General features: G+C 31.7%; 8 protein-coding genes across 8 annotated transcripts; 4 read left to right on the top strand and 4 right to left on the bottom strand.

Moving 5' to 3' along the window:
• Window positions 1-25,001: 25,001 nt before the first annotated feature.
• Window positions 25,002-32,045, bottom strand: LOC148275162 (uncharacterized). Its single transcript, XM_088236082.1, has 2 exons — window positions 31,750-32,045; window positions 25,002-25,725 (listed from the first exon to the last, which is right to left on the bottom strand). Exons 1-2 carry the CDS (start codon window positions 31,907-31,909, stop codon window positions 25,136-25,138), a joined length of 750 nt encoding a protein of 249 aa, XP_088092208.1. The 5' UTR covers window positions 31,910-32,045; the 3' UTR covers window positions 25,002-25,135.
• An 85-nt stretch (window positions 32,046-32,130) lies between these two features.
• Window positions 32,131-35,061, top strand: Trs20 (trafficking protein particle complex subunit 2). Its single transcript, XM_088236084.1, has 2 exons — window positions 32,131-32,418; window positions 34,578-35,061. Exons 1-2 carry the CDS (start codon window positions 32,329-32,331, stop codon window positions 34,905-34,907), a joined length of 420 nt encoding a protein of 139 aa, XP_088092210.1. The 5' UTR covers window positions 32,131-32,328; the 3' UTR covers window positions 34,908-35,061.
• A 4,155-nt stretch (window positions 35,062-39,216) lies between these two features.
• On the top strand, window positions 39,217-51,343 carry Arfip (ADP ribosylation factor interacting protein arfaptin). Its single transcript, XM_088236081.1, has 7 exons — window positions 39,217-39,362; window positions 39,630-39,810; window positions 43,693-43,851; window positions 44,835-44,944; window positions 46,449-46,660; window positions 48,387-48,567; window positions 49,941-51,343. Exons 2-7 carry the CDS (start codon window positions 39,654-39,656, stop codon window positions 50,094-50,096), a joined length of 975 nt encoding a protein of 324 aa, XP_088092207.1. The 5' UTR covers window positions 39,217-39,362; window positions 39,630-39,653; the 3' UTR covers window positions 50,097-51,343.
• Window positions 51,344-57,441: 6,098 nt separating this feature from the next.
• Polr3G (RNA polymerase III subunit G) lies at window positions 57,442-61,719 on the bottom strand. The gene is made up of 4 exons (XM_088236083.1): window positions 61,564-61,719; window positions 59,942-60,070; window positions 58,122-58,273; window positions 57,442-57,766 (listed from the first exon to the last, which is right to left on the bottom strand). Exons 1-4 carry the CDS (start codon window positions 61,717-61,719, stop codon window positions 57,529-57,531), a joined length of 675 nt encoding a protein of 224 aa, XP_088092209.1. The 3' UTR covers window positions 57,442-57,528.
• On the bottom strand, window positions 61,704-62,417 carry Dph3 (Diphthamide biosynthesis 3). The gene is made up of 3 exons (XM_088236085.1): window positions 62,104-62,417; window positions 61,937-62,011; window positions 61,704-61,841 (listed from the first exon to the last, which is right to left on the bottom strand). Exons 1-3 carry the CDS (start codon window positions 62,209-62,211, stop codon window positions 61,770-61,772), a joined length of 255 nt encoding a protein of 84 aa, XP_088092211.1. The 5' UTR covers window positions 62,212-62,417; the 3' UTR covers window positions 61,704-61,769.
• Window positions 62,418-62,642: 225 nt separating this feature from the next.
• Tim9b (Translocase of inner membrane 9b) lies at window positions 62,643-65,353 on the top strand. The gene is made up of 3 exons (XM_088236088.1): window positions 62,643-62,818; window positions 62,925-63,020; window positions 65,119-65,353. Exons 1-3 carry the CDS (start codon window positions 62,795-62,797, stop codon window positions 65,284-65,286), a joined length of 288 nt encoding a protein of 95 aa, XP_088092214.1. The 5' UTR covers window positions 62,643-62,794; the 3' UTR covers window positions 65,287-65,353.
• Window positions 65,354-67,323: 1,970 nt separating this feature from the next.
• LOC148275156 (serine/threonine-protein kinase PLK4-like) lies at window positions 67,324-70,227 on the top strand. The gene is made up of 4 exons (XM_088236089.1): window positions 67,324-67,450; window positions 67,535-67,809; window positions 69,845-69,986; window positions 70,081-70,227. Exons 1-4 carry the CDS (start codon window positions 67,412-67,414, stop codon window positions 70,225-70,227), a joined length of 603 nt encoding a protein of 200 aa, XP_088092215.1. The 5' UTR covers window positions 67,324-67,411.
• A 94-nt stretch (window positions 70,228-70,321) lies between these two features.
• Window positions 70,322-71,937, bottom strand: LOC148275155 (serine/threonine-protein kinase PLK4-like). Its single transcript, XM_088236087.1, has 3 exons — window positions 71,735-71,937; window positions 70,665-70,813; window positions 70,322-70,461 (listed from the first exon to the last, which is right to left on the bottom strand). The coding sequence occupies exons 1-3, from the start codon at window positions 71,935-71,937 to the stop codon at window positions 70,322-70,324; spliced, it is 492 nt and encodes a 163-aa protein (XP_088092213.1).
• Between the last annotated feature and the right edge of the window lie 152 nt (window positions 71,938-72,089).

The raw sequence follows: 72,089 nt of genomic DNA, 5'->3' as shown, positions 1-72,089 counted from the left end.
GGGGGGGTCGGTAGTATTTGTAATCACTAGGAGGAATTTATCTTCAACTATACCGTCATGGTGAAGGTATGACGTCTCTATCTTCCCATCATAATCGAGGCTCTGGAAGTATAATATCAACTGTTTGTATTTTATGTTTTATTCATAACAAAGTATAAAAATGCGTTTTTTTGCAGAAAGATGGATAATGTTCATTGAAGTCGTTTTATGATCTTAAATCGTTTTAAGCTTTTTTAGTCAAGTCGTTTTCGTCCTAAAGGTGCGACCATAGAATTAAAAATAGTCCAGAAGGAGCGTAGAATCATATTTGAATACATCGGACTGTGTCCAATAATTCCTTCACTATGCCCCACTTTCGCCACGCGCATTCGTGATGTCGCCGCGTAATGTTGCACGATGGGAAAAAACATAATTATAACACAAATGCAAGGTAAAAAAAGCAATCTGTTAATTTCTCTAAAATTTTATTGTGCACGCGGAAATATTGATTGACACAACATACAAGATAAGTAAAGGGTCATTTAATAAGAGTAATTGAATTATTGAACTTTGAACATAAAATATAAATCAAATTTTATTTTACATAAAAATGATATTTTTATATCATGTTAAATAATATGTTAAAATGATGTTTTAAAGATATTGTTGTTCAAATGTCCCCCCCGGTGTTGTTGATTCCGAGGTCTAATTTTCATTAGTTCTTTCATTAGACGAGCAAAGTAGGGTAAAAAAATTACAACTCTGTCAACACTAACGAAATTTCCATTTTGTTTCTTCGACAATCTGACAGATGGAAAAATAATTCAATTTTTAAGTAATGCATTTGCTACATACACATCCATTTGCTAATTACACGTGAAATGTGATTGCATCCTGTTTCTCTAAAATCCTAGCAGTATTTCAACACTTTAAAAGGACACAACACGGCATAGTTGAATTCAAATCAGGAGTCGTACTGAGCGACGTCTACAACGAAACTAATGGGTCGAAACATAAACCTACTCATTTATGAGTAGTTTAGTCGCCTTCTGTTTGATGTGTGTATGCGGTTTCTGAACTATTCTTAATTCTATGGGTGCGACATTTTGGACTATATATATTTTATCTCAGTTTTGAACTGTCATATGGCAAATTTGATAGTATTTTTTTAATTAAGTCAATTATAAACGAATACTTTCGAATTGTTTTCAACCTTCAAATCGGAAATTTGAATATGGCAGAAATGGAAAACAAAGTTGGGTGCGGTATTGGTATTTGGCGACTTGACTCGAGTGTTTGATGGAGAAAATACCCGAATGTAAAGCAGTGAAGTTTAAAGTAAACAAAATGGCCGCCCGCGCCCAGCTGTAGTTAGTCAGTTTGACGTATCACGCTAGCTGTGCCACATCTTTGTTTCATCCTCGTATCTAGTTTCGTCTCCCCTCACACATTATAATACTCTGCCTTGTTAATAGCTCCCGCCCGAAGTTCCCGCAGAATATGCAAATGTTTCAATCAGCATAATTTCAGACGGCTCGAGGCTAGGTTAGCCAATATCATCTGCAGAAATTTACATAGCAAAGTCCCAGCCATTTATCTCCTGATCTGGCATTGTTAAAAAAAACTCAAATCAATGTAAGCACTTTTTTACAGTTGCACTCACGTGAATTTCTAACAAAAGAACTCGCTACTCGTCAATTTAAATTAAAAAATATTTTTACTCTAGAGAGGAAAAACAAGTTTAAGATAGGAATATGAATGTTTAAGCATTTACAGGGCTTATGAGCTTGTTCATCATTGGTTAGTTTAAGTGGCCACATTACACACTGTATAACATTCACCATTCATTGGTTCAGCCGGATGAATCTTACCCACATGATATAGGCTTCAGCTCTTTTACTTCACAAAAGTCAACAAATGGAAGAGACAAGAAATGTGAATGTTTAAACCTAGACAGAATGGTGAATGTTACACAGTGTGTAAAGTGGCCACTTATACCAGCGAATGACAGGTCATAAGCCCTGTAAATGGGTAGAGTTCCATATTGCCTTCTTGAAAAGGTTTTCTCTCTCTGTAGCAAGAAAATTTCTCCCTAGGGAGAAAAAAAAACCTATCTACAAACATTTGAACATACTCAAAACATGATTAAACTTCTTAGATTTTCACGGCCGTTAAGATGCACAATAAGTTTTTCTGGGTTATTATTCCGTGTGTCGTTCGTACTCTTTACCGACGTTTCGGATCGCGTTACAGCGTCCATCATCAGGGTTGATGTTATTTATGTATAAATATGTGTTATGTTAGGTACTTAGAATTTGTACCGTGTCGTAGTCGTTTATGAAAAAAAAGTTCCGAGCATAAGTTGAACAAGTCACAACCCTTTCAAAAAAACTTGAAAATAGTCATTAAATTGAAATTGAACGTATTTTAAACTTTTTTGCTGTCTAAAACATCATACTTTTATTCGATATACACAAAAAAACGTTGTTGTTTTCTTACTTTCAGTAATTTGCAACAGTTGTAGTTTACATTTCTTTACTTTCAGTAATTTGCAACAGTTGTAGTTTACATTTCTTTACTTTCAGTAATTTGCAACAGTTGTAGTTTACATTTCTTTACTTTCAGTAATTTGCAACAGTTGTAGTTTACATTTCTTTACTTTCAGTAATTTGCAACAGTTGTAGTTTACATTTCTTTACTTTCAGTAATTTGCAACAGTTGTAGTTTACATTTCTTTACTTTCAGTAATTTGCATCAGTTGTAGTTTACATTTCATTACTTTCAGTAATTTGCAAAAGTTGTAGTTTACATTTCTTTACGGGCTGTTTAACTCATCAGGTAATGCAGACTGTAAATGTTAGTTAGAACTTAATGAATAAAAAGAAGATTGCTGCTAAACTGCCGATATGTACAGAAAAATAGATGCATATTATCCGCAGAAGCAGTATTTAGCAGGCGAATTTCCCTATTAATGGGTGAATTCTGAATAGCATGTGTACGACTTCTAAGTATGTAAAACAGTGCATGAGATCTCGCTCTTGCATAATTATTGGGAACATACAAACTGATCTCTTTCAGTATACTCGGATTATTTTATTTTATTTTATTGAAATAAACGGCACTTAGTACCTTATACATATTAGTTACAAATACATTTAAATATACATACATGTAAGTATAATTATAATTAATACAGAACATTTAAAACAATATTATAATTAACAAATTAAGAAAGTCTAAAAAAGATAAACTTTATAAAAAAATAAAATATAACCAGTTATAGAATTATCGATAAAAAATGATAAGTTGGTATTAGAAATACTTTGAACTAGTTAAAAAAACTAAGAAAACAACTTGAATTACACCAAACGATAAAAATTAAAAAATATACATATTTACTTTTATTTAAAACTAATTCTTAGATAAATAGTATATATTTATGTATAAAAATATCATATAATGATTTTAAAAAAATGATACAGATAAATATTTTGTACTTATTAATAAATTCAAGAAAAAAACGAAAAAAGAAAAAAAACACTAATAGAGAAGTTTAAACAATTTTGAACAATATTAACAAATAGTTATCTAGAACTATTACCAATGAAATACAGGAAAAGGGTCGGTTCTATATGTACTCAATTTCATGTCACTCAATTTCATTTCAACTATACTTATTTATTAATTTATTTATTTTACATAAACGGCATAAATTGCCTTTAACATAATATATTGAACATAAATATGAAAAAAAAAAATACATACATAACAACAAAACAAAAAATTATAAAATTGAATAACTATACCAATAGTAACAAGTAGGTAAATACACATAAGCAACCAAAAATATAAACGAAATAAATACATAAATTTGAAAAAACAAAAAAAAAAAAAACATTTTTAAATATAAAGAAAAGTTTAAGAATAATATTGAGAGAGAAAAAAAGAAATCAGACTCGTTTTATAACTATCAAGTCCAGAACCAAATATATCAGCCTTGTCCTCATACTGATTGCCATATCTATGGAGCCTAGGAATAGGCGAGTGCATGTGATAGTTGGTTCTAGAACTTGCAGAACAAAAAGGAGATCTGTGGCGGGTATGTCGACCAGGTACACGGAAACACACCAACTCCAGCAAATCTGGACAGTCAATTAATGAATTGATCACCTTAAAAAGTAACATTAGGTCAGTTAAGATTCTTCTATCAGAATTCTTAAAAGATTTGTTAAAGACAACAATTGATTATAATTTAATAAAGCAGCTGGAATATGAAGTTTGAAATTGATATATTTTAGAAATTTCTTCTGGACGCGCTCGAGTGAATCAGAATGTGCACGATAATGGGGCGACCAGCGACCAGACTGGAGAAATATATTCTAAACGACTTCTAACCAGGGAGCAATAAAGTGACTTGATTGGTGCGATACTTTCAAATTTATTAGTAACCCTACAAATAAATCCCAACATACTTAGCGCCTCATTTGAAATCTTGTCAATATGTTTGATAAATGTAAGTTTATCATCAAAATTTATGTATTGTATACTTTCAAAAATCAACTTATAGAAATGTTTTCCAAGAAAAAAATCATGACGAAATTCGAGGATGTTGAAATCCAGCATCTCTGCCAAATAAAGATGGACATACGAGTAAGAATGGAAAACAATTATTTTAGTTAATAAGTATCGTAAAAAAACACGTTGTAAAAATTAGAGCATTTAATTGTAGCGTGAAGTTTCTCTAAAATGTATGAAAATATAAAAAATATAAAAATGAACTACTTTGAATGACGTCACGAATTTATGAGATTCAACCAGTTATAGCGTGTTGTGATAGATTTCTAGCTTACAAAATCAGCAGAAATCACCGTAGAGAACTTGTGACTTCACAGGCGAAGTAATTTCAAAACTTTGAAAAATCATAGCGCTGTTAATGCGATAAATATTTTTTTTGTTTTTTGGACTACTCTGATATTCTATTAATAAATAAAAATGTAAAAAAAATCAATGTCATATTCCGTAGAAACACAAGCGAATACCACAAGAACAGAGAACCTGCTAGGAATATCTGAGATGGGGGGTCCTCAGATCGCTTACCGGAAACACTTTGCGCGACCGGGTCAGAAATGACTTTATACGGGAAACGTGCGAAATCAATGTTAAAGTGTACTGGAGCAGATCCCGCAGAAAATTCTGGAGAGACCACATAAATAGAATGAGCAGCGATAGACTGGTGTCCATAGCAGCCAAAGAATTGTCTTCCGGACGACGCCCACCTGCAAGACCCCCTAAGCGATGGAGGGGTAGTTTGGCCTCATCACGGTAGACTGAGTAGTCCAAGTAGAACAGATCTACAAGAAGACAAAGTAGAAGAAGAAAAAGAAACCACTTAACTTCCTCATTGGATATGATCATCTTGTGGTCTGAACCTCTCGTATATTGGATTGAATTAATAAGCAGAATTCAATTCCCTTCCACGTTTTGGGATAAAGCTTACAACCTTTGTAATATATTTACGATCAACGTGATTTAAAGTTTCTTAGAAGTACACACAACATTTTAATATGTCCCGAACAAATATTCCCAGGTAAGTTTAATATACATTTATGATATCAACAAACAAAATGTTTACCGAATTATTCTGAAACTTCAAACAAATCAGTGAATAACATACGTTAACTGTATGTATACACTATATCGATGTTTTTTAGTACAATAAAGGCAACTCAAAATTAGTAACTTCAAAAGAGATTATTTACAATAAATAGATTATTTATATGATTCCATTGAATTAATATTGACTCAACGGGTAGGGTAAATATTTACACATTGACAAATTACAACAGAGATGGAGATCTAGGGATTTACAGGGCTTATGACCAGTCATTGGCTGGTTTAAGTGGCCACTTTACACGCTGTATTTAAAATTAAATCAAATTTAGACTGTATCAAACTCCAGGAAGCCCTCCATATATAAAATGTACCTATATTGTTAACAAAACTCACTAAAATTAAATATTAAAAAATGCTCTGTGTTCACATTTTCGAGGAACAACTTTGTCTGCCTTAGCCTTGACTATCAAGTACTTACTAAAGTTAATGAGATGCGGGATCTCGGGGTTCTACTTGACAATAAGTTTAACGTTTGAAGCACATGTCAACTCAATTGTGAAAAAAGCGTATCAAATGTCAGGTTTCCTCTTCCGTATTGGGAGAGAATTCATCATGTACGCACTCTTAAAATTATTTTCTTTACATTATGTTTTAAGTCAATTAGAATTTGCATTTCCCGCTTGGAGCCCTCAATTAAAAAATACATTAACCGAATTGAATCTATACAATCAAAATTTTTATCGTATTGCAATTTTAGGCAGTTGACTCTCATACAGGTCAAGATGAATCTACAAACTTACCTAAACTCCAAACTCACCAAACTCACAGGAACATGGCTGATGCCATTTTTATGTATAAAATTTTCAATAACATGATAGATTGTCCTAAGATTCGATCACTATTTAATTATATAGTCCCAGTAACGCAGACCAGAATCCAATCCCTTTTAAAATTTCCAAATGTTCCACTAAATCTTTTTTAAAATGCATTTGTAAATAGAACCTGCAATATGTATAATCATCAATTAAATCATATTGATATTAATAACATATCTTTAACAGCATTTAAAAATTAAATTTACAAAAAAAAATCGTTTTTAAAAAATTAAATTTACAAAATAGAAATTTTCGGGTAGATTATAAGAACGCTAAGATTTCTTTCCAATTAAAAAAAAGCTATTAAAACCAAAGCATGCAAATCCAATTTGTGACGATAGTACAAACTTTAATATTAGACAGCGAATGGTCCATTGTTATATATGATCTGTCTTAATGTACGGTGTAGAGGTGTGGACTCTTAAAATTAATATTATAAACCACCTTGACGCATTTGAAATGTGGATCCACCGTTAACTACGATAATTCCTTTTCCATAATTTATAACAATTCAAATATAATTCAGCCCTGTTATGGCAAAATAAATTAAATATTAAATTCAAACTTACATCAAAATTAAAAGATGTGGGAATGGGTGGCAAAACCATTGAATAGCTAACAAGTTATCTATTCCAACGACCACAAATGGTAAAAACAAAACATACATATAGTCAAATGGAGACTTGCGATTTTGAGATACTCGTACCTCAGGGTACGGTGATAGGTCCGCTTTTATTTATTCTCTATATTATTAATATCATATGCCGATGATACGGTTGTTTTAGTCGAGGAAGTTAACTGGAACTCAGTAAATTTAGTAGCTAATGACGTCATAAATAAATTGAAATTATGGTTTGACAAAAATATATTATCTTTAAATACGGAAAAGACAAAAATCATCCCATTTTTTATTAACAAAACAAATTTTGATTCAGTAGTTAAATTAATTATTCACCAAAGCAATTGCAACAAAACTAACTGTAATCTTACGTGTTCAGTACTTGATACAACAGAAGCGTAAGATTGATCATCCCACTGCATTCCTCTTGGGCATGCTTGGGAACTACAGTTTGCAATATAAAAGGGATGGGTTCACACTGACCCATTTTTTCAGTCATTAAAAATTTAGGGAAAGTGTCTTATTGGGATCCATAAAAAACAAATGTTGTTTGTAAACATTCAAATACAAACTTTTTTAAATACGAAAAAATAGCTTCCTCCAAATTTTTTAGTATATGCATTCTCGTCGATCGATGAATATGATGTTTACGCTCCTAACTTTTTTCCACAATTAAAATTGTAGATTTCAGGAGCTATAAAAATATCCACTGCAAAGCTCATCATTTTGGGAAAAAACCCACATAAATTGATGCAGTAGCTATTTAGTATATCGAGGACACACATTTTTACACGCACACTTTTTATGTATGAACATAGATATTAGATATATAATATTCATTTGAGGTACCTGTTTAACCGTGGCAATTAAAGGAAAGGTTAAATACAGGTTATTTCGATCCTTGTTATTATGTTATAAACTACCTACATATACACTGTACAGGGTTGATAAAAAATATACTCATTAAATAAATTATTATCGTATTTACAGTAAATCGTATTTTGAGTTTGTCCAAGTGTCTGTAGACAAGGACAGGATAAGATAAGGTAACCTTTAACAACCAGGCTTGAGAGAAATCACATGTTTCATTTCTGTGTAATCATCGTTTATCGGGATCGAAACCTTCCGTGCGTCACTCAAGCGTATAAACCACTGCACCACGGAGGCAGCCACATCTACGAAAAATGTTTTTTGCAGACTTAGTAAGACGAAAATTTTAAATGAGTGTCTTCGCAATAACAATTTCTCAGATTTCGCAAATCACCTAATCAACTTTAATCGTGACTTTAATAAAGATACATGAGTTTAAATCTTACATACAAATAACAATGGATTAATATGTATAAATAATTTGGAAATATTTCACATTAGGAGGGTTTTAAAAATTAATGTTCCTTTGATCAACAATAAAACAACCTTTCATTCTAAAGTGTGACTTTTCTGTCACTGAAGAATTGATTTCGCTAATTATTTCATTAACATACGAAGGAAGAAAGCGCATCGCTCGTTCTTGGTCTAAAATCGTCCACAAACGATTCGTGTCACCCAAACAATATAGAGCCTTTAAGATCTGTAGTGGAGTAGTAGAGATAAACGGATATTCGGTCCGGTACCCGGCCTAATTATACTATTCAACCGTATACCGGATAGTAGCTCAATATCCGGCAGATACCTAATATTCATTAAACTGCGAAAATTTCATGAAATCAACGCCAACAAATCGATTTATTGATATTGACTGTGTTTGATAAAAAGAACCGTCGTTATTTGAAAAACATATATATTTTCATAAAAACGTTCGTCAGTGTCCAGTATACGTACACACTACACAAATTCTTCTTTTTTCCAACAGTTTTGTGTCAAACAACAAGCATATTTTTTAATACAATTTATGATAAACTGCGGTTTATTTTTTCAATTTTAATTTTCTTTTTTATCTCAATTTTATTTATTCATATAGACGAACATTACAAAATAGAGTATCTTAATTCATACATATAGAAATAATGAAAATAAAAAATCAGTAAAATTACGTATGGATACAAATAACAAATAGGTGTACATAATATCTTGAGAATAATATGTTTAAAAAGTAAGAGAATTTTGTAACGAAAAACTCCCTCAGAGACGTGAAAAACGTCAATCAGGTTGTGGTCCTGTAGCCAGTGTCTTGGACTCACGGACCAAAGGTCCGTGGTTTAAATCCCACTTTACCTCAACCTGATTTTCATTTTCTAATGGTGAGTTATTTACAACTCGTTGAAAATGGCCCTCAAAATCAAATATGAAGGTAAATCATAAGAACGCAAATATTTCTTTTAAAAAAACGTCCAAAGCAATATTGTTCAACATAGAGATAGCCCTTCCAACAGGCATAACCATTGGCAGGTTAGTCCTGAATATTTTCATGTGAAACAGTCTATATTGACGCTGTCTGGGGTAATTATCCGGAACATAAAAGCTAATGCTCCGCATAATTTCAGGGTTGCCAATAATACCGCGCAACAATCGAAAGAAATGCGTAGTTAAATATACGTGCCTTCTGGTCTTCAAACTGCTGTAACCAAGCATACCCTGGAGAAACTCAGTGGGATAAAGCCATGGATAATATCCGCACTCTCTTATGTAGAGAAATTCTCAGTACTCGTGTATAACCAAAAGCCCTGGCAGTACGCAGGACGAATCCTAACATCTTCCCATCGTTTTTTTATTTTTCAAAAGGGATAACCCGATATGCCTTTATTTTAGAGACTCGTCAGCAGGTAGGGAAGAAAGGATATGAAATAAAGTTATGAATAATACACCACAACCCCCAGACCAATTGAGAAAAAATCTTTCTTGCAACAAGCAGAAATCGAACCCGCGACGCCAGCTTTACAGTTGACCGTCTAACCAACCTAGCCATGGTACCTGACCTGTAATCCCCTTTCCACCATTAGGTGCGGAAAGGTAATGATGATGCTTCCATTGTACCTTTCATGACCTGATGTGACCTGTCCAGCGAAATCCTTCTAATTTAATGCAGTGTGTAGTGCCTACAACTTTGTATTGTAAAGCTCGTAGTATCGTGTTACAACATCATTCTCCAAATAGCGGCATGAAATTGAGTTCATCATTTTGAATAACCCTGTAAATATATTACATAAAATAGAACAGATAACCCTTGAGATAAATGGATCCGGTTAATGTTACGAATCGGGTAACTGAACTTAAACATTTTAGTTAATTAGTTTAAGTCCTCGGTGGACGTTTAACTTAATTTATGTGAAATAAAGGAACAGTTAATAAATTTATCCATAAGAAACTCAAACTAAAGCAGCTTGCTACGCGTTAGAAGTATCCTCGTTTTCGGCCATTATGAAAAAACGTGGAATTTCGCTTTTTCTCAACCTAAAAAAAGGTTTGTTCTATTTTAATCATGTTAATTACAGAACTTTTGTATTTTTATTTGTTTAATATACTCTGGACGTGGGCTCATTTTATTTATTCATTAAATTTTTAGCGCTGAGTGTCACACTCAATAAATAATTATCTTTCTTCTAAGTTTTTATAATCTAATAATACACTTACCTTTCTTTTTGTAAAACTAATTTCACAAATTGCCAGCCTTAGAACACGCACTTGTTTAGTTGGATAGAAAAATAAGGAATTTTTTCATACATACTATCAAAAACCTCATAAATATGCCGGGTTGTAGTTTCGCTGTAGAGTCGCGGACTCAGACTCAGACAGACGAATCAGAGTTCCAGAGTTAAGCAGAATGGTGAATGTTACACAGTGCGTAAAGTAAACACTTAAACCAGCCAATGAAAGGTCATAAGCCCTGTAAATGCCTAGACTTCCATATTCCCTTTTCATTTTTTCCCTCTGTTCCAACGAATTTAGATCTAATTCCCGAGGGAGGAAATCTAGCGTGTCTGCAAGCATTTGAACATACTCAAAACATTGCTGATTAAACATTTTTTATTTATTTATTTATTCATACAAATTCATACATATTACAAAAAATATATAATTTAACAAACTCTATGAGGCCAAGGACCCTGTGTTGATTTGGGATACAACATAATGGAAATTGGAAGCACGTACATAATTAAATAATAGCAAAAATAAATAAAAAATTACATAAACATTGGACCTTTTTTTTTATTTTTTTTATTTAATATAATTTAATGTTACAACATGTTAACCAAAAGAAATAAATAACAAAGCAAAAGTACAAAAACAAAAAACGAAACGGAATACCACACCAAAAAAGAAGCAACCTCTTGTGCTTGCTGTGGGATTACAATATTAATAATTTAAGTTCAAAATACACATATATTTCAAAAAAATAAATGAAGATATATAAAACATTTTTTGTAAATAAGTGCATATACATATGCATGCAAATGAGCATGCGTGAGCACGCACATACACATTCACCCACATACATAATATAACATGGTGAAGAAAATTATAAAATAAGGTTTTCAAGTTACTTAACAAAAGAACTTGAAGAAAGAACTTGAGAAGAGAGTGGCTACTCGATCAAGAGTTTATATATGAATAGTAGCTTAGGTGTAAATATTTTAATTTTTCATATATTTTCTTGTATTTAAAAAATAAATTTATATATTATTATTTGTATAAACATATTTATTCTGATCTTTCCGGCTGTTAATTTTTATCTGTTATTCATTGTTTTTATAAATGTAAATAATATTATTAAGTCAGTATAAATATAATCTTCACCAACAAGCTACAAAAAGTGGCTTAGTGGGATTTTAGTTTTAGTAAAAATATAACATGTGAATTTTTTTTTAAATTGTAAAAACGTATAATTATGCTATTAAATAAATAAATTTAAAAAAAATAAACTTCAAGTACTGTAGAAAAAACAATGAAAAAAAGAAAGAAAACAAAAAACATATTTCGTTAATTTTAGAAAACTTAAATATAATTTAAATGTCAAAAAGTAACATTTAATTAAGGAGGTTGATAAACAAATATTATACCTTTAGTTTGAATTTTGTAAAGACATTGATAATTTTTATCTCGTCGGGCAAATTGTTATAGAAATTTATTCCCTGATATACATAACTTTTTTTTAATGTTTAGTAAATATGTATTTCAAAAGGCATCTGGACAACACTCTTAATAGTAAATAAATCTATGCAATATCTCGCTGCAGTCTCCTGCAATGGTCTCTTCCCTTAGACAAAATCCAGACTTTTAATATTATTTATTTAATATGTTATACAACGATAATTTGGGTACATTTATTACAGTTTTATAACATTTATATTTGTATATTTTTACGTTATCCTTATCCACAAAACAGACAAGCTCTTGTGAATGGAGAGAGAATTGCATTGAGTTATTAATTCATGGATAATAAGAATTTAATGTTGACGTTTTTAATTAGTCCTTTATACATTATCTTGTTTTCTGTTTGCTGTAATTTTATTTTCAATTCGTTTATATATTTTATATTCTAAATTTCTTTAGGGGGCCACTAACGTTAATCATTCTTAAATAAACGTAGTTTTGCTGGAATTATTTAGCATGACATTATGGTAAGTTTAAATTATTTTGAAATCGCAAAGATGTGTTTGTGTTCAATTTCGTTGTATTGTTTTGTTTGATTAACTGAATAATCGAAGTTTTTCTGTAAATATTGTCTATGTTCGGAACTTGGAATAATGAATAAAGTGTTTATGTTGTTGGTTGATCTTTTTTTTAGTATACCATTAAGAATTGTTCTCATTTTTACAATTATCAATTTCATGTCCATACGGTAGACGAGCGAGCCAACTACTACACGACGAGGCTGACTTATCTCCACTCGATTTCCTTTTAAGGGATTTTTACTCGATGTAGCCATCGAGTCAAAGTTCTGGTTTTATTCTGGTTCATTTTATTTATTTATTATCAACATTGAGAACATTACAGAGTACAAAACATTACAAAATATTATAAAATATGAAATACATATTTTTAGCATTCCTCTGCCCTGGTGGAAGTTGGAAATCATCGCAGCAATTCTTACTTTGTTGGCAGCTGCCCTAGCTGCAGCTAACATAGACTGAGCGCTGCAATGTGACCAGTCACGCAAGTTCTTTAGTCGAGAGATGCGCCTTCTACCTGCACTGCGTCTTCCTTCAATCCTTCCCTGTAGAATGCCTCCTAAAAAAATATATTTTTCACCTTTCATCACATGTTTTCTTACTCAAGTTTTTTTTATGGTCTTCAGTACCTCTTTACCTTTTTTATCGGTAGGAGAACGTCATCGTTTCAGACTATGTCCACACAGGAGATTTGTTATATCATCCTGTAGCACCACATTCCACGGCTTCGATCTTTTTTAAAGTGGCTTGGGTGAGAGTCCACGTTTCGACGCCGTAAAAAAGTATCGAGAAGACGTAACATCGTACAATGCACATTCGCAGGTCTAAATTAAAGTCTCGTGCCATCTCTCTTCTGACTTTGATCTTTTGTGAGTGATTCCATTAATCATTCAGCCAGCATCTTAAATATGTATATTGATGGACTTCCTCAATAACCTACGCTCCAATTTTTAAGCCATTGGGAAAATTTGTGGCTTTTTGAGTAACCATACATTTGGTCTTAGAAATATTCATTTCTAGCCCTTTGTTCAAACTAGTCGAATGTATTTTGTCCAATAATGGCTGTTAACTTTCCATACTATCTGTTATAAGGACAGTATCACCTGCGTATCGGATATTATTTATAATTTGTTCATTTATGTTAATTCCGCCAGTTAGTTTACTTCGTGCATCTCTAAGAACTGCTTCTAAGGATATCTATTGTAATCTTGACATACGTAATAACTGCGAAAATATGAAGTCTAAAAGGTGCATAAAATACCTGGGAGTAATCATTGACTGTCAACTTAAATGGACTTATCATCTTGAAGTAATTGTTAATAAACTAAGATATTTATCCTATGTTTTCAAACGACTAAATATTTACGCCAAGCTAAATACGATTAAAATGGTATATTATGCACTTGTACAGTTATCGCTTTCCTATGGAATAATTGGATGGGGGGGAACTTACAACAACTATAATATTAAACCATTAGAAACTGTTCAAAAATTTATACTGAATATTATGCTTCACAAAAATCGCACTTTTCCCTTTTTCCAATTGTTCCTAGTAGCTAAACTATTAGACATAAGACAAATGTATTGTTTTCAATGTTTAAAATATATATTTAAGAACCAAAATTTATTTAAAGTAATTCAAATAGATCAAGTCAAAGAAGGAATCGTGTGTTAGAAATACCACATTGTAAAACGAGGCTTGCACAGAGATATGCATATTTTATAGGTCCAAAAATTTTTAATTCTTTTTTTACTGGTAATATTTTATTGATTCCAAACTTTCAAAAATTTCCTTCATTTGAAAAACACGCACTACCTTGGATTCAAACTAAAGACATGAACTCTTTTTTTCTATGATATATTTTGTTGCCCTTTAAGGAATAAGGATAAGGAATATTTTTATGTTGTTTTAAATATTTTTTTATTTTCTTTTTTCATTGCTATAAAAAAGAAATACCATATTTTCTTTTACAGAATATTTTATTTTCTCTTTCTTATGTTACACAAAAATATTATAACTGTCCATTATTTATTATAGGAGCAGAATTTCATTAACATTTTCTTGTATACCCGCGAACAGGCCATGTTTTTGTCATATTCTGTTTTACCTCGTATGTATATTGTAAAAAAACCAAAAAAAAATTTAAAAAATATCAGATTGATTCAATAGAAAGGAAAAGTCTTGAAATATATCGATGTCGGATTGAATAACACGATTAATCTACAGACCGGGTTAAAAATTGTCAGGTAATGTTAATGTTTGGATAATTTATATAGCGCCATTGTTGTGAAAATCACCTCAAGGGCGCTGGTTCTGCATCATGGTAGGTAGAACAATCTGTGTTACCTTTGTCGAAGATAATTATTAGGGACAAATGGACCGAATTCATTCAGAATGGGACCACTAATCAATTTAAAAATTGAACACCCAAATGAATATCCCGTCTGTTCTACAATAATCGGTAGCCCAGCATTCCTAGTAAGAAGTCGGTTGGAAAAAGCCACAGGTAATATCCATACTCCCTGAGATACAGATAACCCATTTTTTTCTACCCGAGAGAGAAGAGATTCCATTAAAGAATTAGTAATTTTATTTGGCGACCAAATGATGAAACGAACTAAATTCCAAGCGACTTCTTACCAGAACTAAAATATTTGAAAAAATCTTAGCATCCCTAAAAACAAATCCAAGTATTTTAAGGGAGTTATGGCATTGTAAAATTATACAGAACGGTACAACCTCACCGACATTTAACAAAATCAATTTTTACCGTAGTGGAATCGATTTATTGTGTTAATTGTTTGGGAAATATTTGTGGAAATTCCGGGAAGGTAGCGGTCAGCTCGAATTTTCCCGAAATAGGAATATTTAAATAATTTTTTCTTCGCCCTCGTCGCTTACAGAGTACCAATCACGTTACTGACAAAACTTCAAGCAAATACAAAATTTTCGTATGGAAAATTCGAGTTAACTTTATCAACAAATATCCGTAACGTTTAACAATCACACACGTCCCGAGCCGGTAGTTATGTTAAATATGCTATTTTTACAAATCGGGAATAACATTGAAAATATATTAATAATTTAGAACGGATTTTTACGATTCTAGTTATAAGACTATCAATGCATAGAAAACAAGTTTTTATTGATAATTTTCGGGTTTAAAACCGAGCATATACAAAACGGCCCGTTGGCGTCACGTCACTTTGACATCACACGTCATGCCCGCCGAGTGCGCTTCTAACAAACTTTGCGTACACACAAGGCGCGGTAACGTAATACGTGCCGTTTGTTATATTTATTAATTATATATACATATATAAAAAAATTAATAAAAAAAAATTCAATCCCTTTTTTTTTTTTTTAAATAATCAAATGAACGATGATGCATACTTTCCACTGCTGTCTTGTTTTAGTAATAAAAGTCGAACCCCCCTCCCCGCACTTCCTACCTTTACAAAGACGAAACACTACATATGAAAAAAATACTTATTAGCTCAATATAGTTAGATTTAATATTTAGTAGAAATGACACTGTTCAAATACAATAGAATAATATGCATTAGTAAAGTATTATACCTTGAAAAGGAAGCGTGTGTAGCTTAGAAACCGGTTGGTAAAAAAAAGCGGTTAAAAACATCATCATCATTCCTTTTCCGCACCTAATGGTGCATAGGGCTCTGCAATGGTACACCAATCAATGTCGTCTTGTTAATTTTTGTTGCACGAGGTTTTGTTTTGAAGTTTTGTTGCATTTTGGTTAAAAACTTTTTAATTAATTTAAATATAATGAATTACCAAAAATTAAGTGCATCAAATATATGGATTTTCTATTATTTTAATAAAAATGAGGAAGTTGATATCATATTATCAGAGCCGTGATTTTATAAGGGTTGTAATTTTGAAATTGTTTTGCCTGTGACGTCACGTTTAAGTTCTCTGCGGTGAATTGTCCTGATTGCTATACCTGATAAATGTAACACAAAACCCTCTCATGGGTTAATTTCGGAGAACTAGGGACGTCGTTCAAAGTAGTTCATTTTGATCAAAATCATTTTTATTAATTTTTCATGCATTTTCGAGAAAATTCGCCGTAAAATTAAATGCTCTAATTTATACCGCGCCTAAGAAAACATTTTTATGTCCAATTTCCCGATGCACTGAACTCCCTAATTATACAAATATGCACGGAAAATTCGATTTTACTTTACAGACAATTTAAGATAACTGTGTTAACTTTCCATTGTAATCGGGGCCATGGGCCTCGGCAAAAATGTGTATTTTTGTATACAAATTTGAAGTACAGTCGCAGGTAACCTCTAATTGCTCATATTCAAAAAATAAATAATGTGTATATTCAGTTTTTCATACAGAAAATATGATTTTATTTTGTTGACAATTGTAACTGTTACTTCGCATTGTAATACGGACCCTGGGTTTACAAAATTGGGATAGATATAACAGAATATGCGAACCGATATAATTGGATATTAATATTAAGTGAACATTACGCAAAATATATTACAATATACAATTACTATTTAACCTTCGTAAAGGTGAATCGATGGTGTTAAACACGTATGAATATTATGTGTATCGTCCGAGATTAGTATCTAAATTTACGACATATTGAAAATTGAGTTTCATTGTTTACTTGGCATTGGCGAAGCCTAGTTTAATAGGAAATTTGATTTAATTGTTAATTTGCAACAGCCTCAGTTATAGCTAAATACAATAATTAAACATCCAGCCTTATCTTCAAACATTCAGACATATTCAAAACATTGTTGATTAAGCTAGCGTGTGTATGAAGTAAAAAAAAAAGTGTTTTCAAGCGTTTCAGCTCTTTCAGTTCACAAAAGTCAACAGATGGAGGAGTTGTGGAAATGTGGGTGTTTTTTATTTTTATTTGTTTGAATTTATTTATTATTTTTAAAAAACCGTCGGGGTTACATAGGTAGAACCGTAATGGGCAGAGAAAAAATAATGTACTTTTGTCAGGAGCAACTCTGAAAAACGCGAAAGAATTTGTGTACCTTGGAAGCGGGATCACCAGGGATGGTAGAACAAAAAGAGAACTCGACTGCCGCATACATCAAGCAAGGCTTGCGTTTAACAAAAAATCAAAGATTTTTGAGTCAAATAATATAAACCTAAAACTTCCCACGCAACTTGCCAAAACATGTGTATGAAGCATATTGATGTACGGTTGTGAGACGTGGTGCCTTACCGAAAGAGATAAAAAAAGACTAGAGGTCTTTGAGATGTGGTGCTACAGAAGAATGTCAGGAATTTCCTGGAGAGACCTTATCGCTAATAACGAGGTTTTCAGCTGAATCTAAGAAGGGAAGCACCTAATCAAAACTATCTCAGAGAGGCGAGCCCAATGGATCAGCCACATTTTACGCCATGGGGGTCTCCTGCATGACATAATAGAGGGAATGGCTGAGGAGACAAATTACAGAGGGCGTCCCCAACGGGAGTATTTGGAGAAAGTGTGCGAGTATTTGAACTGCGCCTCATATGTCGAGCTGAATAGAGCTGCAGAGAATAGAGACCAGTGGAGGGCGAGATGGAGGACTTTGCTGCAAACTAATCCCCAGTACTGACACTGCGAAGAAGAAGGAAATATTATTAAGTCCATTTATGTTATGTCTTGTCCGGTTAGTGTAAACATCATGTGCTATTTCGGGTTGCTTTTTAATTTGTCTCCATTGTAAGTTCTTGTGAAGTCTTTTGCCTGGATTCTTAAATACTCCGGGCGCAACTGATCACAATTGATAGGTTCGATAAATACTTAAGAGATCAACTATGAAAACTCTGATACTTCGTATGACAATTATATTAGAGTTCAATAAACGTGGAAGTCTAAGCATTTCCATCTCTTAAATGTTCTCCATTTCTGTTGTAATCTGAGTAACTCTCTAGGGGGTGAAATCTAGTCTTTTGTCTACAGACATTCGGACAAACTCAAAATATTGTATTTGTTTATTTATTTATCTTTTTTATTAACTTTTCATTTATTCATAACTTACACAAAGCGTTATTTTTACTAAGCTAATTTTACTAAGCCTTAACAAGGCTACAGCTGACTATTCCACCAAATTTTCACAGCATAGTGAGAGCAGTCAGAAGGAAATACCCTTTCCAGCAAATTTAGGCCTTCACAATAATTCACCTTTCTAAAAGGGAGTTCTACTGTTTCAAATTTAATCTTACTTTATGATTACCTTACTGATTCAATGGACGGCGGTCATCAGGTAAACGTTATTTACATCGGTTGCAGTTAATGCTTCGATCGAATCGATAACAAATTACTATTTTTTTTAAAAACTAAAATCGGTATTAGAATCGACCTCTTCCGATGGTTTTCATCTTACATAAACAACAGGTCACAGGCGGTAGTGATTAATAGTTTTAATTCTAGTTGGGTACGGGTTCCCAGCGGTGTGCCACAACGGTCCCTTCTGGGATCTTTGCTCTTCCTATTTTTTGTTGATGACATTGATAAATCCTTTTCCTCCTCGCGCTTGCTTTGTTTTGCTGACGGCATGAAAATTATTGCAACAATCAAGGCCCCAGCTGATGTCTCTGATCTGCAGTCAGATCTCGACCGTCTGGAGGATTACTGCAACTCCAACTGCTTGGACCTTAATCCTTCCAAATGTTGTTCAGTTATTACATTAATTCGCAAAATATTTTTTTACCTACTAAATATGTGCTCAAGGGTCAAAACCTCCAACGCTCATTATGTGTAAAGGATCTAAGTGTCTTCCATGATAGTAAATTACTTTTCGACGCCCATGTTGACAGCACCATAAAAGTCATCGCGTGCGCTTGGCTTTATTATGCGTAGCTCTACGTTGTTCACTATGTCAAAGACACTCAAAATCCTTTACTGTACATTGGTGCAAAGCAACCTGGAATATGCTTCACAAATATGGAATCCTATGTACAATGTGCAGATATCATGCATTGAAAATAAGCGAAAGGAATTCGTTAAGTACATTTGTTTCCGGTTGAAACTTAAGTTTAAACCCAATCAATATATTCAGATATGTAAAAAAACATTACTTATTACCTCTGCAAAAACGTCGTGAAATAGCTGATATAATGTATCTATTAAAAATTTCCTCTGGTTCAATTGACTGTCCTGAAGTACTATGCAATCTCTCTATTAATGTTTCTTCCAAAGTACTAAGGAATAACCTTCTTCTTCACATTCCTCTTGTTTCATTTAATTATAGGCAAAATTCATATTTATGGCGAACTTTTCATAATTATAATGTACTAACAAAATCAGTAAACATAGATTTATTTGCGAATTATCATAATGACGTGCGGCGTTTGCTTTCGTAATAATTTGTAGTGTTTTTTTCTTTTCTTTTTGATTTACATTAGATTACTGTTAATTTTATGTTCGAGAATATTTTTCAACTTACTGTGATGTTACTTATAAAAACCTGTAATTGGCTTATGTGTAATTTGTTTTGTTTTACATTTAAGATAAATATAGCTCTCGGTTATCCAAATAAAGAATAAAAAAATATGAAAAAAAAAGCAAAGCAAAAAATAAGCAACTTACATCTAAAACAGACCCATTAACCGTTTAATATGAGAAAATTTAACTAAACATCACACTGAATGCTGGGCCGGTCAACAGAGGGCGCTGTCAAAAATTATAAAATGAAAAACACCAGACAGATCGATCTCTTTCCCATGCCCGACAGCTCCCAGCGAATACGCTCCGTCTAATTTCCATAGATCTTTATTATAAAATTATTCATAATTAACCTCATGTATGTAATTTACATCGTGTATCAATTAATAATTATGAACTACATAATTCTCAATACAATTAAAATCCAATTATCCGGATTAACGAATGCCAGATGTTATCCGGATAGTTGGATTAACCATTTAATTATAAGAATGTTTTGAAAGAAAATGCAAAATTCACTTTTTTATTGCTTTTGAAATAATACATTGAATTGGAATCACATTGAAAACATACTTAAACATGTCCCACAGAGTTAATTGCTTTGACGAAGAAAATCTGCTTTGACGAAAAAATTACATCTTTTTTTTATTTCGTCATAACTATTCGAATATTTGGCAATCCGGATGGCTGGAGTTCGAATAAACGGAGTTTTACTGTAGGCTCAAATCGGGATAATTTTATAACGTATCGATTTTTTTTTTCAAATAAAATAATAAGTATGTTTTTAGTATGTCTAAATGTTAGCATACAGGCAGGATTTCCTCCCAGGGAGTTATTTAGATCTAAATTTGTTATAACTGACATGAAAAACACTTTTGAAAAGGGATTATAGATTTCTCAGCATGTACACATCTTATGAACTGTCATTTAATGCTTGAAAAAATTTGCATGTTTAAACCTAGGCAGAAAAGAAATGACCACTTAAACCAGCCAATGACATGTATACAAAATAAAAATAAATCATATCCCGACAGTACTAATTTAAGGAAAATTTTGCAAATTAAATTTATTTTCCTTTTGAAACTAAATCAATTTTTTCAATTTTCAATTCAACTTAAGTAAACAGTAAAATATACACTACGCTGAGGAGAGAAAGGAAAGGAGAGAAAGAGAGAAAAGGAAAAAATAAAGTACTCAAATAGTAACATTCAACCGTGATTTTAATGAGAACAATAATTAAGGGGTGTCTAAGACATTAGAGGGTAGATTGCAGGCACCACCAACTTCTATCTCTTAGTTTTTAAAAAACATTTTTCCACTTTGTAATATGACTTTTTATATTTTTTTGTTTACAAATGTGTATAAATCATTTTAATTAGGACATATACGTCGGCCGGTTTCGAGGTTACTACTTCATCATCAGTACTTCTACTAACTTAGAATTACATCAATTCACTAATAATATTACAAAATATAGATAGAAAGGGAAAATGAAAGAGAAAACGGGAACATTTGTTAAAAATTATTTATTATATTATCATATAAAAATGAGTAAACCTAAGTACTGATACTGATATGATATGATAAGCCGTGGTCAAATGTAGGCACAATAGTAAATGTTACATAGTGTGTAATGGGATCACTCAAACCAGCCAATGACAGATTATTAACCCAACAAATGCCTAAATATACAAATTAAACATATTACATCAAATATGTCAGTTTTACGAAATCGAATTTTATTGAATTTTTACTTTCGAATAGCAGTGGGGTATCCAAATAAACATATTTTTTTTGGGATTAGATATGTTTTATCTTTTATTCCTACATAGATACTTATGCATTAAAAAAATACTATTAAACATAGGGTATTAGAAGAAAACTTAGGAATATCTATTGAAAGAGTTACCGAGATATTTGTTCCGTTTTCCGCACTTAAAAACTAAACTGATTTTGATGTTTTTTTTTTTTAGAAGGGTACTTTTTCTGTTTTTTTAAATTACCTATCATATTTGTATACCGTTCGTCCGAAGACGGCAAATAAAACACAGCGCTTTTTTAATGGTCCTAACTCCCATAAGAAACAATTTATCAAAAAAACAAAACGATAGAGGCAAGCCAATGGTTAATATCTAGTGTGTAAAAAAAACACTGATCTAGTGCTACAATCCAGTGAGAAAATGCGGGAATACGTTTGTACGAAGAAAAGTGAGACCGCGTTTGCTCTTAAGAGGTAGGAAACAATATGTTTTTACTTTTATTTTAATGCAATATTATATTTATTTAAGACATCAAGTAAAAAAATATATTCACTTTGGCGAACTTATTGCTAAAAGCAATATCTTCCTAACTAAAAAAAGGACTGGTCAAAAGAAAAATTTGTACTTAAAAAAATATATATTAATACGCATATTCATTATCAAATATCTATTTTATATTATTTTGGCATGCTTTTTCTTAATTACAGGTCCATAGAACGATATAAATGTATTATACTACTGTGCTACAAAATAAAATAATTTAATAACAGTGTAACATCTATTCTACAAATAAACAAGAATCCGCAGTGAAAAGAAACTAACACCTTTATCTGCTGAGACAGGTGTCAAACTCGTGAAATTAATTTTCCTTTGGACAAAAGTAATTTCCTTACTCATTCATCAGCCAAATGGAATTCTAGAGGGATGGGAATTTAATTTCTGTTGACACTTGTTTAATTATCTGAAATAAAGAGTTTATTTGCAGAAAATTACCTCCAACTCTCTTCACAAGGATTAAATCGCAGATTATTTTAAACTTCTTAGAAAATAAATATCAGATTGATATTATTTTTACGTCCGGTAACAGCTGTATCGACAAGGCAAATTTTAGAAAATGGTGTGGCCATTTGTACTGATCAAAAAATATTTCTGTGAAATTTCATGCGATTCCATCTGTGTGAGGAGGCTTATTCGAAGCAGCATATAGTTTTGGGTTTCAACAGTATTATTTCAGTTGAAAGATGGCTTAACATGATATGTCGGTTTTTCAAGCGTATTAAGTTGTAATATATGTGACCGGATTCTTCAGCATTTTGTGTAAACACGCGAAAAAAATCCTGGATAAACAAATAATGTTCAAAGCATCTACTGACGCTAGAATTCGGCTTGTAAACTATGCAAAGATGGTTGTTAGATGGCCAACACGTGTTCTTATTTGAAATGTTTTTATTTTTTTGTTGATTAAATTTTAAAGATCCTCATTACTTTCAACCATGTTTTTAACTACGTCTTTTCACTATGGTTTATTACAGTTTTTTTAATATGTTGCATTTTCTTTATATTAATTATTATTTTTATATTTTGACTGTATTAGAACGGGGTAAATAACCCTAGTTAGACAGTCAAAACAACTTTGTATAAATGTATAATTTTATGTATATGATATGATTTTAATTAATAAAGAAAAAATTTTTTTAGAGCATCAAACTTAAAAAATTCTCTCCTTTAAAATGTATAAAAAGTGACATATCATGTTTTGCCATATTTCGGTAGCTTTAATGATACCGAATAAAATATACAGGTGTTCATTAAACCCTGTCACATCTGAAACCACGATGATCAGTATGAGCAAGAAGACATATTGGCACATTACAACAATTTTTTAGAACGAACATTTTTTTAAAAAATAAAATATCTAAAAAAGCAAATGGTTGCTTGCTTCTGCAGGGGTGACACGAAAGGGGGGGGGAGTCGGATACGCCAACAACCGTGCGGTCGCGCTCCCCTCACTTCTCCCCTGCAGAAGTAAACACTTGTTTTTTTTTTTTTTATTATTATTGTTATAAATATATTTTTTAATACGCTAATAGTCTTCTTGCCTATACTGATCATCGTGGTTTTGGATGTGATAGCGTTTAAAGAACACCCTGTATAATGAAGATACGGTAAGTTTACGGATAAATGACTTTTTAACAATTGTGTTCTCCTACATAAAATATTGTCATTTTACAACTTCTTTTCGCCGTTTTGGCAGCACCGAACGAACAAATCCATGAGAACAAAAAAAAATTCAACCATCAACAATAAAATATAAATGTTTTGGATCGTCATCTATGCAATACACTTAGTTAAAGCATACATAATCGTACCTTAATATAGGCCTTATCTTATTTTAGGCATAAAAAAAATGTAAAAATCAAAATCAAGTCTCACAAGGATGTTAACTTCAGAACGTTTCCTATTAAGGAATAATTATAAAATAACGATAGTAATATTAAGAACATAACAAAGTCAATATATATATCGGGGGTTAAGGGTCATAAGGGCGAAACTACAAAAACACAGTTTTGAGATAAACAGTTTTCAAAAAATAATACTGTCTTTTAAGGGTAACAAATAAAGAAAATAAAAAATACAGTTAATAGAGCATAAAATGTTTTAGAGACAAAAATATGAAACTACGCTTTCGTCTATATGACCCTAACTTGCGCTTACATTAGTAAATTAACAAAATTATGTAAAAGGTGTTTTATTCTTCTGACTTTAAACAAAACGCTTCATTTGTAGTTTCACACATATTTATCTAGGTAACTACTTATCAGATGAGTTTCATCTTTTTGTCACTAACAGGATATTTTGTTTGGATATCAGATTAGTACTTAACACAAAACAGCATTTTTTGTAGTTTCGCCCTTATGACCCCCGATATATACCTATGTGTATTATGTTCTGTCATTTACTAACATCGTTCATTTTCATTGATTTTACCGTGCGCGAATTTCTTTCTCTCCAAATTTCTAAATTTGTATGAAATGAACTGAGTGAATAATTATTTACTATTGAACGCAAACTCGGTGAATTTGAATTAGAAAGCGTTTTCGTTATTTTGTGACCGTGATCACTACCTAACTTTATTACTAATATTCAAATAAAACTGTGACGTACTGCGGCGGAGAATGGGCGGTCTGAAAGGATTATTAGTATATTTGGGAGACGAGGAGTCATCGAAAAACAAAAACTATCGTTTCGGAGAATCATTGGTTTGTTTTGGATCGTTTAGAATACACTTTAATTCCGCATTACCAACCATCGACGAAATTTGCATCCTCAATCGAACTTGTTCATATCGAGGAAGCTTTTTCACAATTTTCGCCATGGATTTAAAAAAAAGATCTATTTCATCCAATTCATTTTGAGAAGTTGATTTTCCTTGGACTGTTGTTTCTGGCAATCGTTCCTCAGAGCGTGCTCTTTTTATCTTTTTAGTATCTTTCACAACGCAGTCTTTCTCGGTATAACTTTCAATTTCATCTTCTAAATGATTTTTTTCGTTATAATTCATTTGTTTCGAAATATTATCTGTTTGATGAATGTAAGTAATATTATCTTTAACATCATACTGGGTAACTTCCACAAATTCAGTATCTTCTGGGAACTCATCTATAACATTAGTTATTGAGTGCCTTTGTGAGGAAGGCGTCCTATCCAAGAAAATTAGGAGGTCAGACCTCTTCCGTGCTGCTTCTCCACTTATACCGGTGCCAGGTTTTCCTTTACGCCTTATATAGTAATCTCTGACGTAGGCCCATCTTTTACAGCAGTCAGAACCTGCAAAAAAAACGATAATTTTATTTTTTATTTCAGGCATTTGGCAACGGGAAAGTCTCTTTTATCATTTGCTTTCCAGTATCGTGTGAGCCGATTCTGAATAAGTGTCATATTAAGAGAAGTCGCTGAAGCCATCATCAAAATAATGTTTCAGTTAATTATTCCATCCCCCACACACAATCAACTACGAAAAATCAGTAGCCATTTTTTTTTAATTGAATTTCCGAACTGCGTCGGAGCGATATATGGATAAAGACTCTTAAAAGCAGTAGATCATTATATTTTAATTATAAAGAGTATTACTCAGTGGTTTTGCTAGCAGTTGTTAATGCGGATTATAAATTCGCTGCTATTGATATCGGCTTCTATTGTAAAAAAGAAGATGCTGGTATTTACTAAAAAAGCAAAACAGAGGAAAATATAAAAAATAATACATTCAACACACCAGAATCAAAAGCACTACCTGGAACAGATAATATTGTACCCCATGTCATTGTGGGAGATAAAGCTTTTGCTTTGCACGAAAACTTGATGGAACCTCACCCGAGACAGTAATAATGATTTATCAAAAGCTGTATATAACTTCCCCACTAAGCACAAAAGGATTCCTCGTTCTTCGTGTGGCATTCGTCTCGTTTTCTTCCTGTGTTACTCATTATTATACCTTTTGTAAAAAAAATATAACTTAATGAACTTTATTAAACTTTTTAAAATTAGATTGAAATGTCACTTTCTAAACGTTTGTGTTGTCCCTTTCTCCTTCTTATTTCCTTTCCCTTTTCACGCTTCATAGTAAAGTGTAGATTTTCAGTTAATTTTTGTTTCAAATTTCTGTATAATTACCCATAATGTGTTCATGTACTTGTAATTTTCTCAAACTTAACGGTTTGGGTAGGTAGCAAGAAATTGCTTTAAAGCAATTTGCTTGTCGTTATGTGTATATAAAGTATATGTATAATTACCCATAATGTGTTCATGTACTTGTAATTTTCTCAAACTTAACGGTTTGGGTAGGTAGCAAGAAATTGCTTTAAAGCAATTTGCTTGTCGTTATGTGTTTATAAAGTATATAAAGTGTTAAATATATAAACATGTAAAGTAAATATAATATGATAAAAATATTTAGTTTTTTTTTTCTTTTCTTTATGAACACCTCTCCTCACTGGGCAAAATCCTTGTTGAGGCATTAATTTTCATTCGTTATATTATGTTTCTAATTACAATAGTTGGTATCGATAATAATAAATGTATAATATACAAGCACACACATAAATGTATACATACACAAAAAGTATCGCAAATTTAGAATTTCTGCGGGTTACGTATATTCGATTTTCGTTTTTTTTGTGGCGTTATGTTGGCAATCATGGCTCTAACTTATGCCGACAAGTTCGGCCACTTTGAATTTTCAGTTAATTTTTCACAGTTGCTCTGCTTGCACGTGTTTTTGTTCGTTTTCGGTGTTTGCCTATTCCAAAAAATGAATCAAAGAATCTGTATCAAATTTTGTGTGAAAAACAAAATTAAGTGCGCGGAAGCATTCCGAATGTTAAATGTGGCATATGATGAAGCTACCTTGGACCGAAGCAGCGTTTATCGGTGGTAAAAAAGGTTCTCAGAGGGCCGAGAAGATGTGAACGACGAAGAGCATGCCGGACGCCCGAGCACGTCAACAACAGACGAAAACATTGATGAAGTGAAGAAAATAGTGTTGGCCATCTCAACAGGGAAAAATACGCAAGGGTTTGTCATGTTCATAATACTAGACACTCCAATAAGGATCTGATTCTACAGAGAGGAGTCAATACTTTTTTAGCTCAAAGGCAGCAATATTATATAGGCCTGAGGGTATATAACCTTATCCCAGTTTCGTGGAAATGTGGTGGGATTGCCAGGCTGAGGAAGGTGTTGACTGCATTCTTAATCCATATTGGTCGGAGGGAGTCAGAGAATTTGTTGTCCGATGTAGAAGGACGTAAACTGGTTGCTTGTTTTACTAGTAATGACTTGGGACTTAGGATATAGAGATTTTGGTATTATTTATGTTTTCTCTGGATATTCATTGTTTACCTTTAAGACTGAAAAAGCACACATTATGATAAAACTGTAAATACTTTTAAATATCATTATAAAATACATAATTTACTGCCTTAGAACGGGGAAGCTATCCCTAGTTAGGCAGTTTAGATGAACCAACAGCAAAAATAAAAAAATATGTATGCTTACTTTTACTACTGAATTAATTTGTTGTATAAATAATTACTTGTATATTGCTGTAATAAATATGTAAAATAATAAAAAATAAAAAAAATAAAAATAAATATCTTTGAAATATAACTAGACGTGTTATAATAGTTCATTTCGCATATAAACGTGAATCAACATTTTTTGTTACTTTATTCTGTAGTTTTGTCTTATAAATTACTATCTACGTAAAATAATTACTGTGTTTTATGCTTTTGTCAAACTTTGTATTTCAAAAATTATTATTTTTATATTTTTAATTAATTTTTTTATTATAATCTTTTACAGAATATTTTCTTTTATCTTTCTTATTTTACACAAAAATATTACACTTGTCTATTTATTATAGGAGCAAAAATTCATAAACATTTCTCGAAAACCCACGAACAGGCCATGCCAGATTTTTTTGTTTACTATTTTTACTGTTAATATGTAGTTCGTTTCATTGCTATGTAATTATCCTTTATTTTTTTAATGCTCTGTTTTTTTAAAAAAGAAACAAAATTAATTAATAAAAAAATATTGATAAAAGAAACCTTGTAATACCTCATAAAATTGATTTATTGTAGATGTTTACTTTACATCGAGTTTACTTAATGATCGCTTATGTATTTATATGATTGTTTTCTTACAAATATTTTTTATCAAAGAAATGAACTATAATCTAATAATGTCAACCACATCGAAGTTTGCATACAATTATAGGTTTTTGACATACAGCAGTGTCATGTTATTATTAACTATGCATTGTTCTTTCATTCTACGATTATAGATTAAAAAAAATTCAATAATGGCTACAGGATATTTAGAAGAAAGCAAATTCTTTGAGGCCCCATTATAGGCTGTTAAGAGATAGTCAAAACCCAGTTGGAGGAACAACAGTTCCAAAATTTATTTAGAATATCTAGGGCCACAATCACTACAATTTTGACTTTTAAACGTTTTTTTTTACTTCTATGGCTAAAACATAAAACCATAGACAATTAACGCGGTATTTCCAGTAACCAAATATAATATTAAGGATTTATCCTTACCACAAATTGTAAGGATCTTTCCTTATCAACAGTAGATCGAGAATCATAAATTTTTTAAAGACATCTTTTGCAAGGGATAAAATCCCTACTTGAGGATTCCTTAAAATCGGTAAGGAAAGTTAGAGAATCGCGGTTCTGGCCCCCTGTGACTTTTTCTTGTTCCCAAAACTGAAGAGGCCCATGAAAGGACGATGCTACGCTACTATTGAGGAGATAAAGACGACATCGAAGGAGGAGCTGAACAAGATCACAAAAAAATATTTTTGAAGTGCTTCGAGGATTGGAAATAATGTTGGCACATGTGTATAATATCTGGTGGGAATTACTTTGAAGGGGACAAAATAGATATTCACGAATAAATAAATAATTTCGGAAAAAAAACAAAATTCGCAAAAAAAATAATCAGAGTACTAATAATATAAGCAGAAAAACATAAGTACCTACTTTGCAGATATTGACCCGAGAAACTAGCCACTATCGCGGACTATTCGCTCTTAAGCTTAGCAATACGACCCGAATCAGTAGATAAAAGCTTATACTGGAAGATAATGAAAATTATTTTAAAAAATACCTTTTGTACTATTTGTGTAAAACAGTAACATCCTTAGAGTATGTAACATCATATAATGGGCCTCCGATTCTCGTGTTTTAGAGCAGGTTATCGAAAAAAAGTATCCAAAATGTAAAATTTGAAAGCGCAATGTTTAAGTTACGTAAAAGTAAATGTACTAAACTATTTGTTTAATAAATAAAAAAGCATGCCACGTAGTGAAATAGTTTAAAAATATACATATATTTAATTAACTACTATTTTAACCAATAAAACAATACAGTATTACAAACATATTTCCTTCTTTTTGTTTGAATAATCATTATAAAATTTACTGAAAACAATAAAAAAAAATTAAAACATGAACACAATTAAGTTTTAAAAGTACTAGACCTAGGAAAATGCTCCACTAGTTTTCGCTTACGTGGTCAAATCTAAGAATTACACTTTGCGAATTTGTATATATTAATATCATGATAATAGGATATACTTGTTACGGTATATGTATATCATCAATCTATGTTGATACGTTTGAAGAAATTCTGCTAAAAGGCGCAATGTATATTATACTAACAACGAGCGACTGTGATACACTGAGGTTTCCACATAAATCATCTAGCTCTTGACCAATTGTTCCTGCAACTATAACTTTACTATATCAGAAGACATGAAAATTTAACCACCAACCACTACACCTCCAAGCCAATCCCGCATGTACATGAACAATTGAATGGACCGAGCTCCATTCATCGTACATACTACTAAATTTCAGAAAGATTGCGACACCTGAACCAACCTTTGCCATATCACTTTGGTTGCTTCCTCCATAGGAAAAGTATTCAAACGGTCTGGAACGGAATAAAATCCATTGGCCAAAATCGTTTATTTGTGGAATTTATGACGGCGAACGTTGGTTCTCACCTAATTAGAATCCATGACCGGGACTCTGCTATGTGCGAATGTCAGCTTGAGGAGGAAGATTTAAACCATGTGTTTTTTGGATGCCCCGTAAATGATTGATATCCTGAGTTCCTATTCGACCTCTCCGATATCAACGTACCACTCCCTACTCATATTCTAACTCTCCTGTCCCCACCCAATAAACATGTATGCAAAATTTTATGTAAATATCTAGTTATAAATAATATCAAATTGTAAATATGTTATATATCGATATGTATAGTGTACATGATATTAAATACTAACACAATAACTTGTATTAGTACTAACACATGTGTAAATTTATCAAAAACTCGATACTGGCTAGAACATCCCAGTAAGGAGGTGAAAGAGCCAATAAATAAAGAAGAAGAGGAAGACGGGGAACGAACCTAATTCGTTTGGAAAGCAAGGTAAAAAGTTTAACAATACAAACGCCTAATTTTGGCGTTTAGAAGTGACTTAACTTGTTTAAATAAGTTTCGGTTTCGATCAAAACTTGAACAAAAGCCGAAATTCGATGGCTGTTCCTCGATCAGCATAACACAAACGATGGCTTGCATACACCAATGACCCGATTGTGTCACATTGTAAACTCGAGAGAAAATCTGGACTATTTAATTTAAGTCTTTCTAGATTTAAATAATAACTAAAATAAATCGGATCTTGTCTCGAGATAACTACTGTTATTTTTTTTTGTAATGGTTTTAATTTTCTTCAATTGCATTTTATTTTAATCGTACGTGTATTTTTTACAAAATGCATTTTATTATAACTAAATGGACTTACTTATGAGTCCATAAATAAATCAATATTAATTTCTACAAATTGGCCACGGCCGTTAATAAATAAATAAATACTGTCACACTAACTTGTAGGAATATATGTATTACTCTCAGAGTAATGATGCGTTAACCTATAGAACCTATGGCTAGAACAGCCCGGTAGTGAAATGAAAAAGCCAATAAACCACGAAGAAGAAGAAAACGGTGCAACGCCCTTAAAACGGGTTTTACTGTAGTGTCATGTAGTATCTGTGGTTTCACTTACAAAAACTCTCGCGGTCTAGCAGTCGGTTAACTCTGCTCGTGTTTTGTTATTTTGTATTCCTGAGAATGTACTATGAAAAATTGATATCATTGTAAGGAATGTTTTGAAATAGAAAAAAACATTGTAATAGATTGTAAACGTTTTTCTTGTACCAAATAAACATTTATACTATGCATGTAATTTTATTATTATTTACAATGCACATACCTGATAAATCAAGTGTCCTTCCAATATCACTCCACAAATTTTGTTTTAATTGGGCTTTTTTATAGTCTTTGCTCTTCATATTATATAGAGCTTCATGTTTTTTTACAAATTCAATCAATACTTCGTCACTTGCACTTGTCCAAGTCACGTTTGCACTCATTTTTAGATAAAAATGTACACCGCTAAACAAGAAAAAACGTTCCAAAACAGCTTACACCGCTGTGACAGTCGCCCTGCAAATGGCGGCACCGCCGTTTGACGCAATGATTTCCGCTAACAATCCACGCCTTTGAGGAAACCAGCGCCTACCGCTACATGACGACCGCTAGAGGAAACCATTTTAGTATATTATGATGTTTATCTATGGGAATTTGAGAAACCATAGCTTAAGTGTCTAATGTCAAAGTTATGTCAAAATTTGACAAGTTATATTCGATTCGTGTCAGCAACAATAAACAAGGCGGTTGAGAATTGTATTCAATGACCAATATATTATGGCAAAGTGACAAAAATATCTATACGTATTAGGTATTACACCAGTTCTGGTCAATAACATTGTCTCTCTAAACAGAGATCACCATGGCTGGAACATTTTATTTTGTTATTGTGGGGCATCTAGATAATCCTATATTTGAAATGGAATTTCCTCCTGCTAATAAAGAAGTAAAGGTATGCAGATTTAATTTTCCCATCATGATCAATAGTCGATGTAACACAATAAATTTAATGTAGGGCGAAAACCCAGATAATAAATTACCATTTTACTTGTAACCAACTCCACCAAAACTGCCTAATCTTTATAGGTTAATAAATTATTTACATTCTAAACAAGTGAATTGCATTACGCACATTAGCACATATTGCACAACAATAATACAACACTAAAGCAGCAACTCTCAATAAGGAAAAGCTATCTGTTCTTTTTCAAAATATGTGAAGATGTTTGATTTGACTTGTTCAATGACTCAGCTCTCTCCGCTACGAGCGAAAGCTGAGTCTCATTGATATTAATAATATTAGCCTTTTTTATCTAAACTAAATCTACTCCCATAATTTACACACCACATACTACATTCCACATATCACACTTAACACACCACACTCCAAACACACAAAACAATATCAACATAAACATAATTAATATCATCTGTATTCTCATTACATCTTCTCCTTGTTAGAAATTTGTATTGTATATTGTGTTGTGTACGTAATAAGGAAGTTCAGCCCTATGGGAAGTTGTTTTCTTACGCGCAATAAAAAAAATTAGAGCTTTAAATTGTACTGCAAAGTTTCTTGTATAAAAAATAATAAAAAATATTTCAATAAAAACGAACTAAAGTAGGGCCAATTTAATAGGTCACATTTGACATTTGTCGGTTTTAGCTTCATTGTGAGGTAACCTGCTTAAAAACATCGATTAAAGTGAATGAATCGATTCGGACTTCAAACATAATATATGTCAATTGAATTCAGTTGCTATGAAAAAGTACTTATAGGTACTGTAATTTTATTTTCAAAATCATAAGTCGAATCCCTGTCCCATTATTATTTTCTATCTTAAATTTAAGGAACAAAATAAGATATGTACATAATTTAACAAAACTATCAACATTAGATTTTTTTGGGTAACAACATCCCTAGTGTTTAAAAAGAAAAAGGGTTCACTGATGCAACATTGTAACGACGTTTAGAACAGAAAAAGTTTATTATGTTTAGAATGGTTTATTAGTGAAAGTAAATCATAAAATTACCTTCTTTTGTCATTATTACAATAAATATGTAATCGTAATTGAAAAAAGTTAAGCAATTGTGCAGTTGTAAATTCGAAAAAATAAATAATATATTACTACCGCCCTTACAAGGTTATGTTGTTGAATTTTGATGAAGTGTCAAATGTGACCTATTAAATTGGCCCTACTATACTTTGAACGACGTCACTAGTTCTTGTGAATCAACCAATTATACGAGAGTTGTGAAAGATTTCCGGTTTACGTTACTTCAACGGACCGATCGGCAGAACTGGTCGAGAAGAAGCAGAAGAGAACTCGAGACGTCACACACGGAGTAATTTCAGAAACACAAAACTTCATACGAAAAATCATAGCGCTGATAATGCGATTAGTACATATAATTAAAAATATTTTTTTTGACTTAATTTTAGGTGATTCTAAACGAAAATATGAAACTAATCATTTATAGATGGGGCATTATCATTTTTTATTGAAAGATGCCATTTTTACATTTATTTTCAAAGGAAAATTTACAAAACTTGATTTGCGGAAACTTTACACTATATTCATTGTAACAAAACCATAACAATATTATTTAGGTACTTTTCACAAAATGGTGTACAAAACAAAAAATAAGATAAAGATTTTTTTGTATATTATGGTATTTGTTACAATGAATATAGTGTAAAGTTTCCGCAAACCAAGTTTTGTAAAATAAACGTAAAAATGGCACTTTTCAATAAAAAAATATTAAAGCGCCATCTATGGATAATTAATTTCATATTTTCGTTCAGAATCACCTTAATAGTCTTATTAACAAATAAAATAATAAATTTAAAAACCACTGAACTTCTTCATTGGTGCTGAATTAGGTTTATGTTTTTTGTAATAATTTTTTAAATATTATACCTGTGTTCACAATATTAACTTTAAATAAATTACAAAATTCAACATTGTAAGGCATTTCTTGTAATCTCGTCAATCCAGAAGAAATACACAATTAGAGTGCTTATCTGGAAATGTTTATAAGCTTTATTATCTTTCATTTATCATTTGAGAACTTTTCTACAGTTTTCTTAATGTTTTTTTGTGTTTCAGAAAGAGGACCATAGACACTTAAACCAGTTCATTGCCCATGCTGCGTTAGATCTTGTCGACGAGCATATGTGGAAAGTGAACACAATGTATCTCAAATCTGTTGACAAGTTCAACCAGTGGTTTGTTTCTGCCTTTGTAACCGCCAGTCACATGCGTTTCATCATGGTACACGATGTAAAGAATGAAGATGGTATCAAGAATTTCTTCAACGACATGTACGAAGCCTACATTAAATATTCACTTAACCCATTTTATAAAGAAAACTCTCTAATCAAATCAGCAACATTTGAGAAAAAGTCGCAGATGTTTGGAAAAAAATATCTAACGTGATTTTTTTTCTCTTGTTGATTCAAGGCAAAGGACTTTATTCAAACTAATTAATTTGCTCTGAATCACTAAAAATCCTTGTTAAATAAAACAATGTTTACTGTTATTCTGTAATATAATTTATTGGAATAAAAATATTGATTGTATTGAACCCTTATAACCCAAATTACTTTTTAGAAGACCTTATGCTTGCATTTGGATTTTCATTCCGCGCCGTCAATAATATTCTGAAAGTGCACTTACTAAAGCACTTACACTAGTGTAACACTTTATTATAAGTAAATATTATTAAAAACCTGCCTTTTTTTATAGCTCACGAGTTTATTTTAGATTTAACTACTTCATCTCAGTTTTTTTTTTGGCCTTTTCACCCCTAACTGGGGTGTTCTAGCCAGTGTCGAGTTTCAGATTTTACTTATTTAAATATTTACACATGTGTTAGTACTATATACAAGTTAGTGTGTTAGTATTTAATATTACATACACTTTACCTAATATTTAACTTATTTACAACTTAATACCATTTGTAACTACATATTTTCATGAAATTTTGAATATATGTTTATTGGGTCAGGACAAGAGAGTTAGAATATGAGTAGAGAGTAGGACGTTTATATCGGAGATGTCGGATAGGAACTCAGGATAACAATCATTTATGGGGCATCCAAAAAAAACATGATTTAGATCTTCCTCCTCAAGCTGATATTCGCACATAGCAGAGTCCCGGAAGTGGATTCTGAACAGATGAGAACCATTACAACAGTGCCCAATGGGTATTCTGCATATAGATGTCTCAAACTTGTTCAGAATCACTAGATTTAACTACAATATATGCTAGGTTTTACTTTAGGTATTTGTCAATCTACAAAAAGCATTTAATAGAGTTGACAAAGTCAAACTACGGAAGGTGTTATCAAAGTATGGAATGAACGGCAATCTGATAAAGGCTATTGCGTCTCTATATAATGACAGCATAGCATATTATGTTAGGCTAACCATTTATATCATAAACATTTGACATTCCTCAAAGAGTCAAACCCAGCTGGTCAAGTCAACTGTTCAACGTAAATGTTGATAATTATATAAAAGAACAGATGGTTTAAGAATGGGAGCAAAAATGGGTGAATTAACTGTCAATTGTTTTTTGTATGCTATGCTTCTTGGTGGTAACAAAGAGGATCTGCAATTCTTGGTAACAAAGGTGTATGTTCTTGTATGCAAGAGGTATGATTTGCTGATGAATGTAGTATGATGCTTTTTAAAGTATGACCAAGTGTGAGATCACTATGAATGAGATTTATCCTGAAAAGTGGATTTTGTGTATCTGGGAAGTATGTTTACAAGATATGAAAATACTGAGAAAAATATTGAAAGGAGGGTGAGTGCCAGGAACAGGGTAAATGGTACAATGAAATCAACCTTGGCAAATAAATGTTTGTCGGAGAAGACGAAATAAGTTAATGAAATTAATCGGGTTTTGGTCCTGTGGCTAGTGTTGCAGACACAGATCAGAGGTCCGAGGTTCGAACCCCACTTAACCCCAACTTGATTTCCATTTTCTAATAGTGAGTTATTTACAACTCGTTGAAAATGGTCACCAAAATTGAAATATTTTGGTAAATTATAAAAACGCTAAAAAAAAGTAGTTCACAAAAGAGTCCTGCAGCCTACCCTAATGTATGGAATTGGAAAAACAAGTGAATGAAAGTAGGCTGAATGCTGTCAAAATGTGATCTTTCAGGCGAATGTGTGGTAAAACTACATACAACGGGTGCTCAAATGTTGAGATCCGTGCATTATTGGCTGATGTTGAGCATTATCGACAAAATAAAGGAGTGCGGCAGATGGACATATCTTAAGTCAGAATAATCGGCGTGCATGCATTAAAAGATGGATAAATGTAGTAGAAGCAAGGTCTGATAGTACCACACAGTATGGAATCATAACAGAACCATTGGATAGAACTATACTTGTATATTATTATGGCAATATTTATTAAATTAATATTTGAGAAAAGTAGAGAGTTTAATACACCTGTTATAATTTTCTTTGTAGACTGTAGCAAGGCTTTTGATTGTGTCAAGTGGAGCGAATTATGGAAAGCACTGGATGAAACGAGAATCTTCAAACACCTGATACATCTATTAAATAGCCTCTATACAAAGAGTTCTGCTGTGATCAGATTTGATAATGCACTATCTGATGGTTTTCTGGTTCAAAATGGTACTCGTATTTGCCAGGAAAGTATATTTCCCCTGGTCTTTTCAACGTGTATGGAGAATATATAATAAGGCCTCGTGGTGTAATGGTCAGCGGGTTTGCCTGCCTTGCAAGAGGTCTTGGGTTCAATTCCCGACATGGTTGATATGAAATATTTATTTTGAAGGGTGTTTTCACACTAGAGTATTTCATAGTCTCTTGACTGGTACCTGAAGTGTAAGACTGATCATCTTACCTTCATATAAATAATAAACATACGCTGCGATTGTGTACCAATGCAATGCACTATTAAGTGCGGAAAGGTGATGATGATGATCATAAAATGAGAAAAGCCCTCGATAGCTGGGTGGCTGCTTTCAGTATTGGAGGCAGAAAAATCTCAAACCTGCAATTTGCTGATGATACAACACTGGTGGCAACTTGTGAGTCCGAGATGAAGATACTTTTAGATCGTGTTGAGAGAGAACGTTTGGCAGTTTGGTTTGAGTATCAACCAAAGCAATACCAAACTAATGGTGATCGATAGAGCCAATGAACGTCCTTCACTAAACATATTAAATTAACTTGAAAAAAATTCATGACTTTGTCTATTTGGGCTCAAACATCAGTGACACTGATGGTTTTGACATAGAAATAAAAAGACGGATCGCTATGGCTAAAGGTGCAATGGGTAGTATCAAGATATGGAAAGATCGAAGCATTACCAAAAATACGAAAGTTCATCTTTTCAAAACTCTGATTTTCTCATTATTTCTATACCGAGTAGAAACATGGACATTGAGAGTGTCAGAGAGAAAACAGATTGATGCCTTCGAAATGTAGTGTTGGAGAAGAATGCTCTGGATTCCATCGACGACAATGCATACAAATGTATCCATATTGTATCAATTAAATGTGGATCGGCTGTCAATAGTCTCAACTATATGTTACAGACGAATCCTATAATATTTTGGACACATCACACGAAGAGAACTAGACAGCCTTGAAAAGCTTGTTGTGATGGGCAGAGTGGAGGGTAAACGCTCCAGAGGTTGTTCATCTACCAAATGGAGTGACTTAATTAAATATACTCTGGGTCTTCAGTGACTGATACTCTTCGCTCTGCTCAGAGCGGGACTACCTGGAGGTAGACCACAAAAAGAATATTCATGTGCAACTGCTATCCTCAGTCATGAAGAAGAGGACAAGAGAGATTAGAGAGAGATTTATTAAGTCTCCTAATGGTAGGAACAGGATGATTAAATTTAATATAATATTTTTCTGTGTTTATTTTTGAAACTGAGCATATGTTTTTTATTTTATTTAAAAAATCAACATTTCTACATATTTGTAAAAACCATATCATTGAAAAAATATTATTACAACAGAAATAGAGAACATACAGTAAAAATATTGTTGTTATTCATATTATGTATTCGGTTTAGATTGATATTTCTGGCCATTTTTTTTAAAGATTACATTTCTATGAAAGTATTTGTGATCATAGAACTCTAACGTAATTTCTATGATAATTTGTTTGCATATTAAAAATATTAAATTAATTGAGCAATTGCCAAAGAATAAGTTTTGGATTGATTTCTCATTTTCTGTACATATGATATTTCTTTTCTTCTTATGCCTTGTCGGGTCCCCCCGATGTTGACTATCACTGCAACGAAAGCATCTCTGTCCTGCGCTACTCGGAACTGGTCCTCAACTCTCCTCACTCCTGCCCAATTCCCTTATATTCTTCGTTGTCCCTCCATCTTGTTCTTTATTATCAGCTAAAGGAGGTAATATGTATTTCCTCTTAGCACATGACACAAATATGAGACTTTCTAATCTTCACACTAGACAACTGTTCTCTATTGACTCTAGCTCTCTGTAGTACGTCTGTATTACTGACCGTATCGGTCCAAGGTATACGGAGAGGAGAATACCTAACTAATTTATAATTTTAATTGGATATGTCTGTTTATTTTTGTAATAATTCGCGGCAATTTTCAAATAATTAAAAAATTTATAACCAAAGACAAGAGAGAGCTCCGGCGATATTTTTGTACAATGAGCCATAGAATGATAGAATATTGTACTCTTTACTTGACGATTTGCTATTGCTATTGTTTATGGTACTTTGTTTCGTATCGGGAGAGCTTGTGGAAAACTAGGAAATTAATTTTCTAATAACTGGAAATTATTTCCAGGATCCTTTTGCTCGTTGTAAAATTAATATAAACATAAAATTATATTCAATTTCAGGTAATTATTAAACAAGTTTTCTGAAATGACAAATTATGTTTGCATCTGTCAAAAATTATTTTGCATGACGTCAATTTTTACACTGAAATTTTCTTGATAATGACACTAATATTGTTAATTTGAATGTTAAATTCCACCCGTATGTTTCGGCATTTGTGCGAATTCGTAATATTGTGTTATCTTTATTAAATTCTCATTACTTCAAGCAGGAACGGCATATCATTTCGGCCGACATCGGCGCTTTATTATGCTTGTATTTGTTGATAGTTTTAGATATCGTCAGGAGTAATAATGGCGCAGACGATCGTCACGAGCACTTCAGAACGAAGCATCCATGAAATGTTGAAGGATACTCCGGCGCTTAATGAATCGAGTGGATCTGTGACTTCGGGGACAGAAGCCAAATATCTTACTCATTCCCAAAGTATGCCGTTTCCAGCGCCTAGTGGTGAGTTGAGTGAATTATAGGGATTTCGAACCAATTCGCAGTTAAAAGTATTCGGGCTTTTTCGTCTATATTATTTTGAAATAAGTAAAAACTTGTTTTTTTCAAACCATTGGGCACTTAATTGGTCCTCCAATCGCGGCGTATCCAGATTGTCTTTGTTACACGAAGGTAAGATATCAATCTTACGGTTCAGGTGCCACTTCAGAGACTATGAAATATTCTAGTGTAAAATCGCCATTTTAAATATACACCTATGGACAAAAAAAAGTTCGCACTTACCCTGCTATCCGTAATTCCCAGTTTACCTGACTCTATTTCTTGGAAACGATTTTCTTATTTAACTATTGCTTTTGTTTATTGTTAAGGAATATATTGGCTACACATATTTAAAGTAATTACATTTTTAAAAGCTTCATCAGTTTTTTAAAAACTACGTCTGAAGAAACATCGCTACGAAAATATGGAGAGTTCGGGTCAAATGTCTATCGCGGTAAAATCGAAAATTATTACTCTGTCACAGGAAAATATGTCGAATTTAAAAATTTCTCGTAGAATCGGTTTTTCGGAGTGTTCTGTGAGAAAGTTTTTAAAAAAAAAAAGTGAAACCGGCTCTCTGAAGCGAAAAAAGGGAAGTGGTCGGCAGCGCAAGACAACTCCTAGAGAAGATCGGCTGGTTGCCAAGCTTATCAACCAAAATCGTTTTCTAACTGCTGCAGAAATACACGGAGAGATCCAGTCTACGTGCCAAACCACGTTCTCGGTGAGGACGGTTTCCAGGAGATTATTGGAGCAGGGGTTCCAAGCAAGAAGTCCCGCAAAAAAACCCCTTTTAACGGAGAAAATGAAGAAGGCTCGTCTAGATTGGGCCAAAATGCACCAAAATTGGACAATAGACGATTGGCAACAAGTCATTTTTTCCGATGAATCTAAATTTAATGTGTTTGGTCCAGATGGCAAGACGATAGTCCGGCAAAAACCTGGCGAAAGATTTCACCCTAAATGTATTACCCGAACAGTAAAGCATTCACCCTATGTCATGATATGGGGGTGCATGACAGCTCATGGTCTGGGTCCACTAAAGATAGTCCAAGGCACTATGAATGCCATACAATACAAAACTATTTTGGAAAATCATTTGTTTCCTACAGTTGAAGATATTACACAATTTAGTTCAAATCCTATATTCCAAGATGATTCTGCGCCTTGCCATCGAGCTTGATCTGTGAGTATATAACTTTATTTTATAAATTTAAATTGTTGTAACTTGGTTTGTAATTTCATATCTTTCTTACAGGTAACTGAATTTAAAGAGTCTTTTGGAGTTACATCACTGAGTTGGCCTGGAAACAGTCCGGACCTTAACCCGATAGAAAATTTATGGGTATAAAACAAAAAATTGCGAAGGAACGGGCCAAAAATACCCAGGAATTGATTAAAATCATTAACCATGTTTGGAAACATGAAATACCATTAGATATTATAAATAATTTATATTTGTCGATGTCAAACAGAATTTCTTTAGTGATTAAGAGCAAAGGCGATATTACAAAATATTAAAATACTATCGAACCCGAAAAATTACTTTTATTTTTATATTCTTTTGTTTAAAATATCGGTCTGTTTACCCTTCACACAAATCTATTAACCAAATGTAATTATTTGCGATTGCCAATAAAGACACCGTGCCATAAATCAATTATGTCGGGTACAAGAACAATGGTAACGGAGCTGCTACCTTTAAAAAACCCTATTTATAAATATACATTAAGCTTTTATTTTTATATTTTACTTGGAAACATTACTTAGTCATCAAATCTACAAAAATATGTATATTTAAAAAAATCCAAGCAATCAAGAATATTTATTATTTTAAATTAAGAATTTTATTACAAGTGCGAACTTTTTTTTGTCCATGGGTGTATATTTCATGTCAACTCTCACATTTATCAGTGATCTCATGTGTTACAATATTCAAATGCTCTTACCACTGATCTGTGAGGCAGATGAATAATTAATACCAACTGGCTTGTGGTCCCGTGGTAGTGCTGTGGACTCGCAGATCAAAGGTCCGAGGTTAAATCCCACTCCACAATGACTCGATTATCATTTTTCCAGCATAAGCAATTTATGATTTTTAAGAAATGGTCTGAAAATTTAAATATTTTTGCAAATAATAAGAACTCAATTTTTTTTCACATTGCCCTGGCATTTATTCCGTGTAATTCCGGAATAGGAAACTGCAAAAGTAGGTTGATTCCTTTGAGGCCGGCGCTTCGTACTGAATAAAAAATCCGCGGATGCGTGAATTTAGATCTTTGGAAACAGTTCAACCAAACCAATCCATGTTTATTTTTTATATTCTGTCTCTATTTTATAACAAATTATTCACTCGATTGACTCAATGGTATATTGATATTAGACTTTAACTCTTTTATGCTTAATCATGTCATTAGTTTATTTTTAAGTACGCTTGTTGATAGTAGGTACCTATTTTACCTATGTTAGTATGACTGATTCCCTTCGAAAACCTCTACATTGGCCCCTGATATAGTCATTTTGAACATTTTATATTTAAAATGTCTACAGTATTATGAATTCTACTGCAAATAAATTAATCTAAAGTGAAAATATGAGATAAATAAATTGTGAATGATGGTTCATTTTAATGAGTTCTCCATATAAGGTTACTAACTTTGGGCATGCAAATATACTTGATATAATTATTTATTTAGGTCACCACTCTCCATATACTGATCTACCATACATCATTATTTATATGTCACCATATGCCCACTTAAGATCAATTATTGCAATCACAAGAAATGTTTTTTACAAACTACTTATTACAGAGATGTATAAATACATTTAAATAAATAACAAGATGTGTGCAAAGATGTCTTATAAATTATTTTTACATTTTAACCAGATATTTAATGCATCAGAGCTAAATAAATATTAAGTTTATATTTGAAGCACTAACTTTGTGGTTATTCATTATAATAAAATAAATAAAACAACTTTGTTTTTAACCACTAATTTTTATTTTTCACCGACCGGTTTCAAAGCAACCAAGCTTCTTTGTCAAGATTTGTCCGGTTTCAAAGCAAACAAATCTTGACAAAGAAGCTTGGTTGCTTTGAAACCGGTCGGTGAAAAATAAAAATTAGTGGTTAAAAACAAAGTTGTTTTATTTATTTTACTAAATAAATATTGTTTAAAAAATATTAGGTAACTTATATAACATCATTTTCATAATATTGTCTCAGGGCCTGAAATAAATAAACTTTTTTTTTTAATTAGGGGCAATTTTAAAAATAGGTTACCATATATTTATTTTATTTTCTAATAAAACTGAGAAGCATATTGTATCCTGATTTTTATTAAAATTTGGCATTTATAATGAAGTTTCTTCAAAAACTAAATTGACCATGATTATTAATATTTAATATAATTTCTCTACTGATATTTCTTTGTGGTTCTACAAAAATAGGCTCTCTTAACAAATCAGAAACAGCCTTAATTTTTTTAATAATAAATTCCAATGATATCAATATCAATGTACAAAAACATGTTTTCATTCTTAATTTTTGGTTTTAAAAATAAGCACATATTAAATGGCTCCCCTTTGGTGTCACGTCACATTGATGTCATTTTTCATCAATGTCCAGTGTGCTCCTAACAAACCTTGTACCTCAAGCGAAATATGGTGGGGGTTACATCATCTTTCATTTATCTCATAGGGTGCAAAACATCTCGTTTCTAGATAATTTATAATATGCGTATTTTAAACCTTTGTTGAATGCTTATATCTGCAAAGAAAAAATAAAAATACTGTTTCTTTCATAATTCTTTGCTTATTTAAGAAATTTGAAAACATTGTAGGTTGTACAACTCCTACTCAAAATGGTGGAGCCAGCGCACTTCTGAAGAGCGGAGCATCAAGAATGGATTCCTTGAAGACATGGAGTATCTCCACATATAAATGTACCAAGCAACTTATGTATGAAAAATTGGGGAAATCATCCAGAACTATTGATGCAGGTAATTCTACTAATGTATAGGTATTTAAAATTATGTATTATTTCATATACGATACAACAATTCAAAATAATTTTTTTTGTAAATGTATTGCATATATACATATTTAATACCAGGAAATCTATATAAAACTAGTGAATTAGAAAATTAATACGGGGCGTCCTCTGGTTAGGATAGTCTCCATCTAACATGGCTCATCCTGTTCTAAAATGGAGATTAACAAATGTACTTAACTATCCATAATAACTTATAAAAGTACAGTTTATTAATTTATTTATAATACACATGTATTCAAAAGTCAAATTAGGACGAACGCAGGAAATACCATACTAATTTTCCAGTTTTTAGTAAAATATATATAAATTTAGGATAAACTGAAAAAGTTCTACATATTTTTTTATGGGATTTTCCAATTATCTGATTATAGTTGTGAGTTTGAGGAGAAAATTTCACATAGAAGTGCATGGACAATCAACATACAAAAAATTCATTTAGAACACCAAACCACAGACCAAAGGTTCAAGGTTCAAATCCCACTCCACTACTACATGATTTTTATTTTTTCAGCACATGTTATTTATGACTTTTAGGAAATGGTCGGAAAATAAAAAAATTTTAGTAAATAATAAGAACTCAAATATTTATCTTTTTCTTTGAAAAAAAAAAAACAATATACAGTATATCTAAGGTTAACAAAATGGATCATGTTATCTTAAAAAAGCAAACAGCTTATTACAAAAGTACATATAAAAACATGTCTATACGTTATTTATGTAGGTACAGTTGGTTAGGCGGCCAACTGTGAAACTGGCACTGCGGGTTCGATTCCCGCCAGTTGCAAGAAAAAATCTAATATTATTTTCTCAATTGGTTTGGGTTTTGTGGTACATTTTTCATTTCCTCCTTACGTGCAGCTCACTAGGGCTATCATTCAATAACATAACGGAAAATAAATAAACCAACTATTTAATATTGAATGATTGTAGATTTGGAAGCACAAATCGAGCATTTGAGAGATACACAACGGAAGTATGCAAATATTCTGCGGTTATCTCGAGCACTCACAAGTCACTTCTATCATGTCGTCCAAACCCAGGTCAGTAATATTATTAGGTTGATAAATTTATATTACTCACATTTCTTAGTAGCTCTACATTTGAATTATCTTTATATATATATAATTCCTCTGTACGTGTGATGTCACTGAACTTCTAAACGGCTTAACCGATTTACATGCGGTTTTCGGAGAAATATAGATCTTTGCGCTGTGCGCGTTCATGGATATTAAAATCTTCTATCTAATATGTAAAAAAGAAGTAAGTAGCATAAACGTTTTATTCATCGATCTACCAGGGTTGCATTCGAGGAAAATTTATTTACAAAACAATGGAAAAAACATTGTTTTTTTGTGTATAAAACAAATGCTTTTGAATGTTTACAAACAGCATTTGTTTTTTGTGGATCTCAATCAGATTCTTTCCTTAAATTCCTTATAATTTCTACCCATTTATTTATTTTTACTGGATTTTCAGTAATACTTAAATAATATTAAATTCAATACATTCTTAAAAATCGTATTCCTACATAAGTACACGCCTCTGTTGGTCAGAAGACCAGAGTTTGACGTTTGCAAAAAGAATGCCATATTTAAAAAAACATTTATTTTTTAAGTATTTTTTTTTTAATAAGTACCTAGGTACCTACTTAAATTCAATATTTGAATATTAACAATTTTTAGTTTTGGAATTTAATCACAAACAAGTACCTAGGTACCTACTTATCAATGAAAAGTCTTTTTCCAAGGTAATAAAAAGCAGGCAAGCCAACGTTCGGGCATGACAACATCTGTCGAGTCCGCTAGTTATTAGTAAATTTGTATTCAATTTTGACCACTTTTAATTAACAGCATCTTAGAACCCCTGCCCTCGCTTGTTTAATTATAGCATAAGATTTTTATTAGTTTCCCACCTATTCTGGTGATGTCGGCCGCAGTGAAATCCAAAGTTTTCAATTTAAAAAGTTAATACACTTCTTAGGTTTCCATGGTTGTTCAGATGCACAATAGGTTTTTCTGTGTTATTATGCCGTGTGTCGTTTGTACTATTGACCGATGTTTCGGATCGCATTACAGCGTCCATCATCAGAGTTGATCTTATTTGTGTAGATAGATGTATAACCTTAGGTAATAAGGATTTGTACTGTGTCGCAGTCATTGCTGTCTACAGCTTGTCAATTTGAAATCTGTGGCGCTTCAATTTATATGATAGGGTGCATTTAAAAGCATCCTTGTACCCAGTTATAAAGAATTCACATAAAGCGTAGACTGTGAAGTACCACAGATGTCAAATTGACAAGCTGTAGACAGTTAGTACTGCGACACGGTACATTTTTTTTGTTTTTAAGTTTATTAAAATTTTAAAATATATACAATATATTATGTTCTCATCTTCTGTATATTTTCATATTGTGTTAAATTAATGAAAATTGACAATAATTTATAAACACTGAGCAAAAATTACAAACAGTACCATACATTTTAATTTAATCAATTTTCAAATTCTAATCGCCAACTTTTCCTTTCATTTATTTAAATATTTCAGCATGCATTGGGCGAGGCCTTCTCAGACTTAGCTCAAAAATCTCCCGAGCTGCAGGAGGAATTTCTCTATAACTCAGAAACACAGAGAAACCTGACGAGGAATGGGGAGACACTACTCGGAGCCCTAAACTTCTTCACCTCCTCAGTAAATACCCTGTGCCACAAAACCATAGAAGACACATTACTCACTATACGACAATACGAGGCTGCAAGGTAGCCACCTACCTATTATTGCTTTATCATTTCATTTTAAATTATTTTTGTGGGAAAGAAAATTACACGGCTCTATATGGGTTAGCAACCTAATAAATTCTAAGGAAGTTAGTTTTATGAAAAGGAATTCAAAATGCATTAACTTTAGCAGAATCAGTTTCAGTTTTTTGTTTTATTTTACGGAGTCAACAGTGCTATTATTTATTTCTTTCTTTTTTTAAATATAGAAAACATATGTTTGCTTTCTTATAGTTAAGCAAATATTTCTATTTCGCACCATTTTCTGTGAGTCATGCCTCTGATGTATAAGTTCGCGAGACTACCACAGGACCACAACTCTTATTGCCTATTATGTTTACAATGACACTCATGTTTTTGTGCTTTTTTTTTAGTGCAAATCTCATGCTCATTCCTGCTTCCAGAAACTATTATATATATATATATATATATATATATATAATATATATATATATGTATATATACGAGGGTTGTCCGTAAAATAAGTTTCCCTTTTTTTTTTTTACAATGAGCAATACATCATTGGAAAGCTTAGACTTTCAGCTATTTTCTACATAGTCTCCGTCGACTTCGATGCTCTTTTTCATCCGGGTCACCATCTTTTTGATTCCCTAGTCATAGAAGTCTCCCGCCAGGCCGTGAAGGTAGCTCAGAACCTCTTCCAGCTCCTCTTCGTTTGTGAGGAGTTCTTGGACTCCATAGTCACTGGGGACGAGACGTAGGCCCATTACCTCACACTGGAAACAAAGTAACAATCCAAACAGTGCAAACATCCGCAATCGCCGTCGCCCCGTAAGTTCAAACAAACGCTGGCTGCCGGCAAAGTCTTGGCAACAGTATTCTGGGACAAGAAAGGCCTATTGATGTGCGAATTTATGCCTACCGACACAACAGTAACTGCTGATTGCTACTGCAAAACTCTGGAAAACCTTAAAAAAGCCATACAAAACCAGAGGAGGGTGCATGCTGCGAATGGAATCCATTTTCATCTGGACAACGCTCGTCCGCATGCAGCCGACGTCACCACCGCGCTCATTGATAAATTCGGATGGGAGATCGTCCTACACCCACCATACAGTCCAGACTTGGCCCCGAGTGACTACCATCTCTTCCCTGATTTGAAGAAACACCTCGGTGGAACGCATTTTGCAAACGAAGAGGAGCTGAAAGAAGAGGTGCTGAGCTACCTTCACGGCCTGGCGGGAGATTTCTATGACCAGGGAATCAAAAAAATGGTGACCCGGATGAAAAAGTGCATCGAAGTCAACGGGGAGCTTTCCAATGATGTATTGCTCGTCGTAAATAAAAATGTATTTTATTGAAAAAAAAATAGGGAAACTTATTTTACAGACAACCCTCGTATATACATGTACATACATATAAGCAAAAACAGTCAAAAATAGATTTGTTTTTTTTTTCATATTGAATTATTGACATATTAAAAATATCACGTGGCTTCTTTAGAACTGCTCAATATTTTCATTTCTCAGTTTTTTGTATTAACCGCGTTGTGGTTCCGGGGCAAGTGTCGTGGACTTACGGATCAGAGGTCTGATTCCCGCTCTATCGCGACTTTATTATCCTTTTTCAAACAATGCTTAATTTAGAGTTCGTTGAAAAGTTTTGCCCCCAAAATAAAAATATTTGGGTAAATCATAACACAAATATTAAAAATAATATGTAATTTAGTATGTTTTACCCTTTTTAGGATTGAATACGATGCGTACAGATGTGATTTGGAATCAGCGAGCCTGAGTGGAGCATCCACTACTACTACCAGCACCGATAATGTGGATGAAATTAAGAAGCAGTACGAAACTCATCGTCAGAATTACGACAAGTTGAAACAAGACGTCTCTGTTAAACTGAAGTTTCTGGATGAAAATAGGGTGAGTGGTTCTTTCTCAAATCTTTTTATTTATTAATTCTTGTCAAATGACTGAATGGTGAAATAACAATTTCTACCTAAGCGACTTATGACTGTTCGACTTTACAACCACAATCTGCAATCAGTTGCTCGCCTGCGCTGAATACAATAAATCGAGATTTCCAAGTAAGGTAATGATTATTTAACCGCAGACCAACCCAAAATTATATAAAAAGAAACATATAGAAACTCCATAAATGACAGTAACAAGCTATTTCATTTTCGTCGTATAGTAATATCATCACATCGCCTAAGTAATTGTATATATAAGGAAATTATTACATGTTCCGACTTATGACCTATTTTCCGGACTCGATTGCGGTCTTAAGTCAATAAATAGCTGTATAGACCTATATAGATTATATATATATATAGATATATATATACATATATATATTTACATATTTTTTTAATCTAACTAAATTGAATTAAATATTACATTAATGAAAAATACAATTTCTCTAAAATATGAGTCAATAGTTTTTTAATTATTCAAAAATATATCATGGACAAGGTGACTTTTGTAACTGTTTTATGGACTTGATGACTTCTGTAAATGTTTTATTGTACTTTGAAAATATTTCAAGAGACGAGATGAATTAAAGTAATATTTTTTTAAGCATTTTCAAGGGGAGAAAATATAACTATGTTTATTTTATTATTTATTTCAACAAAGAATAATTACAAAAGTAAACAAAACATGTAACGTCAAAATGGAGTTATTTGGAAGATGGACAAAATGCGTTTTGGAATTGGGTGGTGTTTTTCAGCCGTTATACTGACTGTAAAATACTAGTTTATAAATTTTCCTTTAAATTTTTTGTGCCTCCTTTAATAAGCCATAAAATGGCTTACTCAGTTCATTTTTGATAAAAACTGGACAAGATGAATTTCGGAAATGGGCGACTCAATTACAAAGAACCACTTTTGCCACATTTAAGTTCTTTTTGTATAAATATTACTTGCTATATATTATTGCAAACAGTTAGTTTAAAATGTCAATCTTAGAAATACATTATTATAATAATTACATTTTAAAAATTAATCTTGCTCTGACAGAGATTGCACATAACTTATTTAATAATGAAAGAGTTGAATACAGAAAAAATATCCAAATTAAATAATTGAACGATACAAATGGAGTACAAAAAGTGGTAGATATTCCTGTCATCGTTGATGACAAGTCACCAGCTCTATTAATGATTTCCACATTTCCCTCTCAATAAACTTCTGACAATACTATACATATTATATCTTAGTACTATCTATTTCTTTTGAGTTAAATCCAATTTTTACGGGGATTTTTTGTTGAAATTGGTATTTTTATGATTCTAGATAAAAGTGATGCATAAACAACTCCTTCTCTTCCACAATGCCGTGTCTGCGTACTTCAGCGGAAATGGAGCCGCTCTCGAAGCCACTTTAAAACAGTTCAACATCAAGGTCAAAGCTCCCAACACCATCCAAGGTTCCTGGCTCGAGCAGCCATAGTGCTAAACCAGCCCCTTGTAACGGGACAAAGTGCTTAAGGATAGATAGTGATTTCATAATGGAATTTTTCAACACATATAGAGGCTCTACTCATTTGTAATCGGAAACTCTGTGAATTTACATACAGCTCCGTTTCAATTCATGCTGCTTCTTAATCCCAAGATCTTGATTGTTGCATTTTACATTATATCAATTGTTTCATTTTTTTTTCTATACTCCTTTTCTTATTTTTTATATGAAGAAATCGGAGGATCCGAGGGACGAAAGGAATATTATAGCCTCTCTGTGCATTTTTCTTTCCTCTCCAAACTGTACAAAGCTTTATTTACATAAAAATCATTTAAATAGTCTAATATTTCTCTGAGATTGGTAGGTTGGTTATCTCCTCAATAATTATTTTTGGTACTGACCAAATTTTTAAATTCAGTAAACTAAACATAAACTTAACTTTTTTATTTATATTTTACATTAAAAACAAGCCAGGATTCCTAGTTTAGATCCTCACTGAGATAATAAGTGGTTTTAGGACCACTAAAACAAGATAACATATTTGAACGCACTTGTGATTAGCTTTGATTGCAATCCAGCTGTATGTAAAATCAAAATGTGTTAAAATCTAAAATTACGACTTATTATTAGAATTTTCATTTTGTGTTTATTTTCACTTTTAAAATTTTTAAATTTAGAAATGACCAACCACCGTTTACCTGTATACATAATTAGATCTTGAGTATAATATTTGTTTTTTTGACATTCGCACGAGAGAATTGAGAAACCAGTCACTTCTCTATAGATAATACATAGTATTGTGTATTATACTAACCTTAAAATAACATGAGTTTCTGACAATAAATTGTGTATGGTTCAGCCTTTATGAATACAGTTACCTAATTGGATAATGCCATATTCAATATTATTATGTGATTAAATATTATATGAAAATCCATGCCTCTCACTATCAGGCTTGTTTATATCCTTTGGGTTTAATGTTTCAATTTTTCCATACATGATTCATATATACACCCAAAACAAACCTGTGGTTACTTTATGGCTTTGAAAAGGTGTATCCATTAAATATATTAATCTTTTCTGTTAATCTGCACATTGTTTAGTATGGATTTACCTACTTAAATCATTTTATTGTGTAAATAAACTACCCTAGGACTGACTTGAGTATTGATTTCCAAAATTAAGATTCTCTAAAAAATCAGTGACTTTTCCACTTTTTTAACTTTACCAAAGAAAAATAGTTTGTATGTAGTTACATATTTGTCACTGCCGCAGTTGAGTCAACATGTGCAATAAAAAGGCATCAATTTATCATATGTATATAGTGCTACGGGACTTATCAGTGAATATACTGTGATAAACTATATCCGTACTCATTTGAGATATTGAATTAACACATAATTCATTATTATCCCTGTAGAAATAGCTATTTCTCTAAATATGAACATTGTAACATTTTATAATAAGTCCATTTTATAAGATGAAATTTTATTCTTTAAAATTTTCTAAAATTTATAATTATGAAAAGCTGGCGAACAGAATATTTCGGCCGAATTGAATTTTATAAGACAGCTAAAAAACTAAAGCACTTAGGTACTTAATCTTTGTGTTTTTTTTTAACGTGAGTTTATTCTCTATTCTATTTTCTCAAAACTTTTTGTAAAAAGAAATAAAAACTATTTTAAACTCGAATTATACCGTTTTGATAGCAAACTGCAAAATTATGCTATTTTCATCTCCAGCTCCTCATTATTTTATATTGTGTTTTTTCTTTGAAAAATTATAAATGGTTGTCATATTAAAATTTAAAATGTAATAAATTCACCTTAAGATTTCAAAATATGAGTATTATGTAGGTTTCATTTAATTATATTTGTTTAGAATATTGGAACAAATCTTTTTAGTAAATGGGATTTTAATTTATTTACATCAAATGATAAATTTCTGTTTCCTGGAATTATGTATCTATAAATGTGAACTCTGACTCACTGTAAAACAGTTAAGTATAATTAAATTTTATTTCTTATTTGTCATCCTCAATAAGTAATTCAGCGTAACAAATTATTTGCCTTTTGTTGTCAAATACATAAAGCGATAATTATACTTTTCTTTGTAACTCATCCCTTTTAGAGTGAAGTTTTAGCCTAAATTAAGCCAATATGGACCAACGTGACAGAATGAGCATAAACACTTGAAAGTAAAGTTCAAGTATTTATTTATTTATTGTAGTGTTTTTTATATCTTAATTTTAATTGTATCAAAGATTTGGTTTTGTAAATACACACAAACATTACATTCCGAGTTTTAATTTTTAAATGGATGTCAGATTAACTATATTATAAAATAATTAATAATTTGGTTTTGAATTTATGATGCCTTGGGCATAAATTGCAATATTTAATTATAAAGTTACTGTTTTCAATAAAAAAAATCAATGTCATGGAAAAGGGTAAATTACTCTTCAGATTAGTATGGCATCTAATCAGTCTATTTATCTTTGTCTTATCTAAACAATATACAAAAAAATAAGTTAGGTGAACATTTGTGGTGAAAGTTCACTATAATTTATTGTAAAAAAGATGAGTGCTACTTAAATCCAGTGTCTGGAAAAGCGATGAAACCGGTCACTGGTTATTCCAAATCTGTGGTTGATCACTTGTCTTTAACAATTGTATGTACAATATACATTTGAAATACTAAATCCTTTAAAGCAAATATGAATTTCCACGTTCAGCATATGTTGCCATAATAAATAAATAATAGTTAAATACAATAACTACTGATTGTTTAACATTTAACCTTTTACAAAATATACCTTCATATTTTCAATGTAAATTAATTTAGTATTAATTCATTCCTAAAATGAATGCTTCCTATTTTTAATAATTATATAGCAAATCTACAGTAGGCGGATATGTTTGCAATTACAATTAACTGAACATATTTTTTACAAAATATGTTTTTAAGGTTTGTTAATTGACGGCCAATCGACTTTGTAAACTAATGTTGAAATTATAGATTTTGTTAAATAATTGTCGCCTACTGTTTTTTTTATTGATCTCATATAATATTATGTTCATTAGATTTGGTTTAAAAAAATTATATGTGTATTAAGATGTTTGATACCAAAAATTGATTAAATTACAAAAAAATAAAAGAATTTAGTTTTTAGTTACTAATTTATTTAATTCCTTTTTTATTTCCAGCCAGTTTTTAAGTAATTATGGACACTATTTACTGTTTATGTAAACTTATCGTGAATGCTAATTAATTTGTAACATAATATTGTATTGTTGATAAAAGGAATCATTATTATAAGTGGTTATAAATTCTATGAATTTATCAGTTAAATTATAGACCGTCAAAAACAAAGTTGTTTTAGTGCAATTTCAAAATGTGTAATTGTCAGGCCAACGCCATTGTCGTGAATCTGCATTTTGTTTGATTTTTGAAGAAATACACATCATTAATACAACAAATACAAAATTGTATTATAAAATCAGATATATGATTACAAGAATCTCCATTGAAGGGAGTTACTGAAATGTTTGTGAAGAACTTTGAAAAGAGAATTGTGAGATTTTTAATTATGCTTCACCAACTCAATGGAGAATGCTAAGTTTGCGATGACAAGTATAATTGAAATCTGTTTTAGCAAAATTTAGAGACGGTTTTGAATTAGTTTTTATGTAAACATAGTTTATTTTGTCATCAATAATTAATTTTCCTTTTTTGGTGGAGGTTTCCAAGTTTGCTTCTAACCTCATATAACCAACTGCATGAGGCTGCTTTGGTTACAATTTTAATTAAAATACCGGTTAAATATCAAATTTCAAAATCTTTGCAGATTTGGCACTAACCTAACAATATATCATAAAACCTCATTTTTACTTGATGCGTTTATCACTAAATTCAAATAACTTCCACATTCTCAACTGGTGAATTCTGCTAATTAAAATCAGTTATGATCATGTATTCGTTTGAATGCGCTCACCTTGACATCAGATAATCATGATTATTTCCCGAAGTATAATACCAATCAGGATTATGTAAAATGTTGTAGTAATGGAAAAGCAACATAACTTTGGATTTTGTATAATTTCAAATAAAATACACATGTATATAATAAGCATAAATATGTGCATACATATTTCTACATTAAGTCTCCTTTTTAAGTTTATTATTAAATATCCATTTATACAGGGTAGCCGGAGAAGTGACGCCCGAAGGTAAAATGTAGATGCCTCATATTCAGGAGTATCCGAATCATCCCCATGTATGTTCCGCAATTTTGCGTAGTTTATGAGATATGATTTTTTAATGGGTGTTTTAAATTTTCAACCGGGTCAGTTTTCAATATATTTTTTTTAATTTGTGGATGGTTTTTTCGGAAATTTTTCGACACCCATTCTTTTTAAATTATACTTTCACGCACAAAATAATCATCTTCGTAACATTAATGAAAGCTACAAAAGTTTTGACCTAAAATAGAAAATTTAAGTTCGAGCGAGTCAGACACTTCAAATTTAAAATCTTAAAAGGCAATTACTTAGTTTCTGGGTAACTTTAAGAACTGCACTAGACTCTAAGCTTTTGTTATAATTAATACAAAAGAAGTAGTACTTGATAGTCCATTATTCGCTGAAATCAGCCTTCAAAGATACTGAGGTGGAAAATTCCCGAGGATAATTATGATAGAAAGTGTGTAAACTAACAAAAAATAACTGTTTGAGATAAAATGGCGACACGAGTAGCAGTAAACACAAGTGAGAAAGGACAGGAATTTACCACCTCAGTATCTTTGACGGCTCATTTCAGCTAATAATAGCCTATTAAGTGCTAGTTTTTTTGTATTATTACAAAAGCTTAGAGTCTAACGCAGTTTTTAAAGTTACTCAGAAACCAAGAAATTGCCTTTTTAGATTTTTAATTTTAAGTTGAAAATTTAAGTCTGACTCGCTCGAACTTAAATTTTCTATTTAAGGTCAAAACTTTTGTAGCTTTTATGAATCTTACGAAGCTGATTATTTTGTGCGTGAAAGTGCAATTTAAAAAGAATGAGTGACAAAAAAATCCAGACAAAGGCCTCCACAAATTATAAAATATTTTTTTTTTTAAATTATAACTCGAAAACTACGCAAAATCGCGAAACACGATGGGGATTAATCGGATACCCCTCAATATGACGCACCTACATTTTCACATCACATCTCCGGCCATCCTGTATTCATTTTGAACTATTTTTTAAATTTTGTATGGTAATTATTAACCGTTTTATTTCCTATCACTGGCTTTTCCTAATGTTGTAATACAATTGTAATTTATACTGTAAAATTAATTATATTTTTGCCGACTTAAACTAGTATTTTTTTTATTGTCAACATTGTATAAGTCATTTTGTGCTAATGTCTTTATAAATGTATTTTTACTAAATATTGGCTGGAATGCAAATACTTATATGTTGACATTATTACTATTGTTACATATACATGCATTTTTTTTACAAAATATAAATGTGTTATATTTTATATACTTTTCTTGAATCATATTGCAATATTTTTTCTTCAAAACCGACTAAAATCTGATCTTTAGTAATTATGATTATTTTATTTTAGTAACGTATACAGCTAAATTTCCTTTTACAAAACTTTAATATAAATATATTTGGTTTAATTATTTAAAAAAAAAAACAGACATTACTTTTATTATCTAGTCAAATGTTGGAAAAAAAAGCCTTTTTTATATTCAAGCCCTATAATATGTTTACGTCAAGTAAACAATACTGTAATTACGGTGATTTTTTTTTCACATAAGAGTATTATTGTTTGAAAGTTTATTATCATAATTTATTATAGGAACAAAAATGGATGATCTTTTCATACACGAATTACGGAAAAGTTTCCCTTCTTTTATTTATATTTAGTGTAACGATGGTCCCTTAAAAGTTTTGTAAATTTAATTTTGCATTTTTGTCTATAAATTTTAAATCTTTGTTTTAATGCACTAAATTCAAATATTGCAAAGATAAATTATTTACTGGACTGCCATATATTAATTCTTTGTACTTTAGTACATTACAGATGATAAAAGACACTAAATTGCCCTAGAAAAAATGAGAAAAATTAAAATTTTCACTTACAATACTTTTTTGGGGACCGTCAATATTATATTTGAAAGCATGTAATAAATATTTTTATTTATTTATTGTATACCATGTCAAATGTTTCGAGATGTTATGTAGATACATTATTTATTTAAAGTTTTTAAGCGAAGTTTTTTTACATACCTACAGTTGCTTTTGTTTATATGTAATTGCCTCGATATTTTATTTGTTAATTTTAAAATTCCACGCGTGTTACATAATTAGTATATATATTTGGTTAAAATCATCATCACCCTTTCTGCACCTAATGGTGCATAGGGCACTTCATTGATACACCAATTGCAGCGTATCTTGACCATTTTTGTCACATGAAGGCAAGATGATCAGCCTTACGCTTTGGTTCAAATACTGCTATTTATTTATGATTAAAATTCAACTTAGAATATTTGAATTTCATACTAATCAATGCATTAAATATTACACAATGTACACTTGCAGTGTTTCCAGCTAACTGTATTATATAATTATTTACTATCTTCATATTTATGTGTGCTGAACAATTAAATTTATGAATTAATTTTGTAATGAGTTTCAAAGTGATGATTAATGTCACTACGCTATTAGCACATGTTTTGTGGAATGCTTTCTTCACAATAAATTTATTGTAATGATTCTTGTTTTATTTATTTATATTCAAAATCATATTGCATATTTTCTAAAAATATTATAAAAATACATTTTATTCATATCTAATTCAGTTTTTTTTAAATAGTTATTGTGTGATTTGTAGGATAGTAGTATTGTCTGATACATATTATTTAATAATGAATTATTAGGGTCAGTTATAGATATATAAATTATTTTGAATATCTGGTAGTTTCGGTCACGGATATCTTTATAAAATTAATAGTTCAACTGAGTGAAAGCAAAGGCAAATAAAAACAATTACTTGATAACACCTTAAACATTTTAAAAGAGATTAGATCGATCGATTAGGTCTTAATTCTCTATCCTGCGATGATCACAACATTGAATTAATATAGTAATTAGTAGCGTTATTAAGGATATGATTTTTCAGATATGTTAAGAATCTTTTATATTAAATTATTTAGGATATTCAATAGTTTTGGTTATGGAGATCAACTTTCCTTGTAGGAAAAGAGGCACATTTTTTTCCATATGGTTATATTAAAATTTAAAGATTGTTTCCTGATTAAAAATAAATTCTAAAAGTGTATAAAAGCTAATTTTTATTCTCATTATAAAAGTTTACAACATTTACATAAATATCTTTAAAAAATAATACAACTGAGAGTCAAATCAATATACAGGTCCATCATCAAGATTCTCATCTTCGTCTTCAAAGCCTTCTCCATTATCAAAATAGTTATCTACGTAATCAGTTCCATCATCCATTTCCTCATCAGGATCTTCCAAATCTTCTTTCTCAGAATCTTGTTCATCCTCATCTCCTGATGCATTTTTATCTGCTACGTTAACTGCTCCTTCTTTCGCCACATCTTTTTCACTTAATTCCTTTTGCTCCAATTTCTTGAGTCTGAAAAATAAATAATAATCTATCTATGTCGATAAATTTCACAAGCAGCTAACTAAAGATAGCGTGATTTTGTCGCACTTTCAACCAATTGTTTCTTAAATTTAATTTTCAATTGCAACATATCTTAGAAAGCTCTTATGCTTGGGGTATAAATATTTAATGTTAACCTTTTTTAGAGAATCAAACCCGGGACTTTGCAAGGTGGCTGAATGCATTAATGCCTATACCACAAAACCAATATGTAGAATTTTATGCAACCATTTGGGTAAGAAAGGCACCTACCCACGAATTGAAATACCGTCTATTATGGGCTTGTTATGTGTTCATTTAATCATACGTCATTGGAAATACCTACCTAGTTTCAATGTCTACAGCTTTGGGTAATTTCCTTTTTCTTGAATCCTTGTTAAGGTGTCCCTTTCTCATCTGTGGTGGACGGAGTTCACTCGGCATATATGGCCAGAAAAATGTGGATTCTTTTACACTCTTACCCTCATTAGAAAGTACCTAAAAGTCGATGAAACATATAAGTAATGACATACATTTTATTTATTTATTTACATACATAAATTTACTGTACATTATTTGAGACGTAAGTCCCAACTCCATGGGACTAGTCCTGTGTTGAGATGGGACTAGCAAAAACTAGTATTTTAACCGTATCTTATTTTTAAAAAAAAATTATAAATGGTATATTCTGTAATTTATTTTTGTTCTTCAATTTTTATTATTATCGGTATGTTTTCCAATTTATATTTTTGTTTAATTTCTTAATTACTCATTTTATATATTATAATGTGTATTTGTGGTTCAATTTTTATTATTATCGGTATGTTTTATAATTTATAATAATTGTGTCTCATTTATTTACTATTAATGGCATATTTTCTAATCTATTTTTATGATTCAATTTTTATTATTATTACTTGCATGTTTTCTAATTTAAATTTATATTGATTTTTAATAATGTTATTATTATTCTTTGAATTTATTAAGCATCATTTAATGAAATTAAAAATAAAAAAAAAACACATGAATAAAATAAGGTCCTTCCTAAACACAGGAATTTCCTAGCTAGTCGGGACCTGAAACAAATAAACTATGTACATTTTAAAACTGTGAAATGCTAAATAAATAAAATAAAAATTAGTTGACACAGACACATGAGTATATATAAGATATTTTTTTATTTTTTAAATACATATATATAGCACATCAATATGGTAAACAGTAAACTCAAACATTCGGAAAATCATCAAGGAGTTTCCTACTCAAATCCCTCCCACTAAGGAAAATCCAGTCCTTAACTACTTTCTTGAAAATAGTTTTTGTCCTTGAGAGCTTAATACGCTCTTCCAAAATAATGAACACTCTCGGTGCGATAAATGAGGGATGTCTCTGAGCAAAAGTTGTACGGATTTTGGGTGTGACATAATTCATGCTCCGGTAAAATAACATAATATGTTTTATACCTATAATCTTTAAATACAAAATCAGTTTTGATCATAATACCGATTATAATTAATAAGTTGCCAATTTTAAAAAAAGGATCTTTTAATGATGTGTAAAGACAATTATATAAAATGAATGTATCCTAATATTTTCAATAACTTGCCAGATTCCAAAAACACTATTTGAGTCAATAATGATTCAAATAAAAAAATAATGAATGTAATGAACAGTGATAAAAAATATACTTATAGCTTGTTTGGCAACTTAGTAATTTTAACATATTACAACAGATATGAAGAACATTTTAGAGAAGAGAATATAGCCGTCTAGGCATCCACAGGGCTTATGACCTGTCATTGGCTGGTTTAAGTGGCCACTTTACACACTTGTAACATTTACCATTCTGTCTATGTTTAAACATCCACATTTCCACAACTTTGTAATTTTCTTTCGCTTATTATTTCCTTGTTAAGTTTTTTTAAATATAATTAAATAAAACATCCTTAAACAAAAATGAATTACTATTTTGTATTATAGTATCCATAAATGTATAAAAATTAGATTCATCAAATAAAAACTCGATTAACATTTATTTTTCAAATATTCAAATGCAGTTTACTTGAAATCAACAAATTTGAACTCGTGGCCCTATTATTTACATGCGAGATATGATAATGTGTTAGATACTTTAAAATGTCATTGCATCCATAAAGTATGTATTACCTTATACTTATCAGAATATCTCTCTACATCTGTCTTAACAGCAACTGGGAGGACAAAGGAAGGAGAATCGTGGAGGAAATCGATAAACTGTCTTTTCAAAATTAGCATATAGTCCATTGCCACATCCATCTGTAAAGATATATTCAATTGAATGTACTTATTCTATATTAAATTATGTAGTATATAAAAAAAGGGGTAGAAATTAATTGAGGCATTTGGTGTTCTAATGGCTTTCCTCTTATGTCAACACTTAAAAATTGCAGCAAGTGATGAAATAGAATGAACTAATCACAAAAAAGACACATAATTTTGTGTTACCAGCATAAAATACAAGTATGTAATGTATAATATATACATATACAATTAATATTTGAATTTCAAATTTAAATACGTAATTGTAAGAACCTATTTTTTTCCTAAATTGGTACACATGTTTATAATAATTAATCCGTCAATTCGGAAGCGTATTTGGTTTTTGACACTCAACCAGTAAGAGGCGATCAACAAATTTTCAAGATCATTTCAGAGTGAAAATGACAGAGGGCACGCTCGCACCTAGCGGCTTGTTTAGGACTTCTTGACAAAAAAAAACAGACCGCATTGATGCCCCAGCTACCATATTCAACAGACTTGGGCCCCCTGCGACTTCTTTCTGTTCCCAAAGACGAAGAGGACCATGTAAAGATGACCTTTGGTGAATATAGAGGAGATAAAGATCGAATTTTGACAGAACTGAAGGCCATCCCGAAAAGCGGGTTCCAGAAATGTTTCAGAATTGGAAAAAAACGCTGGCATAAGTTTATTATATCAGATGATGATATATTTGAAGGGGACAATATAAATATTGAGGAATAAATAAAGTGGAATAAACGGGGAAGACCGAGGAAGACATGGCACAACCAAATTCAACAAATACTTGAAGATGGACATGTCAAAAGTCAGAATAATCAGCTTGCGTGCATGAGAAGATGTATGAATGTAGAGGAAGCGAGGCCCGTATACAAAGACAGAGTGATGTGGCATTCTGTTCTCTCTGCCTACCCTTACGGAAATGGCTTGATGGTTTGTTTGTTGTTAAATAAAGAACTTTTTCAATACACACAAATTCTGTGTATTTTTCATCAAACGATTTACATAAAATAAATAAAATACCCACTTCTCTTAAGAGACTACCTCTAAATTTCAGAGTTAGAATTTAGTTACATAAGCAGAAAAAATATGAATGTCTTTCTTCTTTAAGCTATTGTTTCATTATTATAATATATGACAAAGAACCAACAGGTTAACATTTTAGATACAAAAATATTTTTATTTGTCTGATCCAGCCAAGTCTTCTTTGGACATCCTCGCCTTATGTTTCCATTCATGCACGCATATAAATATACATATATGTATTTAACCATTCTACCATCATTAATTTGTTCATGACCAAACATTAAAGCTGACTAACTGATATTGTTTTTGTCTAAATAGAAAAAAACATAGGTTGTATGTAATTAAATTTTAATTGCAAAATTATTTATTATGTTTAAATTAAACATATCAATAAAATTCTTATAGCTGTTTCTTTATCTGAAATTCACAAAATTTCAACATAAGAAAAATGTTTTAATAAAATTTACCTGCAGTGGTAAAGGCCTGTTTTCAAGTTTTGGAAATAATGGTGGTGGTCCCATGTTAGGTCCTTGGATCACTTCACCTCTTCCTATTCCCATAGACTGCATTTGCTCAAAAGTTAAAAAGGAGTTGTTTCCTCGACCACGGCCTCGTCCCGCCATTTTTAATATAATTTATCACTATTATCACACAAAACTTAATGATTATCTATTCAGGCCTTCACAAGGTCTTTTTTTTTATCGTCATCCGTTGATACCTCTTCGCTTTCAGCCTGAAACTTTTCCTGAAAATTTGGTGCCGTGTCAGTAACTGGCTTCTAATAAATATATTCGAATAATGAACTTAATAAACAGTGGGATTTACAATTAAACAAATTACCTGATCGTAGATAACTTTAATAATAAGAGAACAACTTGGACAGGTTGCAATTTCTTCACCAGCTACTAATTCATCCTAAAATCATTATAAACAGGAATTAATACCTTAATATTTTGAATAAATAAATATGAAAACGGAATGTTACCGACATATATTTAATTTTTTACCTTAGATATCTGAAATCTATCACCGCAAGGGCACGGATAATAATACACTTCGGTCTCTTCGTCGTACTCGAAATCTTCTATTTCAACTTCATCGTGGAAAGCAGTCATCTTAAATTTAAAATCATTTGTAATTTAAAAAATAAGGATAAAATTTTGTAAGAACACTTCTAAAAGTTTTCGAGTGTAACAGTTAACCGAAGCACAACAAAGCTGCAAATTGCAAAAGGCGAACCAAACTTCCAACATTCAAATCACGCAAATCCCACATGGCAAATTCTGTTTCTGGCATTTGATTTGAGATTTGACAGCCCGACAGACGTAAAAGAAAAAATTATATACTCACCTAGTAGTTACATGCAATATTAATCTTTGTGGCCGCGTGATTAAGATATAATTTTCTTGTAGTAACATTTATTATTGTAAGTCAGCAATTACAGTCTTTATCGCAAACGTAATAAAGATTATAATAGTAAGAAAAATGAAAACATCTACATTTTAAAAGCAATTTTTTACATCTTGTAACACTTCAATAACTGTCAAAAAACTGAAAACTTAACCTAAAAAAATATTTGATGTTAACTTAAGGGTGCGAGCGGTTAATGATTAGTAAATAGTTTATTAATTTGTAAATATAAAAACAATAAATCAACCTGTCGATGAGTACATAACAAAGACATTAAGAACTCTCACAATGGATGCTGTAAATCTTCGTAACGTGAGTATTTACCTTCACGAAGAATGGTGTATGATAGTTTAACATTACAGTATATTACGTATACTTTATTTTATAGTAAACACTATTCTTTATTTACCTTTTTTAGTTTAAGGACTTCATGCTTCTTTACAACGAAACGACGGAAAAATGCTTTTCAAAATGCATTAACAATTTCAATTCACGGCAGCTTGATAAAGATGAAGTAAGTTCAGACATTTATATATTTTTATAGTCACAATTAAATATTTTTCTCGATTCTCCTTTTTGTACCCATATTCCAAACAATATTTTTTTTAATCAAAACGAGTTTGGTTATTTTTATGAATAAATTATGAATGCTGTCTTATTATTAACATTAGGCTCAGAATCTAATCAACTTAACTATTACTCTAAACTCTCTGTTTGCCTTGTGGTGTTCAGGTTAGGGCGCTTGACTACCATGTAAAGTCCAGCAGTCTGATTCTAAGTTCGCGATAATTTAACACGAGCTCGTGTTAACAGGGGTGCTATTCTGAACCACTCTCGTGGCACAAGAAAACAGTTTTTCTCGTGTGTTTTGTATGTAAATACACAAGATAATACGGCTACGAGAGCGTTTGGAATACCAGCCCAGAATACGGATTTGAATTTACGTTAGAAGTAAAGTACAGCCGTGTCAATTTCAGCGTTAACTTGCGATAGCACGGACTCAGAATCAGACCGTAGATTTTTTTATCGATGAAATAAAATACAATAAAACTACCATTGAACGTAGTTATGCAGAAAGCAGCCAGCCCACAATTTAAAAAAAATGCGGTATTGGTGTTATTGGGTGCAGTAATGTCAGTTCTATGTCCTGCTAAAAACAGCCAGGCTACTTTCCTAAAAAAATCCATGATAATTATGTTCTGAAAATAGTGTTGATCACAAAAACAGCATTTATCAATTTGCAGAAAACACCCACAGCACTAGAAAAATCTTACGGTATAAATGCTAATGGGAAGATTAATTCTTCCAGAAATCTGTTTCTCTTAAATAAATTAAAGTGGATAAATACATACGTATTTCAATTTTTTAAATTTAAAATACCTGCTATAAAAAAGCATATTCCTTCCAAACTTCTCACATTTTTCTTCATGTACGTAAAAAAGTGTTTATTAATTCAGAACGTCATCTTATACATTCAAAGTTTGGTATCATTCCATATTAGATTTGGCTGTTTTCTGCAAAATGCATATTTTAGGTATAGGCCAGACTTTAAAAATCAATAAAACTAGACAAATACACCATTAAATTCGTTTTTGGTTTGCAAAAAATCCAATCTGTGCATTATTTATCATTTGTCAAAGTAAAAAACATTTCAAGTGTAGATTGGATTACTCACGCTTTTCACAAAAGTGCCATTACCTCAGTACTTTTCTATGGCTGGCTACTTTCCGCATAACTACATTCAATCATCCGGAAGATTTAGAGAAGAAAACATGGAAGTCGATGCTTTTTCCTGTCATTGGGTGATTTGAGTGATTACTCGCACGCTATTGACTATTTTTATGAATTGAAAAGCTGAAAGCTTTATTGATTTAGATGAGATTGATTCAAATTATTTTACCTACTATGCCTGGAAATACTTTTAGTTTTTTACATTTATTTCATCACAATATTTTGAGTAAAGCCTAGAACACACGGTGAAATGAAACTGCAACTAAACCCTTATAAAACTCTTGGTTCGATATCAATTTCAGATTATTTTCACAAACGGCGCAACGTGATGAAATTTTCATAGTCATTAGTTTTCTCTGAGAGCAGAGGTCTATCTCAATCTGTTTCAATATGTAAAGTTCAAGTGATGAAGATTTTGTTGTTATGTATTTATATCTTCAATATAAACTGTCGTATATTTGTGGTTGCCAAAGAATTAATAATATTAATAATTTTATTAATATTAATTTTAATTATAATTATTATTTAAAATTAATATCATTAATAGTATTGTACAGACAAGGATACTTTTCTACTTCCAAAACAAAGTAATTATTTTTTTTTTTGTCCTCGGTCATTTTATTGACAGAAAAAATGCGGCAAAAACAATAAAACGCCACACGAGTTTCCTGCAAGCCAGTTTCAATGCAACTAATTTAAAATGCGTTTCAAACTTGTTGCGTGGTGTGTGGTTTCCTAAAGGACTATATGACATAAACTCATAAGTAACTTAGAGTTGCAGTTTTGTCATTTTTGTGTTTTACCGTGTGTTCTGGGCCTAAGTGTAAATTATTGTAGATACTTGTACCAGTTGATTATTTTATTTTTATTTTCTTTTCTAGCTACACTGTGCAGAGTCTTGTGCGGGAAAGCATTTGAATTTCTACAATAGGATTATGAGTAGTTACTTAGATGTACAACAGGAAATTATGAGTAGAAGAGTTGCTGAAGCTCAACAATTAGAAGCCGCACAAGCATCAGCCCAAGTTACCACCCCGCCAATAAATTAGTTTATATTTCTGTATATTGTTATTTATTTTGTTATTAAGTTTGATCAATAAATCATGTTGATGAACATTTTTTTCCATTCTCAATCATCTTTACAAAATATGTAGAAAAAATAAAAAAGAAATATATACAAATAAATGTTTTGTTATATGTTGAAAATATTGTAATGTACCTGTTGCTCCCAAAATACAGTGATACATAAATTGGGGAGATCACATAGGATTGATAATTATTTTAAATGACAATTATTTCTGAATAATTTAGTGCAGCTATCCGAAGGCATTTAAGAGAAAAGGTGCATTTGTGAAAATGCCTTGCACATGTTATGGATCGGTGTCCTGGACATTGTTTGGAGACCATAAATCTTCTTTAAGATTGTCGCCAGCTCACCATACCCTTCGGTAGCTAGAATTGAAATGGTCTAATGTTGGGATGTACTGGTAAGATATAGCTGGCTCTTTCTTTCGTATGCTTATACATGGAGAGACCCTTTTACGCAAGCAAGCACAACTTACGGTCTCAGAGGTGATGTTTGACGGGAATTAGGTTAAATGTGACCGAACCAATCACAGAACAGTATTCCCATTTCGAACACATTCTACTCCTAAAGGAATTTTTTGGTTCCGAAACGAAGAAAGATGTTGTAATATTTCATAAACCATTAATAAAATAATTTGACCAAATATAGTTTACATGACAATGTCTTCGCTGAATATTTTTGAGTAATTGTAATTGTGTTCTGATGTATGTGTTTTCCCATAATTCATATTTTAAGTACTTGAGTCGGACGGACTTGTGAATTTTAGTAACCTTTTTAATGAATATATCATTGTTTATGTGTTTGGAGAGAATTAAAATACATGATAGACTTATCAATAATGATCATAGTTATTGCATAATTGAATTAGAAATAAGAATAATTAATATGTAAAATAAATAATCTGATAAAACGGTAGTATGTTTGAAAACTGGGGCGTTCAGATGCAATAACCACTAGAGTCATTGTTTGTATTATAAGGGATGGTCTTAATGAGAAAGAGAGAGTTCCTACCGAGCAGCTGCTAGAGAGAGACGTGTGCCGAGGAGACCGCCCTCTGGGACGCTGCACAGTTCCGTGCATCACTAGCTAAGGATTCTGTTCTATTTACTGCATAACTTTTTAACAATGTTCAAATGAAAATTTGCCGGTTGTTTGATTGAAGGAGTGAAGGCGACCCCTTCTCCTACTGTTGGTTTGAGCGCGAACGATACCTACAATATGTTTATATACCACTGATTTTCTCAAATTGAAGGGTTTGGGTAGGTTGAAACAAATTGTTTTAAGGCAATATGCCCACCCTTATTCGAATAAACAAAAACACCTTTTTAAAAAAAATTGTCCGTTTATAAAAAATAATAAAATATATAAATGTAAAAAAAAAAGATTATACAATATTGATGCCTCAGTGTGCATCCAAGAAGAAAGCTTGAATCACTATACAGCATCTTCCTAATATTGATATCAACATATTTTTTTGACTTCGAAGAGAGTACATTCTACAAGAGAACCTTTTTCAAAAAAAATAATCAGGCATATAACAAAGTTTTGTATTGGGGTAGTGATGCTCAAAAATGACTCATGCATATGAACTTACTACAAGTTCTGTGTAGAATCTTGGTATTATTACAGCATTCTAAAATCATTATTTATACTGAACCTTTACCGTATGCTACCTTTCGCTGGATATTAAAACCGTAGACTACAGGATATTCAAATTGAAAAAAGTGATCTAAATGCAAAAATTTTAACTGTACCTTTAGTGAAAAAGTACATCAAGTCATATTATTTGTGGTCAAACATATAAACCGTTTATTGAATTTTCAATGACTGTTCCCACAAGACAGAATACTTTTTTTATAATAATAAGTGTACTTTGCTATTAGCATATTATGCCTAGTATTATTTCATAAAAAATCTTATTTTTCAAAAATATTTATTGACTTGGCAACAATATTTCGCTGATAGCAATGGCAATTCTGTATGTTTTGAAAAATTAAAATGGTGTCCGTTATTAATGTTTTTTGAAATGTCAAATTTGTTATTATACATTACATGTAATTTAGTGAAATAAGTGTACTTAAAATAAAATGCCTCCCGTGTCGGGTGGCTTCGGCGAACGAATTGAGGTATATATAACATTTAAATCTCATATTCATTATCTAAACTACTAATCTGTCAGTTAATTTAAAGAGCGCCAAATTTCCTTCCAGGACTACCAGGTTCTTGAGCTTTTAGGGAAAGGCGGATTTGCGCACGTATATCGTGCAAGATGTCTTCGTTCAGGAATATTTGTGGCCATAAAAATGATCGACAAGGCTTTAATGGCAAGTGCCGGAATGGTAGGAAGAGTAAGACAAGAAGTAGCAATACACTCTCGTCTGAAGCATCCGTCCATTCTAGAACTGTTCACGTTTTTCGAAGACGCAAACTACGTATACTTAGTGCTAGAACTGGCGCATAATGGAGAGCTTACCAGAAATTTCAGGTAAATATGTGTTTGTGCAATGTTTCCGAGTTTATAATACTTTTTAACGCTCGAGTCTGGAACAGTTCCTTCAAATAGATGTGTAGGTGTTGGTTCAAAGGCGTATGTCCAACTAAACAATTTGTGATATGTGCACTAAAATCACATAATAATAAAATACACTCTAATAAACATTTTTGTTCACCTGATTGAATATTACAGTGGCTTCTCATAATGTTCAGAATCCATTCTGTGATTTAAACTAGACTAAGTAAATAGAGTTTTAGTAAATAGAGTTTAAATGATTTATCATAATATATGAGACCTATATTTCTTATGAATTGACAGAGATTGACGACAGCGATAGATAAATTATTTTGGAAAGGAAATAAATTCGACAGTCTAGACATAATCACTTATCAAATAAAAAAATGAAAAGACATTATTATCGAGATAAAAGATGAGTGATCAAATTTATTTATTTATTAACGGACATTGTCCATGTATACAATTTATAAGGTTTAAATATTACAATAAAAGAATAGTTTAAAACATTAAAAAAAAAAGAAAGAAGCATTGACAAACATAAGGGACATCGAGACAAGATCTGTACTATTTATTTAGTGCTCGTTTAAATCGTTGTAAACTTAAACCAAAAAAGTCCAGATCTTGTCTTGAGTTAACAATACGACAAAGGCGGGTCATTGGAGAATTTAGGCCATAGTTGTTTGTTGTTTGTTGAAATGAAGGTCAATATTTGTATATAACCACTTGCTGACTTTTCTACGCCGATAGGACACGTGCTTTTAATAGCCAACACCAACATGCACTGCTTATATATAATATAAATATATATTATTTTTTCATGTTTAATTTTGTGGGAGTGATATTTGAAAAAAGAGCGGAGGGGAAGAAGGGAAGAGTAAGAAGTGACTAGGTATATTGACTAGGAATATAGTGACCATTATAACTCTTGATATATCTCTCATATTTTTTTTAATGATGAAGTTGTATTTTTGTAATCTTCACATAAACATTTTCATACCGGATTTGTAAAGTAAAATTTTTATAACTATGCTGGATTTTAATACAAAAAATATTTATCCCTGCTATGCGAATAATGAATGTGACTCCAATACAGCAATAAATCTGTGTAAGAGAAATTATGAAGATAGAACCCGTAACAGGGAAGACAGAGACGCTGTTTTGTGGCCGATGTTTGTGTGAAACACATTCAGTCGGTTATTGACAATGATGGGGGACGAATACATGTTCAATAATCGGCGTATTTATGATTTTAAATTTATTTTTCGATTACATGGCTAAATTTTATGTCTATTTTTATAATTTATGGAAAAGGAATTATTAAACAGTATGTGTCACATATTTTTTCAAATGTCTGAACTTAAGAATATTCCGTCTATTGCTTGTGGTAACACGACTTTACATCACCGCATGCAAAGTAATTATTTACCACAGTCTATTAAGAGATAATGGAGCATAGCATAATGGACTATATTGAAAAATTACAAAATGTTTGTCTTTGTTTTATCTGTATTGGTGCTGCGTGTTACTTTTTAAATAATTGTAGCTAACTGTTGTCCCGCTGTTGTCACTGGCACTGTCCTCTTATAGTAAGACAGTAGAGGCTAGGCGACCTAGCCGTGTCTTGTCAAGGCCTAAGATGTCCTCAGAAGGGCCTCTTACTTCCAAGTACAAAAGAGAGAAGTCCGGGGTGAAGCGAAGGTTTCCAGCTAAGTGTAGTGAAGTCGAGTAGAAAGCCGAGTCGGGGAGTAGAGATGATTAAAAGCCAAACATCAGAGGGGAAGTGATTGTTTATTTGAAAATTACACCTTAACACCCCGCCGTGCGAGTCTAGGCCGTCGTATACCGTGCGGAGAGAGAGAGCAATCGAGGAGGCCGCCTCCCCGCTCTAGCCATCTCACTCCCTCTACGTATATAGACACCTTCCACTCCAGCCCCCACATCAGTTCAGCGGCACATAAATAAATTGTAACTCTTACTCAATATATTTTTTTTGTATATTTTTGTTTAGACTCGGAACTGGAATGTCGGAACATGCTGCTGCAAATATTCTACGCCAAGTAGTAGCCGGAGTTGTCTATCTCCACTCTCACCAAATACTCCATAGAGATCTCTCCCTCAATAACCTGCTCCTCACAAAGGACATGCAAGTGGTGAGTCACAGTATAATGTTCATCATTCCGTGTCTGCTCCCTAGTTAGAGTATATAGTGTGGAATTATTTTCATGTTTTTATATTATATTTCAGAAAATAGCCGACTTTGGTCTAGCCACGCAACTCGCTCAACCGGATGAAAAACACCTTACAATGTGTGGAACTCCAAACTACATTTCACCAGAGGTATTTCTCAAATTATTTCTTTATGAAATTTTACATAATATTCATAATTTGTGACACTGAACACGTGTTAGCACATGTATTTTAGGCACTAGTAATATAGTATGTTTACCAGAGAGTTTGATTTGACAAGTGTAAGACGTCAGGTAGTTCACGAATACATAGTTCTTTTAGATATTCCGAAGCGTGACTTATACAAAAACCAACAGAGTTTGTACTGCACCCTCTGTGGAAAACTTAGCCTAATTATTAATCTACGTAGGGGAGTGATATGACTGAACTTAAGAGATTCTAAAAATATGTTGCCGTATCATCAAATACAGACTTTCTGCGAATCATTTTATTCATTCAGACAGGCGCCATGACGCACTTGGTTAGACAACTAACTGTGAAACTGGTGTTACAGGTTCGATTCCTGCTAGTTGCAAGAAAGAAATCCAAGAAAGATTTTCTTCTCAATTGGTGGTGAAGTGATGAGTTGTAATTTTTATTACCTCCTTCCATATCCCCTCTATCCCAACTGTTAGACAGTCCAGTGAGGACGTTGAAGGAAGCTGGTCTGTTCATGTGAACATTTTCAGGATTTTGTCTCTGGTGGAGCAGAAAATCAGCGCTTGCTGAATTCACCATTCGTTCTTCAGATCTGAAAAATAAACATTAAATCTATGCATCTCAGTGGTGGGTCAAAGTGTCTTTAAATTAATGGATCAGGTGTCTGAATCTTTTTCAAAATATAAATTTGGTTTGAGTAAATGTTTAAGTAAGTAAGGTGGAAATGGATCACTGTAATAGAATGTGGAACAGCTGTGGTGAAACTAATATGATGCCTAAATTTTGGCATTCATAAATAAATCAAATCTAAATAAATAGTTTTGCATCATATTTGTATTTTATGTTGCTAAAATTCCACTCGTCCATACGCTTTATAGCTGCAAGACGATTGGTAATCTAGCTTCAATAGATAAATGTTATCAAATACCAAAATTTTGTAAATGGGGTCTAGAATTACAACCGTCCATGCGCTCTGTAGCTGCAAGACGTGCTGTAATCTAGCTCCTATCAGTTATGATTGTAATATATCATAATTGGAGACAAAGAACTAGAATACCAACTGTCCATGCGCTCTGTAGCTGCAAGACAGCACTGTACAGTGCTCTTGAGGTGATATTCACAAAAATGGCGCTGTATAAATTATCCAAATATAATAATGATAATTGTGTGTAAATATTACTTACATGTATGTTAGTATAAATGTGCATTTACTAAATGCATATAATGATTATATCTCTGACAAATTGTTTAATATGCTTCCCCAAAGCCCAAACATTTAGGTTTAAAAAAAACTTTTGAAATCTGGCTGAAGCATATTAGCATAGAAGAAATAATTTTAATGTTTGAGTGACATGCTTTGCATAAATTGTTAACAGTATTTTTCTAATTTGATCACTGTACAGTCCTTAGAACTTTTTTTATATTTTTTTTACATAAAGCATGTATAATAAAAATGGTAAAACTATTTTGCTAGATTCATAAAAAAAGTGTCTTTAAAATAAATTGGATTTACCTTCCCCTTTGCGAGGAGTGGGTTGTGCTGGTGATGAACCCAGAGTCTCTACTGCTGTCCGTGTTGGACCCATCTCCAGGAGTAGGGGAGCTGACGAGGAAGGGGTGTCGAGCCACCTGGTGTAAAGGAATCCTCTCGGAAGGGTTCTTCCGCAAGAGACGATCCAGTAGATCTTGAGCTTCCCGAGACAATCCGGGTGGCATCTAATAACATCATCGTTTATAATTTCTTCAGATAATAAAAGTATGAATTGATGTTGTCGATTTCCTGACGGGCAGGAATATCAGTTCCTGTGGTATTATCGACATCTTGTTTCGCTACTTTTTTCTTCGATTTTTTTTTATGACAAACACAT

This window comes from Micrasema longulum, unplaced genomic scaffold, assembly GCF_059751315.1.
Source record: "Micrasema longulum isolate JH-2025_06_02 unplaced genomic scaffold, ASM5975131v1 h1tg001498l, whole genome shotgun sequence".
NCBI classification, from domain to species: domain Eukaryota; kingdom Metazoa; phylum Arthropoda; class Insecta; order Trichoptera; family Brachycentridae; genus Micrasema; species Micrasema longulum.
This window is presented reverse-complemented; position numbering and strand designations above follow the sequence as displayed.

Coding starts and splice junctions, on each gene's coding strand:
- LOC148275162 (XM_088236082.1), bottom strand. CDS start 31,909: ATGAGTGCAAACGTGACTTGGACAAGTGCAAGTGACGAAGTATTGATT. Junction 25,726..31,749: donor AAGGACACTTGATTTATCAG/GTATGTGCATTG, acceptor TTTTTTTTGCAG/GTTCTGACTGCTGTAAAAGA.
- Trs20 (XM_088236084.1), top strand. CDS start 32,329: ATGGCTGGAACATTTTATTTTGTTATTGTGGGGCATCTAGATAATCCT. Junction 32,419..34,577: donor CTGCTAATAAAGAAGTAAAG/GTATGCAGATTT, acceptor TTTGTGTTTCAG/AAAGAGGACCATAGACACTT.
- Arfip (XM_088236081.1), top strand. CDS start 39,654: ATGGCGCAGACGATCGTCACGAGCACTTCAGAACGAAGCATCCATGAA. Junction 43,852..44,834: donor ATCCAGAACTATTGATGCAG/GTAATTCTACTA, acceptor GAATGATTGTAG/ATTTGGAAGCACAAATCGAG. Junction 48,568..49,940: donor AGTTTCTGGATGAAAATAGG/GTGAGTGGTTCT, acceptor TTATGATTCTAG/ATAAAAGTGATGCATAAACA.
- Polr3G (XM_088236083.1), bottom strand. CDS start 61,719: ATGGCGGGACGAGGCCGTGGTCGAGGAAACAACTCCTTTTTAACTTTT. Junction 58,274..59,941: donor GATATTCTGATAAGTATAAG/GTAATACATACT, acceptor ATCGACTTTTAG/GTACTTTCTAATGAGGGTAA. Junction 57,767..58,121: donor GCTGTAGACATTGAAACTAG/GTAGGTATTTCC, acceptor TTTATTTTTCAG/ACTCAAGAAATTGGAGCAAA.
- Dph3 (XM_088236085.1), bottom strand. CDS start 62,211: ATGACTGCTTTCCACGATGAAGTTGAAATAGAAGATTTCGAGTACGAC. Junction 62,012..62,103: donor ATAGATTTCAGATATCTAAG/GTAAAAAATTAA, acceptor TAATGATTTTAG/GATGAATTAGTAGCTGGTGA. Junction 61,842..61,936: donor TTAAAGTTATCTACGATCAG/GTAATTTGTTTA, acceptor CCAAATTTTCAG/GAAAAGTTTCAGGCTGAAAG.
- Tim9b (XM_088236088.1), top strand. CDS start 62,795: ATGGATGCTGTAAATCTTCGTAAC. Junction 62,819..62,924: donor ATGCTGTAAATCTTCGTAAC/GTGAGTATTTAC, acceptor TACCTTTTTTAG/TTTAAGGACTTCATGCTTCT. Junction 63,021..65,118: donor GGCAGCTTGATAAAGATGAA/GTAAGTTCAGAC, acceptor TTTCTTTTCTAG/CTACACTGTGCAGAGTCTTG.
- LOC148275156 (XM_088236089.1), top strand. CDS start 67,412: ATGCCTCCCGTGTCGGGTGGCTTCGGCGAACGAATTGAG. Junction 67,451..67,534: donor GCTTCGGCGAACGAATTGAG/GTATATATAACA, acceptor ATTTCCTTCCAG/GACTACCAGGTTCTTGAGCT. Junction 69,987..70,080: donor TCACAAAGGACATGCAAGTG/GTGAGTCACAGT, acceptor ATTATATTTCAG/AAAATAGCCGACTTTGGTCT.
- LOC148275155 (XM_088236087.1), bottom strand. CDS start 71,937: ATGCCACCCGGATTGTCTCGGGAAGCTCAAGATCTACTGGATCGTCTC. Junction 70,814..71,734: donor CACTCCTCGCAAAGGGGAAG/GTAAATCCAATT, acceptor TTTATTTTTCAG/ATCTGAAGAACGAATGGTGA. Junction 70,462..70,664: donor TAGAGGGGATATGGAAGGAG/GTAATAAAAATT, acceptor ACATATTTTTAG/AATCTCTTAAGTTCAGTCAT.